General features: G+C 39.5%; 2 protein-coding genes across 2 annotated transcripts; both read left to right on the top strand.

The window, feature by feature from the left end:
- Window positions 1-3,725: 3,725 nt before the first annotated feature.
- Window positions 3,726-4,664, top strand: LOC134601946 (olfactory receptor 11L1-like). Its single transcript, XM_063446452.1, has one exon. The coding sequence runs from the start codon at window positions 3,726-3,728 to the stop codon at window positions 4,662-4,664; it is 939 nt and encodes a 312-aa protein (XP_063302522.1).
- Window positions 4,665-40,038: 35,374 nt separating this feature from the next.
- Window positions 40,039-40,860, top strand: LOC134601947 (olfactory receptor 11L1-like). Its single transcript, XM_063446453.1, has one exon. The coding sequence runs from the start codon at window positions 40,039-40,041 to the stop codon at window positions 40,858-40,860; it is 822 nt and encodes a 273-aa protein (XP_063302523.1).
- The last annotated feature ends 31,229 nt before the right edge of the window (window positions 40,861-72,089 follow it).

A 72,089-nucleotide genomic window follows, 5' to 3' on the forward strand; every position in this document is an offset into this window, starting at 1 on the left:
ACTGAAGAGATTTAAATTTTTTAACCTTTCTTCATAACTAAAATGCTCCATTCCTTTTATCAATTTTGTAGCTCGTCTCTGCACTTTTTCTAGTGCCATGATATCCTTCTTTAGAACAGGTGCCCAAAATTGCACAGCATATTCAAGGTGTGGTCTTACCAGTGATTTATAAAGAGGCAAAATTATATTTTCATCTCGAGAATTTATGCCCCTATGTATACATGACAAAACCTTACTGGCCTTAGCAACAGCAGATTGACATTGCATATTGCTACCTAATTTGTTGTCTATAACAATTCCCAAATCCTTCTCGTGTGTGGTTATCCCTAGTTCACTACCATTTAGGGTGTAAATTGCATGTGCATTCTTAACCCCGAAGTGCATAACTTTGCATTTTTCTACATTAAATTTCATCTGCCATTTTAGTGCTCAGTCCCCCAATCTATCCAAATCCGTCTGCAGCAAGGCAATATCCTACTCACATTTTATTACTTTACAAAGTTTTGTGTCATCTGCAAACACTGATACATGGCTTTCAATGCCCATTTCAAGATCATTTATAAATATGTTAAATAGAAGCGGTCCTAAAACAGAACCCTGAGGGACACCACTTACCACTTTTGTCCAGCTTGAAAATTTACCATTTATGACAACTCATTGTACTCTATCCTTAAGCCAATGTTCTACCCAAGAACAAGAATATTCATCTAGACCAATTTCTTTTAGTTTGAAGACTAACCTATTGTGAGGAACCGTATCAAATGCCTTGGCAAAATCCAAGTAGATCACATCCACTGCAACACCCTGATCTATATTTCTACTTACTTCTTCGTAGAATGCAATTAGGTTAGTTTGACATGACCTATGTTTCATAAAACCATGCTGATTATTGCTAATAACACAGTTCTTCCCAATGAATTCCTGAATATTATCCCTTAATAGCCGTTCAAATAATTTCCCAGTCACAGAAGTTAAGCTCACAGGTCTATAATTTCCAGGCAAGGATTTTGAACCCTTTTTAAATATAGGAACAACATCTGCCTTCCTCCAATCCTCCGGTACAATACCTGAAACAAAAGAATCTTGAAAAATTAAATATAGAGGTTCACTTATTTCCCCACTTAGCTCCTTAAGTACTTGTGGGTGGATACCGTCAGGCCCCGGAGCTTTATTTACATACATTTTCTTTAATAGCTGTAGCACCTTGTCTCGAGTTATCCAATCACAAGTTATCTGCAAGTTTGTTGCAGCAATCATATGCATATCTCTTGCCATAGGATCCTCATTAATATATACCGAAGAAAAATAGTTATTTAAAATTTCTGCCTTTTCCTGGTCTTCGTTGACTAACAGACCCATCTCTGTTTTCAGTGTACCTACACTTTCATTTTTTGTTTTTTTAGAATTAATGTACTTGAAAAAATGTTTGGGGTTGGTTTTGCATTCTTTGGCTATCAATTTCTCATTTTCTAGTTTAGCCACTTTAATTGCCTTTTTGCAAGTATTATTGGCTTCCTTATATCTTATATAGGATGCATCTGATTGGTCCGATTTAAATGCTTTAAAAGCCCTTTTCTTATTTTTAATCTCTTGTTTTACTTCTCTACTAAGCCACATTGGTTTTAATTTGTTTCTTTTATATTTATTACCCAATGGTACATACTGTGAAATGTACCTTTCTAATATTTGTTTGAATAGTTTCCATTTTTCCTCAGTGTTTTTATCACTAAGGCGTTTATGCCAGTCGATATGTTGTAGAGCTGCCCTAATCTTATTAAAATTGGCTTTTTTAAAATTATACGTTTTAATATACCCCACATGCTTTTGCTTTTTTGAGTTTATTTCAAAAGTGACCATATTGTGATAACTATTTCCCAAATGCTCCCCTACTTGAATGTAGGTTAAAAGATTAACATTGTTTGTTTTAACGAGATCCAGACAAGCATCCTTTCTAGTTGGTCCTTGTACCAGTTGTGACATAAAGGTGTCATTTAACACATTCAAAAAACGGATTCCCCTAGCTGAAGTACTAGTCCCTCTGTCCCAATTTATGTCCGGGTAATTAAAATCTCCAATAATTAATGTGTTCCCCCGATTTGCAGCTTCACCAATTTGCTCTAACAGCAGTTCTTCCTCATTAATATTTACATTTGGTGGTTTATAACATATCCCAACCCTTTGTTTGCCCCAAGCAGATATCTACCCATAAAGCTTCCACATTTTCCTCGTCACACTCCACATGCCTAAGATTTGACTTGAACTCATGGCTGATATACAAACATACCCCACCACCCTTCTTGTTTTTCATATCCCTCCTAAATAATGTGTACCCATTTAAGTTAACTGCCCAGTCATGTGTCTCATCCCACCATGTTTCTGTTATGCCTATTATATCGTATTGTTTAGTGTATGCTATTGCCTCTAGTTCCCCCATTTTGTTATATAGGCCCCTTGCATTAGTAAGCATACATTTAATATTACCATGAGTCATTTGTACTTTTTGTGAATCAATATTACATACCTCCTCTGTTCTGAGCTTCCCCCTCCCCCCATCTCCACCCCCATTGTTCTGAGCTAAGGCCCATCTAATTTCTATCCTAACTCCATTTTCTAGATTGCTTTGAGCCTCCCCCTCTACTACTAGTTTAAAATCTAATCCAACCTTCTAGCAATCCTATCCCCCAGCACAGCAGACCCTCTTCCGTTTAGGTGGGTAGATTCATAATATTTTCCATTTGACTGGAAATTCTCAATTATCGCCCTGATGGTGAAAATGGGCATTTTCAGTGCTTTTGCTATTTTCTTTTAGCCACTTCCCATTGTGTGAATCTCAACAACCTTTTGCTGAACCTCGCAGCTATATTCATTGGTCTTACCCATTGTCATGAATGACTAAGGGAATTGTAACTATGTGTTAATATTTATACCCCTAAAACAAGAAGTCATAGTTAAACAAGGTCCTATTCCTAGTCACTCAAATGTACTAAAACATTCAAATATCAATTGGAATATACTTTAAATACATTTATTTTGTTATGTTAATTCACAGGGGTGCCAATAACTGTACCACACATTTATTTACTTTTTTTTTTCTTTTGGATAAACCTGTATTGTGTTTGCAGTTGTTTGAGTTACATGAGAGGGGAGTGTTTTTGAACAAAATATCAAAATGTTAAACAATAAATGCAATGAATCACAGACTTCTTTGTTTATATTCACCAAGGGTACAACAACTAGTGGAGGTTACTGTAAATATGTTATATTATTCAGGGTGACATGTATTGTATGGAGGATATTTTTCTTACTCTAATTAAATGATTTTAGGAGTTGAGACATTTGGTTAATGAATATGTGATGTAACTACAATGTTTTAAACTAAAGGGACATGTCACCCATACCACTTTGAGATTAAGTGATATCGGTGCCTATAGTGACCAATCAACATAGCAATGCAGTCTAAGTAATACATTGCAATTATATTAAATTGTTATACATTGTAATTAAACATCTAAATCAGCAATCTATTTAAAATGTAATGCTTTTTTATTTTATAATTTTTTAATTTAATCCATATACAGCAATAGTAAATTGTAATAAGTGAGTACAACTCTAAATCTGCAAATTATTTATAATTTATTACTTTTGTAATAATTTTGTAATTTAATCAATGTTATTATACACTATTATACAATATTTGGTATCTAATGAGGATGTCCTTTCATCAGATGATTCCAACACACAACCAATCAACTATTCCAGAATTTTTCCTCTTGGGGTTCCAGCTTCTGCACAGATCCAGAATAATTCTCTTCTCTACCCTTCTTCTGGTCTACATTATGACTTTAACGGGAAACCTTCTTATTATAATACTGGTTTTAGCTATTCACTATCTTCGTTCTCCAATGTATTTCTTCCTTAGCCAGTTGTCTTCCTGTGACATCATACTCGCTACATCTATAATTCCTGCATTGCTCCATATAACCTTAGAAAATGGGATCCCTGTGTCAGTTAGTCAATGTATTGCTCAGTTCAATTTCTTCAGCTTCTCATCAGCTACAGAATGTCTTCTTCTCACCATGATGTCCTATGATAGATATGTGGCTGTCTGTAAACCATTGCATTATGTAACGATAATGAATTTCCCAATTTGTCTTAGTCTTGTGGTCTTGTCCTGGATATTTGGTTTTCTTCTCACACTGATTTTTGTTATCTTATTAAGTGATTTAACTTTCTGTAATTCAAAGTACATTGATCATTTTTTCTGTGATATTCTTCCTCTTGTACAGCTTTCATGTTCTGATACTACAGTTGTACGGACTGTGATATTTTTAGTCGGTGTTCCAGAGACTGTAATTGAAACTGTGTTTATAATTTCTACGTATGTTTGTATCTTTCATGCTATACATAGAATATCATCCACCACTGGGAGACAAAAAGCCTTCTCCACATGCAGCTCCCACCTTGCTGTCGTTTGCACATATTACGGGACTCTCATTGCCATTTACGTATTTCCATCAGGAGAGCATTCAGCTGGAATTAATAAGATTGTATCCCTTATGTACACTGTTGTTAACCCTTTGTTGAATCCAGTAATATACAGTCTGAGGAACCAAGAAATCAAGACAGCGATTATGAAATTTTGGGGGAAAATAATAAGACGTTAGGAATATACTACACGTGTTTTATTTATGTATGTCATCATGAAAATAAGCATTAGTGACACAATAGATTTTGATGGAAATCTCTAAACTTGCAATTCAAGAGAGACAAGTCTAACAGTTTAAATGACCTGCTTGCACAACCCATTAGACTTGTGCATTCACTTTTAAAGGAATTGTTATTCTGTTTTTTGACCCTGGATTGTCTGACCATTCTTCATCAATGTAACCCTGACCTTGGCTTGTTTCTACTTATCTCTGTATGTCAAGGTCAGGCCTATCCTGAAATAACAACAGGGCCATGGACCCTACAAACCTAGGACAGCATATTGCTTCTTGTGAAGCATGTATTGAAGGCATCAATCACAGAATGGATCAATTTGTGCAGTTGCTGCAAACCAGCACAGCTTGTCTCCAGCCTGAGACCCTTATTTTTTCAGGTGACTGCTCAAGTTATCTCCTGTGACGAGAGCAATCTCGCCACATTGAATTGGAGAAGCCTGGTTGCCCGCCTGCTGCCTTTGGACTATGGCCCTGGGAGATTGGGCCCTTTAAAAACAGTATTCGGCCATACCAGAGTATGTCACTCATTCTGGCCCTTTAAATACAGTGGGGTCATTCGGTACTTGCCCTGTTTGAGCGGTGATACCCGAGATAGCTATGCCATGGAGCCCATTCATATAATGAAAGACTATGGGAAAGACTTTAGCTCCATGGCAATTGAACTGTATGTGTGTGGTCTGAGCACCTTTCAATAATGTGCGCTCAGACTTAAGCTGTCTGGGGATATGTTGCATGTATATGTTTTATGTAGTAATTGTGGCATTGTGTAGTTTTATGTCTTTTTGCAACCATGTGCTCAATGGAGTCTGCCTCTATCCCTGGATATAATCTGATTATTTTCCCATTGTCTCCAGGACAGAGGGCTCTGTGGAACCGGTTTGAGCCAGATAGCCATGTGCCAGCCAGGGCCCAAAAGATACTTTACTAACTTTTGAACCCCTGGTCTGATTCATGCCATTTTTTATATGTTGTTCCCCTGAATGGATTGATTGTGAATATGTAATTTTTATGTGAATGTGATGTATGGTTTTAGAGTTATGAAAGTTGGGTAGAAAGTATGTTTTAACTGTATGTATAATTGAGTTTCCTCTCAGGATAAGGGGAGGGAATATGTGGGATGTAACTGATATGTGATTGGTTGTTTTATACCTCCCTGTGGGCGGTCCTGTATTTGAAAAGACTGTAATAAAAACCAGGCTGGGTGTGCCAGCACCTCAGACCACTGCTTGACCCTCAACATGGAGCCTTGTCTCGTTCTTGGGGGGATTCACTGTATGCTGATAGAGACTGATTGCCAGGAGTGTAAGCCGCTTGGGAGCTTTTCCTGTTCGTCTGCTAGCAGCTATTTGTGAGGTTGCAGTTCGGGAGTTTGGAGTGCTACCTTATTCCCTTGTATGCAGTTCGGGAGTTTGGTGCATTCACTTATATTCAATTTGTGAGTTTTGGTGATTCTACAGTAGCTGTGCCTGTCTCTGAAAAGGGGATTATCGTCTAAGTGGTTTTAACCCCTTGTGTGCTGAAACGGTCCGTTACATCTCCCAATCCATGACCCCTGATCCTAGGGCTACCATGCACCTTAGTTTACATCCATGTTACAATGGAGACACTAGACTATGTAGAGGATTCCTTAATCAGGTAGAGGTGCACTTTGAAATGTTACCACGGATCTTTCCATCTGATAGAGCCAACATTGGTTTTATCATGAACCTGTTAGATGGTAAATCTCTGGAATGGATCAATCCATTCAATTATGTTTGATTACCCCAGCTACTTGGCTACTTTCAAATTTATATTTTGTCCTCCTGATATAGCCAAGATTGCTGGTAAAAACCATATGCAAATAAGGATCCAGATCCATTGCAATGTACGCTATTAAATTGCATAATCTGGCGTTTAAAATCCCATGAAATAATAGCACTAACAAGTGTTAGTGTTATATCCTGTATGTTTCTGTTGTTAGCCTTATTTCCTGTGTTTCTCCCTTTGATCATAACTGCATAGTAATGTGTAATTTAGAACTGCTTAGTAAATAGCTTTAATTCTAAGTGCGAATGCATATTAATTCTAAGTGCGTAGTTAAAGTGAAACTTAGCTTTGAGCAAGGCCCGAACATGAAGATACACCTGCAAGCTTGCTATAGATTAAGATGTTAAGATAAGATAAATGATTTTAAAAGAGATTGGATAATGCTTGTAAAGACCGCCACCTGTTATACAGCCCATTAAACATCAGAAGTCACTTTGTACCTTGCATTGTCTTGTGTCATTCATTGGGGCTCCTCGCCAGCTTGTTTGGGGTTGAGGAGAAATACAGAGAGTTGCAAATCGATACAAAAGAACATGGCAAGGGGAAATTCCTGACGGAGAAAATTCCTCACTATCAAATGGGGGCTTTCGTCCAGACCCGACAGAATAGTTGGTGAGCATATGATGACTTTTGTATTTTGTGACTCCTAGCTACGTCTCTCTTCGGTGTTGAACTTTAGAGTGAGGTGAGTGCAGGGACAACCCGGCTGTGGTGTCTTCTGTGGCAGTCGGCATACTTTGGTCAGGTGAAGTCTCTTTTGTGGCGTCAGAAGAGCAATATCCCCCGTTTATTTTAGGGGAAGCCTCCTCTGGGTCCTTCAGTAGTAGCTGAGTATCCTCGGGGTCCTATGTTGTAGCTGAGGAGTAGACTCGCCATATGAGGCATCAGAAGTGGGTTAGCTAAGTTTGTTTTCCAACATATATCCTTTATATATGTTGATGGTTAGATATGGTTGGGAAGGTTTAGAGTACATAATGGACAATTGTAAAGCACCCTAATCCTATTTACGATTCTCTCTCTCTGCCTATTTCTCCAGTCTCCTATTTCATAAAGTATAAGTTTGTTATTCTGTTTTATTGTTATGTATTTCACATGGGATCCATGTGCCTGGTATGATTGTTATGTCTATACCATAAGCCCACTACACTTTTTATGAGAGTGGGATAGTCCGGATGTGTTATGGTGTATGCATGATGAGCCCTGTATGTTCATACTGGGACAAAAGTCACATCATTAGTATTTAAAAGTTAAGTCCCCATATGGGATTAACTGTATAGAACACCAAACACCACACTTCCCCTGCCCTGTGTGTTTGTTGCAGAGGATCCATACTGTAAATATAATTTTAGTTTTAAAAAAAATCTACATTTTCAGCGGTCCAACACATGCTTCATTGTGTGTTGTAAGCTAACTTTTGCTTGCTACAGGTACTTTAAATGATCCAGTGCATTTCCTGCTGCATATGTTTTATGATTCTCTGTAGATTAATATTTTAGGAAATACTCCCTATTATGACTAATATGTCTCACGTTATATGTGTTCTTTTAAATTGTGAAAATCTACAAAATTGTTGAATGGGGATGCTGAAATTTAATTCCTTGTGACCTCAACTGTAGACTCCCTCTGTGTTGGGTTTGAGGTTTGGTCAGGTATGTAGTCTGACTCAGAAAATCATGGGCAAAGGTTTCTACCAGCGTTACTATGGCTCTTTGAGACTCAATTAGACCCTGTGACTATGAGCCTGGGTTGTATGGCCCTTTAAAACTATTATTTGGGCTTGTGGACTTTTATGGTGATGGCCCATTAAGTACATTATTGGGACATAGTGAGTATTGGAACAATGCCCCTTTAAAACTGTGTCCCCAGAGTCCCCAGACTGTGAAAATAACTTGTACATGTCTTTTTCCCATATGGTTCGGTAAATGGGCTTACCGAACCAATTACCGAACAATTTAGCAATTTAGCAATTTAGCTCCCAGGCTGGTGGTTAACCACAGGTTAATTGCCGACTGCTGGGTGGCCGCTGTTAGTACAGTCGAACACGTGGCGGCGGACATCTTTATTTAGTCAAACGCAGTCAGTTACCTTCTCTGCAACTTCGACGCTTCGGCTAAAATCGAAGTGCGTTCGACGATTCGAACGTACAGTTATACTGGGCTAGTTGCATGAACGGCGCCCCGTTCGTGCATTTGAATGGGACTTAGTTATTTTTCAGTGTAAAATAGACCAAAAAAACCAACTGCACAGCCCAAATCTATGGAACTCTTTTGGGCAGGAAAGCCATGCTTGCAGTCGGTCAAAAAGGACTTCCACCTAACTTTTAAACCACTGGAGGGAATTGTCTGATTTTTGGATATGTTTGTATATGGAGTATACTGAGTTAGAATATGTAACTATTAATATTGCATGTATACTTTTAAAGTTATAAGAATTGTATAAAAACTGTATTTTCCTGCCTGTGATAATTACATTAGCCCATTGTGTACAGCAATTCTATCACAGGCAGAGGGGAGGATTTTGTTGGAATGAATGGGAGGGTTTAACTGTATTGTAGGTGTGTGATTGACTGTTCCACAAGACCATGTGGGTGGTAACTTTGTGTAAAAACTTGCATAAAAGAAAGCCATTTGGTGCTGATTAAACAGATCTTCTTGACCCTTAACACATAGTCTTGTCTCGTGACTGGAGGGGACAGCTATATTCACACTGGGGATTGCTATACTTGTATACTCCCTTGAGCTTTAATCACTTAGCTCTTCTAAGAGCTGTTCCTGATACGCTGTCCTGGAGGAGAGCTCTTCTCCACACAGTCCTGGATGTCGGAGGTTCAGACAGGGTGGAAGGAAAAGGTCTTTCTCACACAGAGTTTAACAAGCATATCTAAGAAGAGAGCATGCTATATAAAGGGATCCCTAATTTGTAAACCATTCTATGGTAGATTATGTAATAAGGTAAGTAAGACAATGCATGTATACATTAGAAACCCTAAAATAAATCTGATACAAACTAAAATTGGTATACCTTACAATAATATGTTCTGAATGCAGCTATTAAAAGTTTATTCTGTGTAACTGGTGACTGTGATAATGTGTTTTGGATATCCATTCTGAAGTGTGCAGCTTAACTAGCGAGTAGATTAATTGGTAATTTACTGTGTTGTTTTAAAACATATTTGAATCAGTTTGTCCCAGTCAATTGATAGGGATAAAAATGCCAGCCTAATAACCTATTCAATAACTGTTTTATTGGCTATTGAATACGAAAGTTATTGCTGTTGTCCAAGAGCAGTGGGAGTTGGAGTAGTTATAACAGCTCCGAGAGGCCTGTTCAACAATGTAGCAAATTGTTGCAGTTGCAATAGTCGACTTCCTGCTTTATTCAACTTTCCTGTTCATTTGCAAAGTTTTGGTATCTACCTTCAATGCTGGTTGTCTGCTTCCATAGAAGTCAAATAGTTTGCAGAAATGTTCATGTTTTTTTTAAAGGCTTATTATACATAGGTATGAGAATGGAGCTTTGGAGGTGTTAGTTTAAGACTGCTTTTGTAATCTATCACAAGCATAGGAACCTACATTATGCCTAGCTGTATTTCTTCTGAGGGACACAGAGTGTGCAATTTATTTACTTATTTTGTTAACTTATTTTGGGTGGTTATTGTTTAGTTGCGTGTCCATGAATGTGTTTTTTTTTTGTATTGGCACTTCTGCTGGGTATCCATTATGTGTATCTACTACATCTGTTGTGTTTTGTTTTGTGAGATGACAACATGTGTGATATTACAATGACTGCCAAGTATGAGCTCTATAGTTTCTAATGAATTGGTGTGTTATGTGTTAATGTCTATTGTTTAGGAGTTTAAATAGTAAAGTGAAGAATATTTGCATGTCATTAACGCAAGCCTTTAGTGTTTTTACAACAGGTTAATTAAACCATTGCATGCTACCACTTCTGGAGATTATTTAATAATATGAGACTTTGCAGGAAGAGAGCATGTTACATCACATGAAAGGGGCCCCACAAACTTCTGCTATTCAAATCGTGGATCCACGTTTCTCTTTGCAAATTGACTAATCCTGAAAGTCATTCTTTAACTGAAAAAAAGATTAAATGGACAAGGAGATGGCTCTCCCTCATAAAGGAGTACAATTAGGAGTATTGTCCAGCTCAAAGTTAACTCTGCTTTTAAAGTGCATTGCATTGTTTTTGTCAAAGAAAAAAATGATGTTATTCATATTGATTGAAAAAAACAAAAAAACACGTCTTAGTGTTTTCAACAAATTTACAAAACTTATTTGTGCTGACAATGGAAAAGTACATAACCGTATGTCTGCATTATGTCCATGACCAAGACTGTCAGTCCTGAAAACCATATGAAGGCTATGCTTTCACTGTTTATGTATACACCCCTAGACATCCGTGCCTTATATACACAATTTAACTATACATTAAACCTTCAAAAGCGTAATAATATTATATCTGTGTGGTACACAATGAGGTTGTGTGGTCAGGTAATCTCACCCTAACATTATTCATTATAGGGAACAAACACCATAAGTTAGGATTTTATTGTAAGATATTAATACTTTTTGAGTAATTATGAATTAGATGGTTCCTGTTTTTAATATATTATATATAGTTTTGGGTGTTAATTCAAGAGTATTGAATGATTTAGGATTATTAAAGTAATTAATTGGGCTTAGCAAATAAAGGTTTAAATTGAGGAACAGAGTTTTATTTGGAATTATCCCCATATGTATATTTTTAGATTCTATATATAGACTTTGTCAGTTAGTCACTTGCTCGAGAAAGTGTTTTAATACTCATCTTGTCCAATCAAGCATTTATATAGAGTGAGTGTTTCTCTCGTATGTATAAAGGCATACCAAAGGGAAATTATGTAAAATTTCATAGAAGACAAATTTCATGAATTATAAGCAAAGCTGAAAGAAGTACATGATACACAAGTTAAAGGTTTAATTTTAGTCTCTAATTTATCTTTTAGCCTAGGTAATGGATTAATTGATGTCGTATTGAATCTTGTGTTTGTATGATTAGAGAGACCGTTCTGGAGTGTTTGTGCTATCTGATCGTTGGGACCTGCACACCAATCTCTCTTTGGCTGACCCTGCGCCAAGTATTTTGCAATAACATCTGTTAGGTCAAAATCCATGCAGGCCGAAGAAACTGAGTTGTTTACTTATGAGGACATAAACTGTGTACGCAAGAACCTGGAAAGTCCTGAAGGTGTATTGTGCTATCTAATGCCACTGGTTCTGTAATAACCTTTTCAATAATTGGGGTGTTGCACAGAGCATTGTGGTGAACATCCATCAAACAAAAGAAGAACTAAGAATTATGTGGATGCTGACATTGTCTTGTTTGTCAGCCATATTACTACCCTTAGCTGATTTCTTTATACTCCTTGAAAGACTTATTCTATTTTTCTGAACTATGCTGAACTATTGAACTATTTTTTATTTTTATTTTTGTAGAGTTAGCCGGGAAGAGAGGAAGTGTTAGCTGACCCAGGGATGAATTTAGCATGTGTCTTTGATGTATGTTGAGTGTTCCAAGGATGGATTCCCATGTTTTGAGGAACTGAGTGAGGCTATGACTGGTTTTGACTGGACCGTTGGAATAGGGACATGTTTAGGAGACATAGCACGCAAGGTGCTGGTTGGAATTATTGCCAGAATTGCAAGCCAGATTATAATTTATCTCAGGATTTAATATATAAGTGGGCCTTTTCCATTATCAAGAACTGTTTCCCAATTCCTCCCGATACCCGAGCTATGTACTCACAGGTGCGGGTACTAGAAGTCACCAGTGGTGTCAACATGAGGAAATTACATGTATATACAGTTGAGGTCCCTACTCAGGGTTTCCCCAGATGTGTGGACTGGTAATCCTAGACCCTGGTCCACGGACGAGGGATGGGTATTATTCCCACTTTGACTATATACATTCACGTTGTGAACGAAGTAGGGAAACTGTTGGGAATAATACACTTTGCCTATATTCACCCAAGGCTCAAGCTACAGATGACAGGATGTTCAGTCTGTTTAATATTGGCTAACTTCGAGCATGTCACCTATTTGAAATAATATACTTTGTCTATGTCCCAGATCTAGACTGTGCAGTTGAGTTATTTCAGTCTGAACTCCTACAAGTTTGGAATTTGCATGCCCCGCTTTGCAAGGTGAGAGTAAAAGGGGCACATATTAACTGGATCACAGCTGAACCTCATCCAAATGTACCAGTTTCGGGATTCATTGTGGTCATTGTGGCTCTATCTACGATCACTGTGCATATAGACAATGGGGAAATATATGCACAAAACAAACAAAATTTGCCAAGGCCCAATATTTCTGTGAAAATCTGAACAATAATCTATCAAACCATAGAAACTTTTGGAAAGTCATAAATAAATTACAAACTCCCCCAACCCACTCCCAACCATTGTCAAAGTGGATAATCAAACACTGCTAATTCCCTTAGATGTAGCAAATGCCTTTAACAATTATTTTGTCAGATGCTCCACTACCCTGATTGCCAAGCTAATAAATGACACACATCCTGAAACTACAAATGTGGACCAGGCCCCCCTAAATTTGCAAAGACCCAATATAGACAAGTTCATTCAGACCTGTACCTATTAGTGTCATTAAAAACACCTTAATACTCTAAAAATGAAAAACCAGTCTGCACCTGATCAAATCCCAGCAATGCTGTTGAAGCTCAGTGCGCCAGCAATTGCTAAACCTGTCGCAACCCTAATTAACGAATCCTTGGTGTCTGGATACATACCCAAACTTTGGAAGACTGCAAGAGTAGTGCCTGTCCATAAAAGTGGTGACCCTAGAATGAATTTGCCGACTTCTACAGCAAAATATATAACCTTAAAAATGACCCGCAAATATCAACCCCCTCTATTACCAAAATAGACAAATTCCTCTCAGACCTCAAACTTCCCACCTTGACTAAAGAGGCCACGGAATATCTGGTGTCCCCCTTCAGCCTTGAACTCTCCTCATTGATTAGCTCCCTCCAAGCCCACAAAGCACCCGATGGGCTCCCTGTAACGGAACTCCCCGTACTCCGACCTAGTACCTTCCATTGATGGACGCTTCCTAGCTTGCGCCGAGGACCACAAGCACCGCACCGGACACCACAACCACCGCAGACTCCACAACCGCCATAGCTTAACTGGAGTCTCGCCGTCTTCCTTCCACCCTGGATCAACTTCTGTCCTCCAGGACCGTGTGGTGAAGACCTCTCCTACAGGAGAGCGTATCAGGAACAAGCTCTTAAAAGACCTACGTGATTCAAGCTCAGGGGAGTATGCAGAGCATAGCAACCACCAGTGTGATATAGCAGTTCCCTCCAATCACGAGACAAGACTACGTGTTGAGGGTCAAGAAGATCTGACTGTACTGGCACATACAGCCTCTTTTATTCACATTCTACAAGCATAGTACTGCCCACAGGGTTTTGAAGCACAACCAATCAACACATTGCAACACAGCAAACACTCCCATTCATTACATCAGAAATCCTCCCCCCCTGCCTGTGATACAATCATCTCAACACAATAGACTAACTTAATTATCACAGGCAGGAAAATACAGTATTATTAAACATATCACAGGGACCCCAAAACATGTAATAACCCCATAAAAAATATATCCTCGGGTGAACCACATATCCAAAATTCACCCAGATCTGTTCAGTAGTTTGGTAGATACAGTTTAATGCAGATTCCGCAGAACATATACAGGCTATATGAAAAATAATTACTCTTAAATGTGTCCCCTGTTCTGTAGTTTAAAACTACTGAACGATGTCTTTGTGCACCAAATACCGGCGAGATGGCACCATGTAGAAAAGTCAAAACAGTGTCTGTGAGTTAAAATGGCCACCATCCATTGTTCTCACCATGTGCTTCATCCATTGTTCTCACCATGTGCCTCTGATACATGAAATGGTGGCCACCCAGTAACTACACAGTTTGTCTGGTAGTCTGTCCAGCTGAACCAACAGATGAAACACATGGGGAACAGTGCAACAAACGAAGGGAATCATAGAAAATATGGACAATAGTCATATTTGTGCACAATCTCCAGTTTTGTCACAGGGCACAAATAGTGTTTTCAAATGCCATATATCCCAGGGCCATAGTCACCTGGCAGGAGGCTGGCAATCAGTCCTCTCCAGTCCTCTCCAATGCCCAGTGGCAAATGGCAGTTTGTCACACTCCCGAATTCCTACTGCCGTACATATCATCAGATCCTAGCCCCACACTTACTGAACATTTTTAACCACAGCATAGAAAAGGGAACCTTGCCAGATGAGTTCCTTTTGGCCCATATCTCTACATTACCCAAACTGGGGAAATTCCCCACGGAATGCAAGAACTTTAGGCCCATTTCCCTGCTAAATTGCGATGCAAAAAAAATGTGAAACTCCTAAGCAACAGATTCCTCCCAGAACTCATACATAACGATCAAACTGGTTTTGTCAAAGGAAGGCAGGGATCAGACAATTCCAGAAAGGTACCCAACATAGAAACATAGAAACATAGAATGTGACGGCAGATAAGAACAATTCGGCCCATCTAGTCTGCCCAGTTTTCTAAATACTTTCATTAGTCCCTGGCATTATCTTATAGTAAGGATAGCCTTATGCCTATCCCACGCATGCTTAAACTCCTTTACTGTGTTAACCTCTACCACTTCAGCTGGAAGGCTATTCCATGCATCCACTACCCTCTCAGTAAAGTAATACTTCCTGATATTATTTTTAAACCTTTGTCCTTCTAATTTTAGACTATGTCCTCTGGTTGTGGTAGTTTTTCTTCTTTTAAATATAGTCTCCTCCTTTACTGTGTTGACATTCTCGCAACAATGGAGAGAGGGGGAGGAAATGGCCTTTTCTAAGCTTTAGATGCGGAAAAGGCCTTTGATAGGCTTAAATGGGTATACATGCAGTGGGTACTACACAAATTTGTATTCCCGAAACCTCTCATAGATAGAATCATGGCGCTATACACAAAACCAGCAGCCAAAGTGTAATGTGGCAGCTTCCTATCCCAGGCTCTTCCTATTACCAATGAGACACGGCAAGGTTGCCCACTTTCCCCTTTGCTTTACATTCTCTCTTTGGAATCACTAGCTCAGAAAATAAGAGATCATGCACACATACGGGGCATCCACATACACGAGAGAGAATACCGCTTTGCCCTCTTCGCTGATGATATTTTAATAACGCTCTCAGACCCACAACAGGTGCTCCCTCACATCTTAGCTTTGTTGCGACAATTCGGGGACTTGTCACATCACAAGCTGAATCAGGACAAAACACAAGCACTAACAATAGGGTTGCCAGGAGGAATAGTAAAACAACATTTTACAAATTCGACTGGAGAGAATCCTCCCTCACATACTTAGGGATAAAGATCACACCCACAATGACAGGTATAATAAAACACAACTACACCCCACTATTACAAATGTGCAAAGCGGAGATGTCGAAGTGGAAAGCGACTCACTTGACATGGCTAGGTAGAATTAACACGTTCAAAATGATGACCCTCCCAAAACTCCTATATGTGTTCTGCTTGATACCACTACCAATCCCTACAACATTCTTCAGATCCCTACAGTCCATTTGCACCATGTTTATCTGGGAGGGCAAGAAAACGAGGCTCCCGCTCGCACTCATGCAAAACATACCAGCAACGGGAGGTGTTGGCCTTCCCAACATACACCTGTACTTCAAGGACTCAGCCATAGCAGCAAGCATCGTAGCACATTCACCTAAGGGTCTCACACAATGGGTGGACATGGAGAGAGTCCAATTTCGGGACAATTCCATGACCGACTACCTTTGGACCCCAAAACAACTCAGATATGTGCACAAACCCCTCCTCCCAACCACCAGGCTGACCATAATGATGTGGGACGCTTTCATGACACAGGTTGGTTACAAACATAAACTTCATCCCAACAGCACTCAAGGCCATTGCACAGACGTTGTCCTTCCACGACTGGGTACATTCTGGCATGACTAAACTGGAGCACCTCCTGGAGAGAGGAATCAAAGTACGACCCTTCCCAGACTTACAACAACGTTGGGGTATACAAGACCACGACACCTTTAAATACCTACAGGTGAGAAGTACACTGGCCTCACATGCCCCCCCCCCGACCCCAAAACCGTACACAAATCACTACTACCTTCCTTGATACTATTCAGGTGCAGAGACGCCACGACCAAACCCAAGGCCATTTCCCTTTGCTATAGAGCTTGGCTGGAACTGCAGCCAGGAAAACCATTAGTGTGTAAAACCCAATGGAAGAGAGACTTGGGCACGAACCTCTCTGGGGAGGACTGGCTGAGAGCACTGAACGGGTTGACTAAATGGACGAAATGCTACTCGCACATAGAAACCCATAAAAAGTTACTATATCGATTGTATCTGACACCGCAGAAACTACACAAGATATACCCAGAGGTTTCCCCCCTGTGCTGGATATGTGGAGCGGAGGAAGGTACGACACTACACATTTGGTGGTCATGTAGTGGCATCCAACCTCTTTGGGAGGATGTCCACACACTACTGGGGCAGCTGGGGCTCCCGGCTTTCACTCCTTCTATCCCCACATGCCTGTTACTACTGCCACACGCCAAAATAAACCCGATCCACCACCAATTCATTGCACTAGTCTCGCTAGCGGCTAGAAACCTCATAGCAAAAAACTGGAAAAAAACTGTTTGCCCACCGGTGACATAACTGAAAGACAGGGTGCAACAATACTACATATATGAAAAAATGTCTCTCTGCTCGCCCTCCCAGGTTTCTAAATTCCACGCAACATGGACAAATTGGATCAGGTTAACGCAGCGAGGCAGCACATGAGGTCACATCTCAGTCCCCAATAGAGACCCTTCGAACTTGAGTGTCCCGAAGTTTTTAAAAAATTGGCATATTTCTATGTCATACAGTTCTCTGTTATTTATGTTTCCTTGTTTTTGGTTTAAATTCAGCGTTGATTATATATTCTACCTGTTCTATGTAAAATGTTGCATATATTATGTATTAATATTGTTTTTGTATTTTATTGTACCCTAATGTATCAATGCAATGCTTTGTGGTCCCAGGACATACTTGAAAATGCGAGAAACCTCAATGTATCTATCCTGGTAAAATATTTTATAAATAAATAAAGTAAATAAAATACAATGCTTATTGAATATACCCCTAGACAAGAACTATAGAACATCACATAACAAGTGTTAGTGTTATAACCTGTATGTTTCTGATGTTGGTCTTATTTCCTGTGTCTCTCCCTTTGATCATAATTGCATAGTAAAGTGTAATTTAAAATTGTGTAGTAAATATCTTTAATTCCAAGTGCGTATGCATATTGATTCTAAGTGCGTAGTTATAGTGTTTCTTAGAGACGAGCAAGGCCCGAATATGAAGATACACCTGTCACGAACGCACCCTACTCCAAGAGTGTGTGTGACGTAGTTGTGATGGTGAAAGGGTTAAAGTACATTATTTGTCTTCACTAGACAGGAAATAATGACAAAATCTCTCTTTTTAACACCACCCACACTTAAACATAATAATATAACTATTACTATCCCACCAAGTATTACTTAGTACAATATTTAAGGAATTATGAAAAGTACTAACTAGTCTCTACAGGTAGCGTGATTCTTAACCAGACAAAGGCAGAACTTAAAAAATGAATGTTTATTATGAACAAATAATAGTCACAGTGCATATAACAATAAATGATAAACAAGTTATTTACACCAACAACAGATAAAAACAAAAAGGATAAAATACAGAAGTCCTAATTACTCACTGTAGCGGAAAACCAGTATAATCACGGCATATCCGCTGATAGTAATAGTTATATTATTATGTTTAAGTGTGGGTGGTGTTAAAAAGGGGGATTTTGTCATTATTTCCGGTCTAGTGAAGACAAATAGTGTACTTTAACCCTTTCACCCTCTGCTTAATCCACAGATTACACATTAATCTCTGGATATCTCTATGACAGCAGGTGCGTTGCACAAAAAAAAATACTTTCCAAATACTCTCCTTCATCTCCTGTTCTTTTGGGCTTCTCTTGGTTGTATCTATAACAGCCCTCTATCGATTGGGTAACTGAGAAGCTGACAAAGTGAGGTTCTAGTTGCAGGAAACCTGTTTATCTAAGGTTAAACCCCTATTAATTCCAAACACTCCAACTGCCCCTCCACCTTCAATTGCTATTCTTTTGCAATACTATGACCTGAAAATAGTATTTTACAAGGGTGTGGCCAACTGTCTTTCTCCCCACAGAATGTATAACTGCCTCATGAACCTGAGGCCTGATACTAGGCCACCCAAGGTTAAAGAGAATTAAAGAGAATCTAGTTATGGAACAGTATATACAGGAGACTTTGCTTGAGGGCTTTATTAGACATTCTTCTTCACCGGCTGGTGCAGAGTTGTTTTTTTGCTTTTTGGGAGATTTAAGACCCTGCACTGATTACTGGTGGTTGAATAAGATCATTATTACAAACGCTGATCCTATACCACTCATTACCAAATTACCATTTGCCACTGGCTTTCTATGTGCCAAACTGCTCTGCTCCCCTGGCTTATGGAGAAGCCTGCTTGCCAGCCTCTTGCCACATGACTATGGCCCTGGGGTGTATGGCCCTTTAAAATCATTACTTAGTCTTATGGACTTTTATTTGGACTAGTGCTGGCCCTTTAAAAACAGTGTATGGACATATTGAAACTTTTGGGACACTTTTTCTGCCCCTTTGAATCCATGGGAAGGTGTGCCTCTTCCCCTCCCCCTGTCCCATTGTTCTACAGCAGGGCATTGTCCCAGGGACACTGCCAAACCAGTTGGAACTGGCTGCTTTGTCCCTCCTCAGTCAAAATATGACTTCCACCTATCTCCTAAACCACTGAGCCGCAATTCTATGGAACTATTTTCGGCTATGGAACCATGGCTGCGGTCTGTCAAATAAATGACTTCAAGGATATTCCCGAACCCCTGAACTGATCTGGGTGATTTTTGGATATGTTGGTCACCCAGATCAGGGCTATCAGGGGTGTAACATTTGTGGGGTTTTATGTATTTTTATGTACTTTTGGGGTGTTTTGAAAAAGTATGTTTTTTTCTGTGCTTGGAGATAATTGGATTATAATTAGTACAGCTACTGATCCAATTATCTCCCAGGCAGAGGGGAGGGATTGTGTGCTGTGTGTGGGAGTGTCGTGCCTTGTAACCTTATTGTTATTGGTCTGTGAAGTTGCAAATCAGTCCCCCACAAGGTCCCTGTGGGCGTACCCCTTGCATGGGGATTGTCATATAAGGCTAAGTGTGGCTCCCATTAAGAGAGATTTGTTTACCCCTTCATGAAGTCTTGGCTCATGTTTGAGGGATTGGAGAACTACATTCACTCTGGTGATTTCTATATATATGAGTATAATCACAAGCTCTTATAAAAGCTGTTCCTGCTACGCTCTCCGAACTAGGAGAGGTCTACCCACTGGAAGCTGGATCCTGGTCTTGGGTCAAGGGTGGGTGGAGGACAGCGAGACCCCAACCAAGCTGCGGCGCTTTGTGGGGTCTACAGTGGTTAGGGTGCTCCAGTACAGTACTTATGGTGCTCGCAAGTACTAGGAAGCAGCGATTGATGGAGGTACCTGGTCAGGATGCCAGGCGGTCCGTCACATCATACAACTGAGCATACAAGTATTTTTTTTTAAGTTTGTCAGATTAAAATGTAATAAATATTTTTTTAGTAGAGACCATTGTTGGCGTTCACAACTTTTTGCAATCTTTCTTTAAACTTGGCATATAACACTATTAGACTATATCTAACAGGCATACAACACTTCATGTTTACTTCAGACCCCCAATAGTAAACCATTCCTAAATGCTTACCTAGTTAAAAGTGTTCTGAAAGGCATACAATGGCCATAAAAGTGCCAAAAGATTGTCCATAGGTAATCACAAGTTTGGAGAAATTTTGGACTTATTAGACAGCACCACTTGAACAACATACACACTGTTATTAAAGTAGCTTCATATTTGGCTTTTAACAGTTTCTTGAGACACAGAGAGTTTACCATATCTAGAGTAGCAGACACCAATAAACGTCTCAAAGGCAGTGATCTAATAAAAAAAAAGAACACTTTATCCTGTCCATTAAACCAACTAAAACTAGCCAGTTAAGTCCTCCTGTAGAAGTTCCTTTCTACCCGACTAATAACAAATGGTGTCCAGTAACTGTCTTAACACATCTTAACAATTCCTTCTCAATTAGAGATCCAAATTCTCTCATATTGGCCATTCATGGTAAACCTCTTACGACCTAAATGTTTATGCTATACATAAGAATATAATAATAATAATTAGAATATTAAAAATGAATTCATTAATTTTTTTTTAAAAAATTACTCCATCATCCCTGTTATTTATATTTTGGCTAAGTTGCACAAAGACCCTATATGAACTCCAGGCAGACCTAATATGGCAGGAGTGGATATATTATCACCCTGTCTCAATACATTTATACTCTGTATAAACCATTGGTTAATTAAAAGTAGTGATGTCGCGAACATAACATTTTCGGTTCGCGAATGGCGAACGTGAATTTCCGCAAATGTTCGCGAACCGGCGAACCGGGCGAACCGCCATTGACTTCAATGGGCAGGCGAATATTAAAACCCACAGGGACTCTTTCTGGCCACAAAAGTAATGGAAAAGTTGTTTCAAGGGGACTGACACCTGGACTGTGGCATGCCGGAGGGGGATCCATGGCAAAACTCCCATGGAAAATTACACAGTTGATGCAGAGTCTGGTTTTAATCCACAAAGGGCATAAATCACCTAACATTGTTAAATCACAATGGATATGGATTAACACCTGACATATGACATATTGACACCTTGACATATGGATTGACACCTGTCCTCAGAGACCCTGATACACACTGACACAGAGCAGAATAGGGACTGTTCACCCTACATAGGGTCGCTTGGCAGGTATGGATTGACACCTGTCCTCAGAGACCATGATACACACTGACACAGAGCAGAATAGAGACTGTCCCCCCTACATAGGGTCACTTGGCAGATATGGATTGACACCTGTCTTCAGAGCCCCTGATACACACTGACACAGAGCAGAATAGAGACTGTTCCCCCTACATAGGGTCACTTGGCAGATATTGATTGACACCTGTCCTCATAGACCATGATACACACTGACACAGAGCAGAATAGAGACTGTTCCCCCTACATAGGGTCACTTGGCAGATATGGATTGACACCTGTCCTCAGAGACCTAATTGTGTAATAATGGTTATACTATTACCTATTATATAATATTGGCAGGGGCAAGGAAATTCCCTCTAAATAGATGGGTATAGGCAGAGAGTATGGAGACCGGAGTGATAAATTGTCAATAAGGTGATATAAAGTTAAATGTATCACAGACACACAGACACCCTTTCTCTTAGCTAGTTTCCAGAAATGCTGGATAGGTAGAAGGGCTATAAAGACTCAGAGAGGTCTAAGAAGAATCCTCTAAACTAGCCCTAATCTCCTTAAACACCTTCAAGGGTGTTCTAAGCTAAAGCTCAATCTAAACGTTTAGATGACTGCCTGATTTCCCATCACAGATGCTGGCTAGGAATAACAGTGTGCAAGACAAAGAGTGGGTCTAAGTGCCCATAGTGCAGTAAAGTGTCCCTAGTGAAGTGAAAAAGAGAATAACGAGCTGGCGCCCAAGAGAATAACGAGCTGGCACCCTATCAGGGGACGTGTATATGGCATCGATTTTAGGAACCGGGAGATAGAAAAAGATGTTTGGTCGGTCCTCCTACTTCAAATTTGGGGCACTGCGCGTGCAATCTAATGTGCCACCAGATAGGAGTGGTGTGTTAAGTAGTACTATTCCTATCAGTTTAATCCCTGTTAAGTGCCTTTTTTTGGTTTGGTTTTTGAAGCCACAGTGCAGCACTGTAAAATTAGGCATGTACACATGCCTGAAAAATTAGGTATTGTTATAGCCGCTGCTGTAGCAGCGGCCATAAAAATTGATGTTTGTTTCCCAGGCGGAAAGTGCCCTAAAACATTGCGGCTTGAACCCTTGTTGGTGGCGGATAAGTCACGCAAGTCAACCGGCATTCAGAGCTAAAATACAGCAGCGTGTGGACCATTTTTAGCCCAAGGCAGCTCATCTCATCAGGCCTTTTTTAGTCGAATGTATCGCCCACTGTCAGTCCCTTCAGGATCCATCCCTCATTCATCTTAATAAAGGTGAGGTAATCTAGACTTTTTTGACCTAGGCGACTTCTCTTCTCAGTGACAATACCTCCTGCTGCACTGAAGGTCCTTTCTGACAGGACACTTGAAGCGGGGCAGGCCAGAAGTTCTATCGCAAATTGGGATAGCTCAGGCCACAGGTCAAGCCTGCACACCCAGTAGTCAAGGAGTTCATCCCTCCTCAGAGTGTCGATATCTGCAGTTAAGGCGAGGTAGTCGGTCGAGTCGCTCTCTGAGGGTGGATCCCGAAGGGCTGTGGCGATGCATAGGACTTAAAAAGGTCCGCATGTCCTCCATCAACAACACGTCTTTAAAGCGTCCTGACCTTGCCGGCGTGGTCGTGGGAGGAGGAGGATGACTTTCACTTCTTCCCCTGTTAGATTCCCGTTGTGCTGTGACATCACCCTTATACACTGTGTAAAGCATAATTTTTAATTTATTTTGCAAATGCTGCATCCTTTCCGACTTGTTGTAATTCGGTAACATTTCAGCCACTTTCTGCTTATACTTGGGGTCTAGTAGCGTGGACACCCAGTACAGGTCGTTCTCCTTCAGCCTTTTTATACGAGGGTCCCTCAACAGGCACGACAGCATGAAAGACCCCATTTGCACAAGGTTGGATGCCGTACTACTCATTTCCCGTTCGTCCTCCTCAGTGATCTCAATGAAAGTATGTTCTTCCCCCCAGCCACGTACAACACCACGGGTACCAGATAGGTGACAACGAGCACCCCGGGATGCCTGTTGTGGTTGGTCTTCCTCCTCCTCCTCAAAGCCACATTCCTCCTCTGACTCCTATTCCTCACAATCCTCTTCCAGCGATGCCGCAGGTCCAGCAAGCGATGCTGATAAGGCTGTTTCTGGTGGTGATGGTGACCACAACTCTTCCTTTTCCTCTTCACGCTAATCTACGGCCTGATCCAGCACTCTTCACAGGGCACGCTCCAGGAAGAAAACAAATGGTATGATGCCGCTGATGGTGCCTTCGGTGCGACTGACTAGGTTTGTCACCTCCTCAAAAGGACGCATGAGCCTACAGGCATTGCGCATGAGCGTCCAGTAACGTGGCAAAAAAATTCCCAGCTCCCCAGAGGCTGTCCTAGCACCCCGGTCATACAAATATTCATTAACGGCTTTTTCGTGTTGGAGCAGGTGGTCTAACATTAGCAGTGTTGAATTCCAACGTGTCGGGCTGTCGCAAATCAAGCGCCTCACTGGCATGTTGTTTTGCCGCTGGATATCTGCAAAGTGCGCCATGGCTGTGTAGCCATGGCCTGCTTCAGGACGTCCTGTAAGCCTGTGTACTTATGCACAAAGCGTTGTACGATCAGATTACACACATTTGCCATGCACGGCACATGTGTCAACTTTCCCAACTTCAATGCCGCCAACAAATTTGTTCCGTTGTCACAAACCACTTTGCTGATCTCCAGTTGCTGCGGAGTCAGCCACTTTTCCACCTGTGCGTTCAGGGCGGACAGGAGTGCTTGTCCGGTGTGACTCTCTGCTTTCAAGCAAGTCAAACCCAAGACGGCATGACACTGCCAAAGCCGGGATGTGGAATAGTACCTGGGAGCTGGGGTGGTGCCGTTGATGTGGAGCAAGACGCAGCAGCAGAAGAGGACTCAGCCGAGGAGGTTATGGAAGAGGATGGAGTAGGAGGAGTAGAGGAGGTGGCAGCAGGCCTGCCTGCAAGTTGTGGCGGTGTCACCAACTCCTCTGCAGAGCCACGCATTCCATGCTTGGCAGCCGTCAGCAGGTTTACCCAATGCGCAGTGTAGGTGATATACCTGCCCTGACCATGCTTTGCAGACCAGGTATCAGTGGTCAGATGGACCCTTGCCCCAACACTGTGTGCCAGACATGCCATTACTTCATTTTGCAAAATTGAGTACAGGTTGGGAATTGCCTTTTGTGCAAAGAAATTTAATCCGGGTACCTTCCGCTGCGGTATCCCAATAGCCACAAATTTTTTGAACGCCTTAGACTCCACTAGCTTGTATGGTAAAAGCTGGTGGGCTACTAGTTCAGACAAGCCAGCTTTCAGATGCTGGGCAAGGGGGTGACTTTCTGACATTGGCTTCTTATGCTCAAACATGTCCTTGACAGACACCTGACTGTGGGCAGATGAGCGGGAACTGCTCAAGGCGAGAGACAGAGTGGCGGATGGTTGAGAGGGGGCAAGGAGGACAGCAGTGGTTGACGTGGCTGAAGATGCTGGACCAGGAGGAGGATGACGGCTTTGTGTTTGTGTGCTGCTTGTACTCATGTGTTGACCCCATAGGCGTTTGTGATGTGTGATCATGTGCCTACGCAAAGCAGTTGTACCTAGGTGGGTGTTGGACTTCCCACGACTCAGTTTCTTTTGGCACAGGTTGCAAATGGCATCGCTGTTGTCAGAGGAAGACACACACAAAAAAATGCCACACTGCTGAGCTCTGTAATGACGGCATTTTGGTGGTGGACACAGCATGCGTTGATTGGCGTGCTGCCGGGCTGACCCCGGGTGCCGATGCATGCTGTCTGACTGTACCACTAGCTCCTTGCATCGACCTCCCCCTGCTTCCAACTCGTCTCCTCCTCTCTGTCTCCCCATCTGAACTTTTGCCCTGTTCTTCTTCTTGCCGAGCGGGCACCCACGTGACATCCATGGACGCATCATCATCATCAACCGCTTTACTTGTATCTGACAACTCAGCAAAGGAAGCAGCAGCGGGTACAACATCATCATCATCACACCATACGTCCATGTGTGTAATGCTGCCTGCCTGAGACATATCCCTGTTATCTACATCCTCTGGCAATAATGGTTGCGCATCACTCATTCCTTCAAACGGATGTGTAAATAACTCCTCTGATATACCAAGTGAAGCGGCTGTGGTGCTAGTGTTGGTGGTGGCGGCAGGCGGGTGAGTGGTATCTTGAGAGGTGCCCGAAGCTAATCTGGAGGAGGATGGTGCGTCAAGGTTCATCAAGAAATAATAGGCAGATAAGGTAAATTAGATTAAAACATACCTATTTTTTTTCTTTGTTTATATGCTTTAGGCATTTGGAGGACTTGTCTTTTGGGCTTCTGGGTTTCTCTTATTGAGCACTAGATAGCCTGTTTTTTTTGTTGTTAAAATAATTGGTTTCTATTTATCAGGAGAGGTATTATGAGTTTTCCTATACTTCTAATTGTTCTTTCCCTTTACAAGTGTCTTTATTTTAGAGAATTAATCTGACACATTGTGGACATAAACAATACTAGATGTGTTTCCATTTCATGTTCGATCAGTTGACTAATAGCAGAATTCACCCACTTTGAGGTCTTTAACTGACGTCTGATCTCTTGTTATAAACACTGTGTCAGCTTTGTGAGGGGAATTACAGATATCTGAACTATAACAATATTTATCTTGTGCGTGCATAAATGTATGAATGATTTTTAAATCACATTGAATAAAGTTATTGTTTTACTATAGTTTACTCTTGCTGACCCTTATATGTGTAGTTTATCTGGACAATTTCCTTGCTAGTGAATAAAATATCATGTTTAATCTACATACACATTTTCCTCAGTAGAATAATCATGGTTCCCATTTTTTTTCATTTGTTATAAATCAGGAAATTCCAAAAGATAAAAATAATAATCCTACAAAGTTAACATTTTATGAGGGTATTAACTAAAATAAGAATTTCTGGGAATTAAATGTTAATTTCCAATTTAATCCCAAAATAGTCAAACTATTTTTTCCTCAGTAGAATAAACAGCGTTTTCATAATATTCTATTATTATAACCCAGGGAACTCTAGAAGTATGTTGACAGTGTAACTCTCTCATGAATTCTACACGGTGTCCCTCAGTGCCCTGCCAACCTCTTTATATTAGCTACCGAGAATACACTTGTTCTCAATCGGAGAAACATATTAAAGACGACCGCTCATTTTCAATCAAGACATCAAAATCAAATGTATTTCTTAGAAAATGCAAAAGGTAATAACATTGAAAATAATTATGTGATTATTCACTGAATTCCAGATTGTAGTGAACTGAAATTTGAATGGCAAATTTTAGATAAAGATAGGCAAACTGTGACTTGAGTCAAGAAAGGAATTTCTCCAAATCAGCTGTATTGGAATAATTTAAAAAAAAAATTTAGTTTAGCAAATAACCCAAAATATGTTTAATAAATTTGAAAAAAATATTAAAAAATAAAATTGTCCCCTTCAAACTGCTATATGTTTGATTATATGATATATTTATTTTTATTTTTATTAGTATATTTGTAATTTCAGAATTACATAAATAATTGACAACATTAACAAAATGATCATGTATGATTTTGTTAGATGTTTCCTTCCAGCCCAGAAAAAAAGAGTGGTAGTTTTTGCAGCTATATCTGAAATGATGGGTTTTCTATAATTTGCAACATTCCAGCACATTCTGAATTCACTTAAATAAGAGTACTTGTTTATTTTAGAATATTGTTAGGTGATGTTCTATCCAGGTCTTTTTAAATAGATATGAAATATGAAGTATATTCATGGTCTATAGATACAAATAATAGTCTTACAATTTAAACATTATATAAGGATATTACCTAAAATGATAATTACCTAAAATGAGAATCTAATTTCTAAAATTTCTCTAGAATTCTAATATCTAAGAAATTAAGGATTTTTTTGAGAGATCCTTTAGTACTGTGTATGTGCACATTTAATACAAATTTGGGTTTATAGACATAGTAAAATATCAAGGATTTATACTTATATCAGATTGGGAATACACTACAAATTACACTGATTGGCATCATGTATATTTGGATATATATTGTATCACTTTAATAAATTAAAATCATACAGTGCCCTTCACTAATAATTCCACCAATGGTAAAAGCAAAGAAGGGTGTCGACAAATGTCTTTTGTTTACCATTTTGATCTTTTTTCACAAAATGCATATTTTGTGGATATCAAACAATTGCAAACACAGCACAGGTTTAAAAAAATGTAAACATATGTGTTAAATATATGTGTTGCACACTTATTGTAACCCTTTTAGTCAATACTTTCTGCTAATTTCCTTTGCCAGCTCTGAGTCTTCTCCTATAATGTCTGATGAGGTTGGAGAATACATGGTAAGGGTTATGATAACATTCCTACAAATTTCGAGGTGGATTCTCCTCTTCAGTTCACTCAACAAGTTTTCTATGGCATTCAAGTCAAGGGACTGGGATGACCATGGAATGACCTTGAGTGTGTGATCAGGAAAAAACAAAATTGTGTTGATTTTGATGTATGTTTTGATCTGCAGGAACATCAAACCACAGCCCATTTTAAGATTTCTGGCAGAGTCTGTCAAGTGTTTGATATTTGTTGATATTTGATAGTGTCATTGATGCCATGTATCCTAACAAAATGTCCAGGTCCTCTGTTAACTCATATTTGTACCCCTTTGAAACAAGAAATCATGGAATAAGTTGGAACCACCGAGCTTAATGGATGCTTACTAAATCAGCTCTGAGCATTTCGAACAGAAATCCATTCCATCCAAGGTGATCCGTACTAATGGAGAACCCCAAAAGAACCCAAAGTTCACACACCACCCTGGGGAAAACCTTTGTGGGGGAATCTAGCAACCTAACTAAATATTTTCGGGACTCAGCTGACCGCGTTTCACAACAGGCTGACCCAGACATGGTGTTGCTGGCCTCCCAGACTGACTCACACAGAGTCCAGTCCGTATGAGGAATCTATGCTATCCATGGAACACATCAGAAATTTCAGACACAGCTGGACACACTAAACACGGACATCCGCCAAGTAGGCAACAGGGTAAAAGACCTGGAGGACAACAGTGATCTCCTTCATACCCAAATCCACCATCTTATATCAATGATTACATCTATTTACCTTATGCAACACTCTTTGAATGATGTGGATAACAGGTGTCACCGGAATAATCTCTGTATTCATGGCCTACCTGAAAATCCAGAGGAAGACCTCATGGCCACCCTCTCAGAGGTCTGTAATCTAATATTGGAGAAAGAGGCCAATTTCCCAGTGTCCATGGACAGGTCTCACAGTTCTCTCAATGTTGACTCTATTACTACATGGTCAAAGAGTCTATCTTGAAAGCTCTCTGCTCCTCATTCTCACCTCTCTTGTTTCATGGCTAGCCAATTCAGATTTACCCTGATCTTTTCTGGCTCAAGTTTTAATCAAGGAGGGCACTGAAACCAATAACAGACCATGTACATGTTAGAAACCTAAAATAACGCTGAAACTTTCCATTCTTACTGATAGTGTCACACATTGGTACCATACACTCCATAGCAACGCCTGTAGATGTACAGACATTTTTGTGAGCCTTTCTTCCATCTCTGACTGGCTGTCCTTCCACTTTCAGAAACTCAATCTCTCTAAAACTGAGCTCCTAGTCTTTCCTCCTCCTAATACTGATCCTCCTCTTTTGCTCTCTCTTCATATTAGTGGTATCCACATAAGTCCATCCTTGCAAGCGCGTTGTCTTGGCGTCATACTTGATTCGGGCCTCACCTTTGAGCCTCACATCCAGTATGTTGCCAAATCCTGTAGATTCCATCTTAAAAACTTTTTCCCCTCTGTCAGTCCTTACATTGGCTTCCTGTATCCTATAGGAGTCAATTGAAGATTATGCTAGCATTAGTGTACTTATAATCTTAATTTTAATAATGACAGGAGGCGAGTATTTTGCATTACTCTCTTTACTAAACTCCACAGCAATAAAGAAAGTGAAAAACATTTAAACCAATCAAAATGCAAACAGGGAGTATATTATCCCAGTAAACAGGCTCCTCCTCCTCTTTCCGAAGCGACATCGGAACATGGAAGAAGGTTAGCAATAAAAGTCTGTAGCAAACATCAACGGTGGTATCTAACTGGAATGATGAACGTCTTGGCTTGAGTCGGAGCAGGCACTAACGGATGATCATCCGATAGAAGTCTTGGTCTTTATATGAAGAACCGTAATCCTATGGTTATGCCGTAGAAGTTGCAAGTTGTTACGAAATTAAACTGAAAAGAGAATATGAGAAGGTTAGGCACCGGTCTTGAAACTGTTTGTAATATTGGCATTGATCCATCGGATAACATTGAAACAGTATATATTACGTATTCAGAGTATAATCTAACAGCAGTTCGATAACATGTTGGTTCAGGGAGATAGAAAAGGAAGAAAGGAGAAAAGTTGTAAAACGTATGAATAGAGTAGTTCCCCTCCTCTCTGGGTGGGAAGGGTGGGAAAATACTCGCCTCCTGTCATTATTAAAATTAAGATTATAAGTACACTAACGCTAGCATAATCTTCAATTTTACCACATTACAGGAGGCTGTATAAGAGACATGGCCGCACCGGAGTTCGATCGGAAATAGAAGGTGCGGAACGTAGATTCTCTAGACCAATCTGCGGAGCGTAGGATATCCGCTAGGGAGGCACCCGCCATGAAGGCTGAGGATGCCGCTGCTCCGCGTAAGGAGTGGGCCGCGAACGTAGTGTCCACGCCAGCTAGCAATAGCAACCAGCGAACCCACCTCGCTAGGGTGGTCGTTGTGATGGGGACATGTGGTCTAACGTATGATACTAGGAGTTGACCTGAGGGTGTAGACCAAATAGGTAAGGTAGTTTCCACATACTGTCATAGAGTAGAGACGACGCAGAGTTGTGGATTGGTGGGGAAGAATGGGTAGAACACACTGATGTGGAGTCCGTCTTCGTGCGACGAGATATCCGGAATGTTACTCCTTCAGGGGAGATTGAAAACGCGTCTATGTCCAGCACCCGAATGTCTGACACTCGGCGGAAGGAGACCAGGCAAAGCAAGACCGTGAGTTTTGCTGAGAGTTGCCAGAGAGAGAGTCTGTCGTTAGTTGGCCAGTCTCTCAGGAATCGGAGGATTACTTCTACGTCCCAGAGTCATGAGTATTTCGGCCTGGGGGGCATTGTAATCGAATGCCCCTCAGAAGTCGACACACCAGCGGGTCCTTACCAACCGGGATCCCTAGTATGGGGACATGAGCCGCTGAAATAGCTGAACGAATTACGTTAAGTGATCTATAAGACCGATCTAATGAGAGTAGGTTGGATAGGAAATTCAAAATGGCTGGAATAGAGGCCGTAAATGGATCGAGGTTCCGTTCCAAACACCAAGTGGACCAGGAGTTCCTTAGCAGCCTGCGATAGTTCGCCGACTTGCCAGGAGCCCCTGAAAGTGTCCAAGCCACCAGATGGAGATGATTGTCTAGGATGAGTGGGTGACGGTTGCCTTTTGGATCTGTGAGAATGTACTGATGATGAGGTAGTAGAAGGGGATCATTGCATGATAGAGCTAGGAGGTCCGGGAACCATGGTTGTCCTCTTCATAGCGGAGTGATGAGCACTAGAGAGGTCTGTTGATTTTTTTTAGGTAGTGTATGGTCCTCGCTATCATGGCGAAAGGAGGGAAGGCGTAGGCTCCCGTGATCGGCCATGGCTTTAGGAATGTGTCCACTGCTGTGCTCTCCGGGCCCGGGAGCCAGCTGAAGTATAGTGTCGTTTGTCTGTTGTTGCGGGACGCAAATAGATCCAGGTGAAGTGGCCATCGACGTTCCGCAATGTGGTTGAAGATTTGTGGATCCAGTTTCCAGTCGCTGGTGTCCCGCCAGTGATGTGAGAACCAGTCTGCCGTGAGGTTTGTCTCTCCTGGGAGGTATTCCGCTGCGAGGGAGATGTTGTGGGGTAGGCATAAATCGAAGATCTCTTTCTTTATTTCAGACAGGAGACGGGAACGGGCTCCGCCTAGGCGGTTGATGTAGCGGACTGTGGAGATGTTGTCCATCCTGAGGAGCATGCAGCAATCCGACTTGTCCTTCACTAGGCTGCGAATAGTGAATGACCCGGCTATGAGTTCTAGGCAGTTTATATGTATGTTGAGGTCCTGGGATGTCCAGGCGCCTCCTGTTGATGTATTTTCGCTCATCGCGCCCCATCCCCAGAGGCTGACGTCTGATTCTAATATCAAATCGGGTGTCTTTCCGAAGATGGCACGGCCGTTCCATGCCTCCATGCTGTCTAGCCACCATCTGAGTTTGTCTCTGACTTCTTCTGTTCTCGGGACTGGCTGATCGTATGAGGATTTTTTCCTGAGGAAGGAAGCTTTGAGGCGCTGCATCGCCCTGTAGTGGAGTGGACCGGGGAATATAACTTGTATGGAAGCAGAGAGAAGTCCCACTATGCGGGCGAGGGCGCAGAGTGGAATGGTGTGGCAGCGGATGGCTCTGCGTAATTCCTTGCGGATGGCTGAGATTTTTGATGTCAGTAGCCGTAGAGTGCTGGAGGTGGAATCTATCTCGAATCACAGAAATTGTACTATTTGTGATGGGGAGATATCCGATTTTTGAAAGTTCACTATGAAGCCCAGGGATGACAGGAGATCCGTGGTATAGCGTGTGTGTCGTATCAGCCTGGATCTGTCTGAGTAGAACAGCAGGAGGTCGTCCAGGTATATAATGCAACGAATTCCTTGCACTCGAAGATGTGCGACCACGGGCTTCAGCAGTTTGGTGAAGCACCATGGGGCCAAACTGAGGTCGAAGGGGGGGCACGTGAATTGCCAAGGAAGGCCTTGCCAGTGGAATCGTAGGTATTGTCTGCAGGATTGGTGGATGGGTACTGATAGGTATGCATCCTTGAGGTCTAGTCTCATGAACCAATCCTTGTCTTGTAAGAGGTCTCGTAGAAGATGTATGCCTTCCATCTTGAAGTGTTTGTAAGTGACGTATTCGTTGAGTTGTCGTAGGTTTATGACGGGTCGTAAATCTCTCGTTTTCTTCTTTACTAAGAAGATGTTGCTGAAGAAACCTCAAGGGTCAGAGGCGGGTTCGATCGCACCTTTTGAGTATAGGGTTTGAAGTTCGTCGTTGATGAGAGAGATGTCTATCCTTGAGCAGTTGATGGGACATGGTAGTTCTGTCTGTCGTGGTTAGTCTACGAAGTCTATGACGTAGCCTTGTACTGTCTGTAGGATCCATGCGTCCGTGGAGATGGAAGTCCATTTCTGGAAGAAAAGAGATATGCGACCTGCTGTACGCATTGGAAGGGAAAAAATAGTGAAATGGTTGCTTACCTGAGGAGAAACGTGCTCTGCCTCGGGTGCTTGGTCCGCGACCTCTGTCTGCGCCTCGAGTGTAGGAGGATGGTCGGTATCCCACCTCTGGGTAAAAAGGTTGGGGTCTCGTAGAGCGGGGGCCTGATGGCCAGAAGCGGCTGGCAGCACAGCCCCTATGGCGGCCAGCCCGTCCAAAAACACCCCTGGAGGGGTTTTGTCTAAAAACTCTTCGCATAGATGTCTGAGCCTTGTTTAAGGATGTGAAGACGTTTACATGTCTGCTCAAATCTTTAAGGAAAGGGTCTCCAAAAAGCTTGCCCTGTGCCAGAGGACCTAGTTCTTTGGTGCCCAACTCCACAAACTTCCCGTCAATGCGGAGAAGTGCTGCTTTACGTCGCTCGGATGATAAGGCGACATTGGCATTACCCACAAAACAAAAGTATATTTGTGCCCATTCCCGAACATCATGCGCCCATTCGCGCACCATAGTAGCGTCGAATTGATCGGCTTTGGCTAGGGCATCGTCGACCAAGTACATAATTCTGGATAGTGGTCCCACTGAATCCAGAAGTTTATCCTGTACCCCTCTAAACCCTTTCTCCACTCCTTTGCGTTGGTCACGGCCACCTCGTGACATAAAGGTGGTCATCACCTGGTCGAATTCTGGAGTTTCCGCAACGTGGTCAGGTAGAAAAGGTCGTGGGCATTCCGACCTCAAGCGGTTGCGGACTGTCTTGTCCATGGATTTTCTTAACCAGAGGTGCATGAACCTCGCTAGGTGGTCGGGTTGTGTCCAGTCGCTTGAGCGTGGGTATCTTATCTTTCTTGGGTCAAAAAGTTTTTGTCCCAGCGGGTCGAAGATGGTGTCTTCGTCTTCCTGCGGGGTTTCCACGTTGTCTGGTTCTTGGGGTTCTCACATGAACGTGTGTTGTGGAAAGAAGGATTGGGATCCGGAGTCTGAGCGCCAAGCATCCTCGTTGGAGTCTGACTCGTCCGCTTGCCATTCATGGTCATGGATTTAGCTTGAGACTCTTCTTCCTCCGAAGAGTACTCGTTTTGCGGGTTCAGGGTGGTGGCTGTAGCGGGTTTAGTGCGTTTAGCGGGGTTTTTGCCTGTGTTAGGGTTTTGGTGACCCTTTTTGCCTTTCCAATGGCGTTTGCTCGTGAGGGTTTCATGTCGGGATGGGTGGGTTTTTGATGGTTTCCTCTTGTCTGGGCCAGAGGCCATCATTTTGGAGAGAACTTTCTCCATGGAGGCGGATACGGCCTCGTTTACCATGTTTTGGAGCTCTGTTGTGTGAGAGGTCTCCATAATGCCTGAATATGTGTTTGGCACAGGGCGTATGTGATAGAGGTCAGTATGCTGTATTCAGACAGTAATAAGCTGTATTAGTATCGTTATGCGGACCCCAGCAGGGTGCAATAACGTGTGATTGTTGTGCAGAGTACAAATTACCCCAGCAGGGTTAGTAGATGTATATGATACCCTGGTGGGTATAGTCGTGGTATGATAGTACCAAGGACCCCAGCAGGGTTTTAAAAGGTATAATAATGGTTGGAGGAGAACCAAATAACCCCAGCAGGGTTTGTAATTAAATGATACCCCAGCAGGGTATAGGTAGTGGTATGTAGGAGAAGGTTATACCTTCAGCAGGGTCTGTGACCAAGGTGAGATGTGGCATAAACACCCCAGCAGGGTATACAGTGCCAATGGTGTTATTAGTAATCAATAGCCCCAGCAGGGCAGGATAAAAAAACACTTGTTGAGATTTGAATTCTGGGCCTCACCCAGGGTTATAGAGGTGGCCACAAAGCGACCTCCTTAGCAGCACAGTTTAGGGGCAGCACCCCATGCAGGCACAGGTTAACCACCTTATGTGCCTTTAACAGCTTTTAAGCTTAACTGACCTCTGTCTTGTAGGGAGGTTATTTCGTTGTTATACTGTCCTGTGTGTGTCCCTCGCTGCACTCGCGGCACTTCCAAGATGGCGGCCGTAATGTCGCGAGATGCGGGATTAAAGATGGCCGTCATTAGTGTAGCCGCAGCTGGCGCAAAGCCGCGGCAAAAATAAGTGAGAGGGAGCCGTCGGAGACGGTGAAGCAGGGTATAAAAACTGAGGGACCTGCTATAAAACTCGGGACCGCCCGAGGGCGGAAAAACGAGCGGGAATAGAGGGAAAAACGAATGAGAGGTTGTTGGGACTAGGGAGAAATTCACCCTAACAGTCCCAGCAAGGGAGAAAAGTAGTGAAGCAAAGTACAGGAGGAAATAGAAATCATAAGAAAAAAACATATATAAGGTAGTAATATCAATACAATAACGTTTATATTAGGTAGTAATAAGGGGAAGAGCCAAAAACTCTGACCTGTCTGCGATGGAGCAGTAAAGAAAGAGGAGGAGGAGCCTATTTACTGGGATAATATACTCCCTGTTTGCATTTTGATTGGTTTAAATGTTTTTCCCTTTCTTTACTGCTGTGGAGTTTAGTAAAGAGAGTAATTCAAAATAGGAAGCCTCCTGACATGTGGTAAAATTTAAAGTGCTAACCCATACCTATAAAGCACTGAACAATTCTAGCCCTTCACAGATCCATAGGTATGCCCTTTCCCGGTCTCTCTGCTCTTCCCGTGACCTTCTCCTGTCTGCTGCTCGCACCCGTACGGCCAACTCACGCTTGCAGGACTTCTCAAGAGCGGCTCCCTTCCTATGGAATAGCCTGCCTACCGCCATCAGACTCTTCCCTAATCTTCAATCATTTAAGAAGTGCCTTAAAATATCAATAGGAATATACTTAAAATATATCTTTCTCGGGGTGTGGCTACAACGTGAATGACGCCGGTCGCAGACTAGGAGAGCTCCGACAGTGGCGGCAAAACAAAGTGTGATTCCACACATAATTTATGCGGGGAAAGCTCACCCGACACAAGAGTACCAGCATCAACACGATGGCAAGCAAAGCACCATTCCCTACGAATGAGGGTTCCCGTCTCGCCTCATCATTCATAAAAACGGCATGGACAGAATAGTAATCACACCCAAAGATGGACATAAACTCCTGGCACAGTAGAACATACACCTGGCACCAGAGGAACTTACTGTAAGAAGCCCAGTAGGGTCACCACTGCATCTCGTTGGGGACTGGCAAAAAGTCAATGTGGCGAAATAACAGCCAACAGAACACTACCAGCTAACCCACATACAATAAGTATGCATGGGATAGCCGATCTCCTCGTGAGGTGTTGTACCTGATATCATAATGTTTCAGGAGAGGTACCAAAGGGGATATATTATGTTATTATGTATTGTACCCCCTCTTACCTTCCCTATGGTTTCTAAAGGTTTACAGGAAGTAAGTATGTTGGGGGGGGGAGGGAGGACACACATTTAAGATACTAAGTTGGAAGGACAAAACAAAAAGTAAAAAAAACAAAAAGTCAAAAAAGGGAAAAAAAGGGAAAAAAGGGAAAAATAAACAAAAAGGTAAAAAGAAACCAAAAAATACAATATAGCAATATAGCCTTGACAATATCCGCAGATCACTGTGCTTGCATACTAGCTCAAAATGTCTAAGATCACTGCTGTTCCCCACCATGATAGCATCAATATCAGCATGGGACGGTTTGCTACAAGCTCGGACGAGCACCACAAAATATCATAAATTGAGTCCTATAGGGGCACTATCCACGGTTTCTCCATGGCTCTCTTTAACCCCTTGAGGACGCAGGACGGTTCAGGACCGTCATCGGCATTTTTGCGTTGCCGACCGACGACGGTCCTGAACCGTCCTAAATTTAAAATGTACTTACCCGATCGCCGTCGTTCCCCCGGCGGCGATCGGCGGTGCTCCCGGTGTGGGGAGACTGCCTGCAGCCCAGACAGTCTCCCCATGGCGGTTTAGGACCCCTGGGGCCATGTGATCGCCCAACAGGGCGACCACATGGTCACAATAGGTGTCCTAGTCTCTGCCTGCAGGGGGACTGTCTGTGCTGACAGGCAGTCTCCCTGCCAGTGTAAAATCATAAAAAAAATTAAAGTGAAAGGTAATAAAAAAAAAATATTATTATATATGTGTATATATATATGATATATAGACATATATTATACCTATATAATATATGTCTATATATCATATATATAATGTCATGCTAAGTGTATTTTTATATTAATATGTACATATATTAATATAAAAATACACTTATAATTAATTTGCACACGTATATATATAATATATATAATAACTATATATATTGTATATATATATTATTATAAAATACGAATAATAAATAATTTAAATTAAATTAAAAAAATTAAAAATAATAATAAAAAATTGAAAAAAAATTATATATCTATACGAAATTTTATTCTAACTGTATTTTGATATTAATATATATATATTTATATCAAAATACACTTAGAATGAAATTGTATATATATCTATGTATTTTTAAATAAATAAAAAGAATGCGAACTATTCATATGTCGATATACAAAATTACATAAATAATTATATAAATATACACGTAGACTTCAAATATATAAATATGCATATATATTTAAATTCTACGTGCGTATTTAGGTAATATTTTTACATAATTAAGTTATTTTATTGATTGCAATTTAAGGGACCTGCCTGCCAACCCAGGCCGAAAGACCAGAGAATTTAATTTGCTATCACTGTATTTTACCCTGTAACGTTCTACGACACCCTAAAACATGTACATGGGGGGTACTGTTTTACTCGGGAGACTTCGCTGAACACAAATATTAGTGATTCAAAACAGTAAAACATATCACAGCGATGATATTGTCAGTGAAAGTGACTTTTTTTGCATTTTTCACACACAAACAGCACTTTTACTGATGATATAATTGTTGTGATACATTTTCCAGTTTTGAAACACTAATATTTGTGTTCAGCAAAGTCTCCTGAGTAGAACAGGACCCCCCATGTACAGGTTTTATAGCCTTTTTGAAAGTTACAGGGTCAAATATATAGGTCAAATATTTTTACATTGAAAATGGCCAGGTTGGTTACGTTGCCTTTGAGAGCGTATGGTAGCCCAGGAATGAGAATTACCCCCATGATGGCATACCATTTGCAAAAGAAGACAACCCAAGGTATTGCAAATGGGGTAAGTCCAGTCGTTTTTAGTAACCACTTAGTCACAAACACTGGCCAAAATTAGCGTTCAATTTAGTTTTTTACACACAAACAAATATGAACGCTAACTTTGGCCAGTGTTTGCGACTAAGTGGCTACTAAAAAAGTCTGGACATACCCCATATTGAATACCCTGGGTTGTCTACTTTTAAAAAAATATGTACATGTGGGGTGTTATTTAGCAATTTATGACAGATAACAGTGTTACAATGTCACTATTGATACATTTTAAAAATGTATGTTTTGAAACCGCAATATCCTACTTGTACTTATAGCACTATAACATGCAAAAAAAAAGCAAAAAGCATGTAAACACTGGGTATTTTTGAACTCAGGACAACATTTTGAATCTATTTAGCAGTTTTTTTCATTCGCTTTTGTAGATGAGTAAAAGATTTTTCACATAAAATTCAAAAAACGTGTATTTTTTTCAATTTTTCATCATATTTTTTCATTTTTTTTAAATTAAATTAGATGAGATTATATAAATAATGGTATGTAAAGAAAGCCCCTTTTGTCCTGAAAAAAACAATATATAATTTGTATGGGAACAGTAAATGAGAGAGCGGAAAATTACAGCTAAACACAAACACCACAAAAGTGTCAAAAAGATGCCTGGTCGCAAATGTACAACATCGCAAAAAAAGTCCAGTCCTTAAGGGGTTAAAGCAGTGGAGGGCACATGGAATTACCGGCATATCTCAATTTATATCAGGTGGCTCGGTGATACCATTTGCAGAACTGCAACAGGCTTATAGCCTGCCCTCCAAATTCACATTTTTGTACCTGCAAATCAAAAGTGTCCTTATGGACCATGTAGATTACACTACAGTAGATGAGACAAGGGAGGCCATGGGAGTTAATAACTTAATTGCCACAAGCTGGGACAAACCCCTAAAACCTAAACTCCTATCACTTTGCTACAAATCGCACTTTGACAACCCTGTCACAATTCAACCTACATTTATGGCTCAATAGCAAGGGAAGACTGGGCACAGAATTTTGATGGGCCAATGGATCAGGAGGCTAAATGCCCTCAAAGGCATGACCACCTGTTTCTTCTTCCATGTTCGCATGTTACGCGTGGGAACAGCCAGAGGATTGCTTTTGGGGCACCTCAGGCCTACCTGTATCGTTTAAGCGCACTTCAAAAATAAAGAATTAAAATATATCTCATATGAATTTATAGAGGTGCCAATAATTGTGTTGTATATATTTTTAACAGTGGGTTTTTTCCGCAAAACCTATTTTGTGTTTGCAATTGTATGATGCCCACAAAAGCAGAATATTCTTGTGTATTTTTGAACAAAAGATAAAAAAGTTAAACAAAAAAGATAATTTATCACAGTCGTATTTGATAATGTTTACCAAAGTGTCAATATTGGAAGGTACTGTAAACATGGTTATCTTATCATTGTAGATATGTATGTTATGGAGGATTTTTTTTTATTTACACAAGTTAAATGATTGCAGGAGTTGAGACAATTTGTCTTTGAATATATTATATCACTACAATGTTTTATACCACAGGGTTACTACAGGGTATGGTTCAGGTACCCAGACCACTTTGAGATGAAGTGATCTTTGTGCCTATAGTGTCCCTTCAACAAAGCAATGCAGTCTAAGTAATACATTGCAATTATATTCAATTGCAATAACTTATAAGTACAACTATAAATCAGCAAACTATTTATAATTTAATACTCTTGTATAGTATCATTTTCCGATTTAATGTATATAAAGAAATACTATTTTGGTATCTAATGATGATGTCCTTCATCAGATGAATTCAACACATAACCAATCAACTATTCCAGAACTTTTCCTCTCGGGGTTCCAGCTTCTGCACATATCCAGAATAATTTTCATCTTTTCACTTCCTTTGGTCTACATTATGACTTTAACTGGAAACCTTCTGATAATAATTCTGGTTTTAGCGACTCAATATCTTCGTTCTCCAATGTATTTATTCCTCATACAGTTGTCTTCCTGTGACATAATTCTCTCTACATCAATTATTCCTACATTGCTTCATGTCACCTTAAAAAATGGTATCCCCATGTCAGTTAGTCAATGCATTGCTCAGTTCAATTTCTTCTGTTTCCCATCAGTTACAGAATGTCTTCTTCTCACCATGATGTCCTATGATAGATACGTGGCTGTCTGTAAACCATTGCATTATGTAACGATAATGAATTTCCAATTTTGTCTCAGTCTCGGGGTCTTGTCCTGGATATTGGGTTTTCTTCTTGCACTGATTTTTTCTATCTTATTAAGTAATTTAACTTTCTGTAATGCAAAGTATATTGATCATTTCTTCTGTGATTTAGTTCCTCTTGTTCAACTTTCATGCTCTGATACTACAGTTTTACAGACTGTGTTATTTTCAATTGCTTTTCCAGAAACTGTAATTGAAACTGTGTTTATCATTTCTACATATGTTTGTATCTTTCTCGCTATTCATAGAATATCATCCACCACTGGGAGACAGAAAGCCTTCTCCACATGCAGCTCCCACCTTGCTGTTGTTTGCACGTATTACGGGACTCTTATTGCCATTTACGTATTTCCATCAGGAGAACAATCATCTGAAATTAATAAGATTGTATCCCTTATGTACACAGTTGTGACTCCTTTGTTAAATCCAGTAATATACAGTCTGAGAAACCAAGAAATTAAGGCAGCCGTTATAAAAGTCTTTAGGAATATTATATAAATGTGTTATATGTATGTGTTATATTTAGGAAGTAATATAAAGTTGTGGGCTGACTGGAATGTCAGCCCACTAAATGTACTAAAACGGAAAACACATTTTTAATAAATATAAAATAAATAATAATAAATTAAATGATTATTGACAGCTAAAAGAGCAAGATATTAAAAAAAGATAATAGTCAGTTAAAGAGCTATTATAGGGATATAATAGCAGCAAAGAAAGAGGAATTGGGAGCAGCCTGATGACAGTTTATAATACTGTGATGCATGCTGATTGGTTAAACTTTTTTACACTGATTGTTAACTTTCTTTGCTGCTGGGAGTTACAGTAAAGAAAGATAAGCCTCCTTATATGAAGCCTCCTGTCCTGCCATAAAATTCTAAAGTGCTCTCCACTTCATTCCACTGTTCCCTCTCCTGCCATTATCAATTCTTCCATCTCTTATCTTCTTTTATTTGTTAACCATTCTTTAACCATTTCTGGAGTTTTAAATGTATGCCTTTTCTCCTCATCTTGTATAATTAAGCTCACTGGGTATCCCCATTTGTACTGTATTTCTTATTGTATAGTAAGGAAGCATATGTCTTCCTTAATTGTCTTGTCTGAAAAGACAAATCTGGGAATACCAGGATCTTTGTCTTTTTTGTTTTAGATGTTTTTAAATTTATTTATTTTATATGCCTGGAAAAGGACCATCACATCCCGTGGAGTTGATTCTGGAATAGATTTTGGTCTGAATATGACATTGATCAATTATTGTTTCCTTGTTTGTTACTTTTAGCCCTAAAGATTTTAAAAATTCCAGCAAAAAAAATTCCAATTTGTCCTGTGATATTGTTTCTGGGTTGTTCCGTTTTCATAAATTTTGCCATCTAGTTCTTTCTTCAATTTCCGTTATCTTTTCCTCTAATAAAGGCATTTTTTCTTTAAAATTTTGACGTAATTCTTGATTTATTTTTTCCTTTTGAGTAGTTTAATCTATTTTTTTTCTTCTAGGTTCTGAACTTTATTTTCCAATGAAGATATACTTTCTTTTTTCTTTGTAATGTTGCTGAATTTCTGTTTTTATTTGGCAAATTAATTGAGCTAGACTCTTCCGAAACAATTGTATTAAGCCTTTCTTCGGTAACTTGTAGTTGAGAATCTTCTGCTGCTGAATGTATCATGGAGTTTAATTTATATCCGTTATAAAGACTAAGATATGTAACAGGGTTGATGTTCCAGGAGGGATAAGCCAAATGGCTAATGATTTAGGTAAACTAGAAAAATGTATATATGCAAATACAATCTATAAAACAGTATAACACAAGAGATGGTGTAGAACGTTTAAAACACCATAAAGTGCACAGATATATAATGCACTCACAGGATGGAGTTAAATTGCAGACAGAAAAAGGTTTCTTTAAAATTCAATGAAGGTCAAAATCTTCTTTTAAACCTTAAATATAAAGGAGAGACACAAGGACATAGTGCACCAATCTGACAGATGACAAAATAATTTATTCAAGTTTCCACTCACAAGATATGAAGTAAAATGCCAGCATGTCACAAATCTCAGAGAAGTTCAGCTCCAAAGGCGACCTCCTGGATGAGCAGATTGGATGCAGCAGTCAAAATAAATAAAAATAAAATTAAAAATAAAAAAATAATAATAACACATACATATAAACAAAAAAATAATAATAAAACATAAAAGATAAAAAACAATCAAATAATCCTTTTAAGCCTTAGTCTCTTCACCCAACGCGTTTCGTCCTGAAAAAGGACTTCCTCAGGGGCAAAATCAAATGTGTTCTATCTTCTCCTCCGTCTGCTTTTTAAATGATGAAAAGGTACGGGTAAATTCCCGCCATAAACGGACGCCAATCCTGTCGGATCTCCGATATCTGTGCTCGTTGATTAACCACTTCCGGGTTCGAAGCCTCGTTTTCATGTTTGCGTTCCAGCGGTGAAAGAGTTCCGGTATTGTGTGGAACGCACATATGCGTTCCACATAAAAAAAACGATCGAAAAGAGTCCCAGTCCATGAGGGCATAATAAAACAAAAAATGCAAAATGGCAAATGATTAGAAAATAATAAAAGAACTCACAGACAATCTTGTTACAATACTTAAAAAAGCTATGATAATACAATGACATTACTAAAATATATAGGATAAAAGAACCCATAGAACTCATTGTGCAAAAATCCTAAAACACCTTTAGTGAACAAGCAAAAAGACAAAAGATATAGATAAATAAACAGACCCCAAAAGACAAAAAATTGATACGGACATGAAATCTAGAATGAAAAAATAAATAAAATAAAATAAAATATCTATAAAAAGGGGAAGTAATAAAAATAAATAATAAAAATTAAATAAAAATAAAGAATAAACACGAAAATAAATAAATAAATATAATATAATTAAGATAAAAATAAATAATAATAAATAAAAAATATAAAAATAAATAAAAATAAAAATAAAATAAAAAATAAATAAAAATAAATATAAAATTAAATAAATAAAAATGAAAATTCTTTTGAACAAAAAACTTCTACAAAAAACACACCATATCAATGTTAAGTCCAGAGGGGCTGAAAGTTTTTAAATTAAAAATCCAAAACCCTTCCCTTTGTCTCAGTTTCCTAATCACATCACCACCTCTGTCATCTAGGGTGACTTTCTCTATACCCGTACATAAAAAAGTCTCGAGGTTAAAATGTGGGCAATTGTTGCAGTGAATGGGCACAGAATGGGTGGTTACATTTCTCTTTATATTATTGCAGTGTTCCATAAATCTAGTTTTTAACGCTCTGCTGGTCCTCCCCACATACTGAATCCCACAGCCACAGGTTAAAAGATAGACTACATTAGTTGTATTACAACCAATGTAGTCTCTGATTGTAAAAGATTCACCTGTTTTAAAGCTAATAAAGTGCTGTGTTTTTTTTGGTAAAAACCTACAACCTTTACATCTCCCACATTTATAAAAACCTTTTAAAATTGGAATGCCATTTTTTTCTTTAATCCTAAAGGTACTTGGGGCCAGATGATTTTTAAGATTCTTACTTTTTTAAAAAATCATTCTAGGTACTGGTGGGGTTTGTTTTTTTAAAAATTCATCTGCAAGTAAAAGGGGCCAATGTTTTTTTTAGAATTTTTTGGATCTTAAAAGCGTGAGCATTATATTGTGTTACAAAGGAAAGAGTAAAATCATCGTTTGTATTATTTTTGTTTTTATTAATGAGAAGATCATTTCTATTGATATTCTTACACCTGAAAATTTCCTTATTTAAAAATTCTGGTGAATACTCCTTTTCCAATTTTCCCTTTAAAATTTTCAATTGGTCTAAAAAACTTTTTTCTTCAATTTCTTCTTATTCTTGTTTCTTCAATTTCTTCTTATTCTTGTGAATTGGATTCTGGGTACCCCCCGAAGCCAATTTGGATGATGTGCACTGTTAATATTAATAAAAGAGTTAGAATCAGTGGTCTTAAAAAAGGTTTTTGTCTTAATTGTTGAATTTTCAATATAAATTGTTAAATCTAAAAAGGTGATACTTGAAGAGTCAAACTGCGGGGTAAAAACTAATGATTGATTGTTCCTATTTACAAATTTAAACAATTCTTGTAATGAGCTCAAAGGGCCTTTCCAAATTATTAAAATGTCGTCTATGTATCTCCGCCATAGTACCAAGTTTGCGCCGAAAGGATTGTTGTTCCAAATGTTCGAAGTTTCCCAACTATCCATAAATATATTCGCATAACTCGGCGCGAACTTGGTCCCCATGGCGGTGCCTTTAACCTGTAAGTAAAAATTACCATTAAAACTAAAAAAATTGTGAGTTAAAATAAAATGAATGCTTTCCAAAATAAATTGTCTGTGGAGGGAGGATACTTAGGTATCCTTGTCCAAAGCACACTTTACAGCCTCTAGGCCAAGGGAATGGTCAATGATCGTATATAAAGAAGTGACATCCAAGGTTGCCCATATGAAGTCCCCACTCCATTCGATGCAATCCAGTTCTTGGATAAGGTGTTTCGTATCCTTAAGATAGGATTTTGCACCTTGAGCATATTTTTGGAGGGAAGAATCCACATATTCGGACAACCTGGAAGTCAATGAATCAACTCCACTTATGATGGGGCGTCCCGGGGGCTGCAAAGTGGATTTGTGAACCTTGGGCAAGAAATAAAAAGTGGGGATCCTGGGGAATTCTAGATACAAAAATAGAAATAATTTATCGTCCAGGAAATTAATACTCCTATAATGGGAGAAAAATTCCTTTAATTTCTTATTAAAATCTATATTGGATTTCCAGGAGTTTAACATAAACCTTGTGCTCGGCAGTAGGGACGAGATATCATGATATTTCTTGGACCACAGTATATCCGCCAGAGAGTGGATGTTACCGCAGGATTGTTCTAGTTTGAGCCATATTGGAATGGTTTTCCTAGTCATAATGTCCAGGCATTGTGCCAGCGTAGAAGCTTTGTAATAATTGCCAATATTAGGGATGCTTAGACCTCCTTGGTGGATGGGACGCCGCAGAGAGTGAAATGTGACTCTTGGAGGTTTCCTTTTCCAGATATGTGCGTTTATTGCAGATTGGAATTTTGTGAGAAGTGAATTTGGGAGGGCAATGGGCAGTGTTCTGAATAAGTAAAGTATATGAGGTATCGCCATCATTTTTACAGAATTAATCCTTCCTATCCAAGAGGTATTTAGTTTATCCCACGAATCCAGTTGATTGGAGATTTTAGATAGGACTGCTTCGTGGTTTTCTTTTATGGTTTGTGCTTTAGATTGGGTAAGTTTTATACCCAGATATGTAATGGATGTTTTACACCAATCGAAGAGGAATTGTAACTTCAGAGAATCCATAGTGTGGGAGTTCATGTTTAAAGGAAGTATTTGAGTTTTGTTAACGTTATTTTTGTAAAAAGAAACGCTGCCATATGAGCCTAGAACTTTTAAAAGATGGGGTATAGAAGGAGTCGGATTCCCCAGGAAGAGAATGATATCATCCGCGAAGACAGCAAGCTTTTTCTCTCCTGTGGGGGTGATCAGTCCCGGGAGTAAGGGGTCTTTTTTAATTGAACGAATGAGTGGTTCTAAGCAAAGAATAAATATCAAGGGGGATAGGGGACACCTTGCCTCGAACCATTAGATATATTAAAGCTAGTGGATGCGAAGCCTGTGTTAATAACTTTCGCCGAGGGTGAGGAGTAGAGAGCCAATATGCTTGTAATAAAGTGGTCTGAAAATCCAAAGGCTTTTAGGGTGGCCTTCATGTAACCCCAATTGAGATGATCAAAGGCCTTTTCGGCGTCAAGAGCCATTAGGATCCCGGATTGTCGTTGGCGAGTAGCCCAATCAATTAAATCCATGCAGAATCTAGTGTTGTCTCCCACTTGTTTGCCGGGCACGAAGTCAGCCTGTTCTTCGGATACTAAATTAGGCAACATAAATTTCAATCTGTTAGCTATGAGTTTTGCATATAATTTCGCATCAGCGTTAAGTAATGATATTGGTCGTAAGTTGCTACAGGATGTGGGTGGTTTGTTCAGTTTGGGCAGAGTGATAATGTATGCTTCCAACATTTCTTTCGGGAAGCTGCCTTCTTCTTTTATAGTGTTAAAAAGTTTTGCAATGTGTGGGGTTAATTGGGGTTCCATTTTAATGTAGTAATAATTAGAAAGTCCATCAGGACCGGGGGCTTTGTGCTTAGGTAGGGATCTAATGGTTGCAGCCACTTCAGATTCCGTGAATGGCGCATCCAATATTTTATTTTGTTGTTGCGTGACTTGCGGTAACGATATCTTCTGTAGGAATGCTAGAATTTCTTCATTGCTGGGAGTGTGTGTGTTCCCGTTTTTGTCCAGGTTGTATAGATTTTCATATTACGATGACAGTTCGTTGATGATATCGATGGGGTTATAGAGTTTGGTTTCTGATTTGGAGAGGATATACGGTATTTTTGTTTGAAGGTACTTGGACTTCAATTGGCTGGCTAATAGTTTGCCGGCTTTGTTTTTAAGCTATAATATTTCTTTTGAAGTTTTGTTGCATGGTTAGTGTATTCTTGGACTTTAAGGTTTAGGATTTTCTCTCTAGTTATCGTAATTTGTTTCGTCGTGGACCTAGAGGGGGACAATTTATTGGAATTTTCCAAGGTTGTGAGCTTTTGGTGAAGTGAATCTTTGAGTTTGCAAAATTTTTCTTGATAGTTGAGCCTATTATTATGAATGTTCCCCTAATCACCGCCTTGTGAGCTAGCCACTGTGTTTTTATAGATGTGTCATCTGTGGTATTGTCGGAAAAATAGTTCTGTATTTCCAGAGCAACTGTTCGTGATTCTTCAGGTGAATCAAGAATAGATTCGTTTAACCGCCACGTGCCACGGCCTTTTGCAGGGTAGGGCACTGCTAATGTGATGATTATCGGAGCATGATCGGACCATGTCCTTTGTCCTATTGTTTGGTCTAAAAGATGGGGTAGTGTTAGTTTATCTATCATACAAATATCTATTCGCGTGTATGTTAAATGTACTGGAGAAAAATATGTAAAATCTTTAGCAGCTGGGTATAGATTCCTCCATGTGTCATAGAGATCATGCGCGGAAATGAGATTTGAGAATAATTTGCTGTTGTGGACAGTGAGTTTGTTAGGTTTTTGATTATGGGTGCGTTGTATGTCTAATGAGGGGTCAAGTATACAATTACAGTCGCCACAGATTATAACGTGGCCTTTTTTTAGGGTAGAGATTTTTTTAATAGCCTTATTGAGGAATGAGAACTGGGCATCATTTGGAGCATATAAGGATGAAATCGTCACTTGGATCCCGTTGAGTTCGCCCACTAGGATAAGCAATCTGCCAGTTGGATCCACGTACTGTGTGGTGGGGGTAAACACCCAATCTGCATGTATTAAAATAGCTACGCCTTTGGATTTGTTGGGTGCATATGCATGATACGCTATAGGGTATTTGGTGGATCGTAATTGAGGCGGGTTGATTTTGCAAAAGTGGGTTTCTTGAAGGCAAACTATAGCAGCACCGGAGTTGTGCATGTCCTTCAATACCTGTCTTCTTTTATACGGGCTATTGAGACCCTTTACGTTTAGAGATAGGATTTTCTTTGTGTTAGTCATTGTTGTATTTATTCAAGCAATGTGGGAATATTAATTTCCTTATATTTGGTCTAAATGCACAAGTTATTGGTATATACAGAGAGAGATGAGGGCACTCACTGTTGAGGCCTAGTGGCAGGTATATAGGGGTAAGTTGTGGCTTCCAGGAGGTAGGTATAGGTTTAAGGATGAGATAGGGAAGAAGAGAAAAGGAAAGGGGAACAACAATACAAAAATAACTATATACATGTCCTTTTTCCTTGAAAATATGTTCCAGTCATACAGAGGCACTGTGGGTGTCACAAGTGATGACCCAGGGGGGGGGGGGGGGGGAGAGAGAGTACCTACAACCTGAATTAAGTAACATTATTTTAAGAACTGCATGTAGGCTGGGGAGATTCCCAGGGCAACCAAATCGGTAAAGTGGCATATGAGCCAGAAATTTACTGCAAGTATTGCCTATATCATGAATTAGTACACTAGTATACTTTAGTAAACTTTAGTAACTCCCTGTGGTAGGGTTATGCCATGTGTAGAAATAAAGTAATGAAGTCTTAGACAAACTATGAGTGGCTTAATAAAGAGGTAATAGATTAGTATTCACATTGTCAATGAAGATCTAAGAACATATGTTAAGTTAACCTTTGGTAATGGTGGATGTTGTTGCAAACACTGCACATGGAATGTACTAGTGCAACGTTAGTGCATTATGCACCTAAAAATAGGTGCGGGACTGATTGAACACATGCAATCTGAGATATAGCGTAAATACGTTCTTAATTTATAACTTGAATTCAAGATTTATGTAATAGTGAAATTAAAATTAAGAAAATAATAATTAACAAGAAGTTGTCTATGCTAACGAGAAAGCTATCACAATAAGCTTGTCGACAAAGGAGAGCTTTATCCTGGGCTGATGATGTACATCAGTTTCAATTTGACCCGGGGTGCGCGCTCAAAGCAGTAAAGTTTGAAATATAGTTAAGCACCGTTGAGTGCTATGTATGTGAGATTACATGAGGTTACAAAAAACATATGCGTCCGTTAATATAAAGGACACAAATTTATAGGACTGTGACTGTAGGGCGACTATCATTGTGGCAAGGAGAGAAATACAAGTAAATATGTCCTGACATCGACCGCAAAGTTCTCTAGTTATATTTAAAGCGGTGGTGTGTCGTGTGGTGAAACTCATTGCTCCTAGTACCAGATATGGGACGCTTAGCCATTGGTGCGGGCTTGATGGTAAATGGCAGTTAATGCCACCTTTGGCGTCTAAAAGATGGAGGGACCACGGGCGAATATGCTAGTCATATACAAAGGGTGATAAAGGAGCACCAATTTAAACAATAAAGGTTGAAAAAGATAAACATATCCCCCTATAATACACATTAAAAGCCCAAGACAAATGTAATATACTCATCGTAATGCCACTTAGAGGAATAAAGGAAAAGTTCAAGCATTTTTAGCTGACGATCCCGCCATAGTCCACTCCGGCTGAAGATGTTTTAGGGAGCTGCCTGCTGAGGGAAGGTCTTTTGGGGTTATAACAGTGGAGGTCCAAAGGCCCCAGGTTTTTAGAAGTTTCAGTTCTTCCTCTGGCTCGTTGATGTTTTGAGTCTTTCCTTGTCGCCATACCAGTAGTTTCGTTGGATAGCCCCACTTGTAGGAGACGTTATTATTGCGTAAGGTTTTCGTGATATTTATGAATTATTTTCTCCTTGCCATAGTAATGGCTGAAAGATCAGCGTATAAGGAGATCTGTTGAAATGGATCCGGGAGCGTGCTTGCCTTCCGGGCCGCGTTGAGTAAAGCATCCTTATGTGTATAGTAATGGAACTTCACGATGACATCTTTGGGGGTGTCGCTTGCCATGCGGGCCGGGTGTGGGAGCCTGTGCATGCGGTCAAACGACCAAGCAGAATCCGGTAGCTCCGGAACTAGGGATTTGCAGATCGATAGTATGTAAGCAGGCAGAGCATCGTGGGACACATCGTCCGGTATGCCTCTGAAACAAACGTTTTGTCTCCTCGATCTATCTTCTAAGTCGGCTAACTTGAATTTTAGAGTGGTATTTTCTTCAGAAATCTTCTGTAATTTATCAACCACTTCATTGTGGGCTGTGCACAGTTCATCAGATCTGTTCTCCAGTTGACTAGTTCTCTCACCTAAGGCCGATATTTCTCTCCTCAGGTCGCTGTCGATTTTGAGAAAGTCCCGCAGAACTTGCAGCATTTTATGGAGAATGCGTTCTGTAACTGCGGCGTCTGAGTAATTAGAGGATATTGATTCATTGTCCGAGGCGGCATCCGACATGTTAGTTGTTTCGCCGCCATCTTGGATTTCCCGCCTGCGGTCTTTTCTCTTAGTTTTCGTTGCTTCTGATAGTTTTAGCTGCTTTGAAGGTGACATTATTGAGGGCTGCTCCTGAAGGGAGGTAGATAACCTAAAGTTATGCAAAACTAGTGCAGTTATCGCTATTGTTGTCGCTTCTCAGGTCAGGTTATCGGCGGAGCTCTCACACCATGCAACTGTACTCGCCGGAAGTCGGACATGCCCCCATAAACAAGGAATTATAATATGACTGTTGAGGAAAATAATATTTTACAAAAATTTGAAAAAAAGAGGATATTGTGATTAAAAGTGCCGACAAGGGGGGGGGGGGGGAAAGTGGTTATGTCCATTAATTATTATTTAAAATAATCTTTTCGTTTATTGGGAGATGAAGAAACGTATGTTAAGTTAAATGCCAATCCCAATATAGATTTTAATAAGAAATTAAAGGATTTTTTCTCCCATTATAGGAATATTAATTTCCTGGACGATAAATTATTTCTATTTTTGTATCTAGAATTCCCCAGGATCCCCACTTTTTATTTCTTGCCCAAGGTTCACAAATCCACTTCGCAGCCCCCAGGATGCCCCATCATAAGTGGAGTTGATTCATTGACTTCCAGGTTGTCCGAATATGTGGATTCTTCCCTCAAAAAATACGCTCAAGGTGCAAAATCCTATCTTAAGGATACAAAACACCTTATCCAAGAACTGGATTGCATCGAATGGAGTGGGGACTTCATATGGGCAACCTTGGATGTCACTTCTTTATATACGATCATTGACCATTCCCTTGGCCTAGAGGCTGTAAAGTGTGCTTTGGACAAGGATACCTAAGTATCCTCCCTCCACAGACAATTTATTTTGGAAAGCATTCATTTTATTTTAACTCACAATTTTTTTAGTTTTAATGGTAATTTTTACTTACAGGTTAAAGGCACCGCCATGGGGACCAAGTTCGCGCCCAGTTATGCGAATATATTTATGGATAGTTGGGAAACTTCGATCATTTGGAACAACAATCCTTTCGGCGCAAACTTGGTACTATGGCGGAGATACATAGACGACATTTTAATAATTTTTGAGCTCATTACAAGAATTTTTTAAATTTGTAAATAGGAACAATCAATCATTAGTTTTTACCCCGCAGTTTGACTCTTCAAGTATCACCTTTTTAGATTGAACAATTTATATTGAAAATTCAACAATTAAGACAAAAACCTTTTTTAAGTCCACTGATTCTAACTCTTTTATTAAAATAACAGTGCACATCATCCAAATTGGCTTCGGGGGGTACCCAGAAGCCAATTCACAAGAATAAGAAGAAATTGCACTGAAGAAAAAAGTTTTTTAGACCAATCGAAAATTTTAAAGGGAAAATTCTTGGAAAAGGGGTATTCACCAGAATTTTTAGATAAGGAAATTTTCAGGTGTAAGAATATCAATAGAAATGATCTTCTCATTAATAAAAACAAAAATAATACAAACGATGATTTTACTCTTTCCTTTGTAACACAATATAATGCTCACGCTTTTAAGATCCAAAAAATTCTAAAAAAAAACATTGGCCCCTTTTACTTGCAGATGAATTTTTTAAAAAAACATATCCCACCAGTACCTAGAAGGATTTTTTAAAAAAGTAAGAATCTTAAAAATCATCTGGCCCCAAGTACCTTTAGGATTAAAGAAAAAAAATGGCATTCCAATTTTAAAAGGTTTTTATAAATGTGGGAGATGTAGGTTGTAGGTTTTTACCAAAAAAAAAACACAGCACTTTATTAGCTTTAAAACAGGTGAATCTTTTACAATCAGAGACTACATTGGTTGTAATACAACTAATGTAGTCTATCTTTTAACCTGTGGCTGTGGGATTCAGTATGTGGGGAGGACCAGCAGAGCGTTAAAAACTAGATTTATGGAACACTGCAATAATATAAAGAGACATGTAACCACCCATTCTGTGCCCATTCACTGCAACAATTTGCCCACATTTTAACCTCGAGACTTTTTTATGTACCGGTATAGAGAAAGTCACCCTAGATGACAGAGGTGGTGATGTGATTAGGAAACTGAGACAAAGGGAAGGGTTTTGGATTTTTAATTTAAAAACTTTCAGCCCCTCTGGACTTAACATTGATATGGTGTGTTTTTTGTAGAAGTTTTTTGTTCAAAAGAATTTTCATTTTTATTTATTTTATTTTATATTTATTTTTATCTTAATTATATTATATTTATTTTCGTGTTTATTCTTTATTTTTATTTAATTTTTATTATTTATTTTTTATTACTTCCCTTTTTATAGATATTTTATTTTATTTTATTTATTTTTTCATTCTACATTTCATGTCCATATCAATTTTTTGTCTTTTGGGGTCTGTTTATTTATCTATATCTTTTGTCTTTTTGCTTGTTCACTAAAGGTGTTTTAGGATTTTTGCACAATGAGTTCTATGGGTTCTTTTATCCCATATATTTTAGTAATGTCGTTGTATTATCATAGCTTTTTTAAGTATTGTAACAAGATTGTCTGTGAGTTATTTTATTATTTTCTAATCATTTGCCATTTTGCATTTTTTGTTTTATTATGCCCTCATGGACTGGGACTCTTTTCGATCGTTTTTTTCTGTGGAACGCATATGTGCGTTCCACACAATACCGGAACTCTTTCACCGCCGGAACGCAAACATGAAAACGAGGCTTGGAACCCGGAAGTGGTTAATCAACAAGCACAGATATCGGAGATCCGACAGGATTGGTGTCCGTTTATGGCGGGAATTTACCCGTACCTTTTCATCATTTAAAAAGCCGACGGAGGAGAAGATAGAACACATTTGATTTTGCCCCTGAGGAAGTCCTTTTTCAGGACAAAACGCGGTGGGCGAAGAGACTAAGGCTTAAAAGGATTATTTGATTGTTTTTTATCTTTTATGTTTTATTATTATTTTTTTGTTTATATGTATGTGTTATTATTATTTTTTTATTTTTTATTTTATTTTTATTTATTTTGACTGCTGCATCCAATCTGCTCATCCAGGAGGTCGCCTTTGGAGCTGAACTTCTCTGAGATTTGTGACATGCTGGCATTTTACTTCATATCTTGTGAGTGGAAACTTGAATAAATTATTTTGTCATCTGTCAGATTGGTGCACTATGTCCTTGTGTCTCTCCTTTATATTTAAGGTTTAATAGAAGATTTTGACCTTCATTGAATTTTAAAGAAACCTTTTTCTGTCTGCAATTTAACTCCATCCTGTGAGTGCATTATATATCTGCGCACTTTATGGTGTTTTAAACGTTCTACACCATCTCTTGTGTTATACTGTTTTATAGATTGTATTTGCATATATACTGAATTAGAAGACTAAAGGGATCTTCTTACAATCTTATTTAGGGTAAAATTTTATTTTATATCTGTTTTACCCACTGGGGTGCACGTGTGTTATATATATATATATTTTCTTGTAAACTAGAAAAATGGTCAGAGTTGTGGCAACTGACATTTAATGTGGATAAGTGCAAGATAATGGATTTTGGACGTAAAAACCCAAGGGCAGAGTACAGAATATTTGATAGAGTCCTAACCTCAACATCTGAGGAAAGGGATTTAGGGGTGATTATTTCAGATGACTTAAAGGTAGGCAGACAATGTAATAGAGCAGCAGAAAATGCTAGCGGAATGCTTAGTCGTATAGCGAGAGGTATTAGCAGTCGAAAGAGGGAAGTGCTCATGCCAATGTACAGCAGACTGGTGAGACCTCACTTGGAGTATTGTACGCAGTGTCAGGATCCCGCGGGTGGCTGCGAGGGGAGGCTGCAGTCCGCTCGCAGCACTCACCCTCCAGCCGTCCGCGGTCCCCTTCCTGGCGTGCGCTCGGCGGACGGCATCCTCCCAGCCACGGATGCCACCTGCGTCTTCCTCTACATCCCCCAGCGGCAGCATGCATGACGCTGCACGCTGGGAGACGGCCCATTTTAATAAACGCCGGGGTCAGCCACCTGACCCAGCGTTAAAGGAACAGTGCCTCAATCACAGTGGGAGGTCTAGATATCTCCCACGTGTGATTGTTAATTCTGATGGGAAATTATCCAATCAGAATTAACCTATGGATTTAAATACTTACCTTTCCTGTTCCTCTCTGCCCTGTTGTGGTCTCTGCTTGCTAGTATTGCTATTGAATTTGTGTTACTCTCTGGTTACGTACTCTGGCTTGTTTATCTGACTTTGTGACTTTCTCCTACCCTTTGACCTCGGCTTGTCTCTCGTTATTCTGTCTTCTGGTTCCCCTTACTCGGCTTGTCTCCTGTATATTCTTTGTGTGCTTAGCCCAGCCACTCTAAGGTCCGGTACTGCACCTTTTTTGTGTGTGTGTGTGTTAGCGTGTTTGGTTCCCGGAATCGTGACACGCAGTACTGGAGACCGTATCTTCAGAAGGATATTGATACCTTAGAGAGAGTTCAGAGAAGGGCCACGAAACTGGTTCATGGATTGCAGGATAAAACTTACCAGGAAAGGTTAAAGGATCTTAACATGTATAGCTTGGAGGAAAGACGAGACAGGGGGGATATTATTATTATTATTATTATTATTATATTATTTATAGAGTGCCGTCAAATTCCACAGCGCTTTACAATGGGTGGACGAACAGACATGCAGTTGTAACTAGACAAGTTGGACACACAGGAACAGAGGGGTTGAGGGCCCTGCTCAATGAGCTTACATGCTAGAGGGAGTGGGGTAAAATGACACAAAAGGTAAGGATAGTATTAGACTAGTGACAGTTGCACAATAGGAATCAGTTGGGAGCTATTAAGAGTTTAAATGATACGCTTTTATGAATAAGTGGGTTTTTAATGATTTTTTGAAGGAGTGGAGACTGGGTGAGCATCTAACAGAGGAGGGAAGCGAGTTCCACAGGAACGGTGCAGCCCTCGAGAAGTCTTGAAGGCGAGCATCAGAGGTGGGAGTACGGACAGAAGATAGACGTAAGTCTTCAGTAGATCGTAAGGGCCTAGACGGGACATACTTGTGTATAAGGGAGGATAGATAGGTGGGAGCAGCATTATGTAGACATTTGAAAGCAAGAACCAGAATTTTAAATTGAGCTCTTTATTTTATAGGAAGCCAATGTAGGGACTGACAGAAGGGTGAGGCATGGGAGGTGCGGGCGGACAGGAAGATGAGCCTCGCCGCCGTATTCATTATGGACTGTAACGGCGCAAGTTGGGAGCACGTAAGACCACTGAGAAGCGGATTTCAGTAGTCAAGGCGAGAAAGTACAGTGGAATGGACTAACACCTTAGTCGCATCTGGCGTTAAGTAGTGGCGGATGCACGCAATGTTTTTGAGATGGAAATGACAGGATTTGGCGATAGAGTGAACATGAGGCTTGAAGTAGAGGTCGGAGTCAAAGAGAACACCTAGGCAGCGAACCTGCGTGGTGGAGCTGATGGTAGCACCATTGACTTGGAGGGAGACAGACACAGGAGTAACAACACTTGAGGGAGGAAAGACCAGAATTTCAGTTTTGGTCAAGTTTAGTTTAAGGAAGTGGGCAGCCATCCAGTTAGAAACAGCAGAGAGGCAGTCAGAGACACTAGTCAAGAGGGACAGGGAGAGATGGAGAACAGTAGGGGACCAAGGACTGAACCTTGAGGGACACCAACAGAGAGGAGTTGGGGAGAAGAAGCAGAGCCAGAGAAAGAAACACTGAAAGAGCGCTGGGAGAGGTAGGAGGAGCACCAGGAGAGAGCAATATCTTGTAGACTGATATTGCTAAGGATGAGAAGAAGCTGTTGATGATCAACAGTGTCAAAAGCCGCAGACAGGTCAAGGAGAATTAGGATAGAGTAGTGACCACGAGATTTTGCAGCGAGTAGATCATTGGATACTTTGGTCAGTGCCGTTTCCACAGAGTGCTTAGCGCAGAAAGCAGACTGAAGCGGGTCTAGCAAAGAGTTTGATTCGAGGACGTCTGACAATCTCGCATACACAATTCTTTCAAGGACCTTGGATGCAAAAGGCAGTAGCGAGATAGGACGATAGTTGGATGGGGAGTTAGGGTCAAGATTGGGCTTCTTTAGAATTGGGGTTACAGTTGCATGTTTGAAGGGCGATGGAAATATACCAGAGGAGAGAGAGAGATTGAGAATTTTAGTGAGAATTTTAGTGAGAGGATATGATAGAAACATTTAAATACATAAAGGGAATCAACACAGTAAAGGAGGAGACTATATTTAAATGAACAAAAACTACCACAACAAGAGGACATAGTCTTAAATTAGAGGGACAAAGGTTTAAAAATAATACCAGGAAGGATTACTTTACTGAGAGGGTAGTGGATGCATGGGATAGCCTTCCAGCTGAAGTGGTAGAGGTTAACACAGTAAAGGAGTTTAAGCATGCGTGGGATAGGCATAAGGCTATCCTAACTATAAGATAAGGCCAGAGACTAAAAATTGGGCAGACTAGATGGGTCAAATGGTTCTTATCTGCCGTCACATTCTATGTTTCTATGTTTAATGCAGTTAATGCATTCTATGTTGCTTTATATTTAATGCAGTTTCAGATAGCCTTTGTTGGGGAGTCAGGGAGAAAAAGGAGGCGACTTTTTTCTCTCTTCTTTGTAATACCTCTCTTGTCTGTTTTTTATCTTTCTTAGCCGCTATCTTTGTGTTTTGCATTTTTTTTGCTTGACATCTTATTGGCTTATCTTGTCTCTCTCTTTGTTTTCCCTCTTCCTCAGTCACTCTTTTTCTTCCTTATCTGTTGTATGCCTCTTACAGCTTAATACTTATAAATGTGCTCTGTATTAGTGTATTCTCTTTTTACTTTAATTCTTATCTCTTCCTTTTTTTTCCTCTTTTTTTTTTCTTTCCTTCCCCTTTTCTTTCTCTTTTTACTTTCTCTCTTTATTTTCCTATTTCCCCCCCCTTTTTTTTTTATTTCTTTTTTTTTATTCTTTATTTTTAGATGCATGAGTGAACATATCAGCTTATTCTGCCACAATAGCAGTGATAAGCTCAGTAATACAACACTTCACAATTATGGCAGTTGCGAAATGCAAATTTTTTAAGTAAATAGGTAATGAGTGGTAGCAGGTAGCGGAAAGCAGGACATATGTCAAGTATTACGGTTCACAAGTGAGTAAGGCAAGCAATATACATTAACCCGAACATAAATATCACTGCATGCAAGGTTCACGTAACTGTTATTTTTATGTTGATTTTGATGTATGTTTTAGATCATTGTACTGCTGGAACATCCAACTACAGCCTATTTCAAGCATTCTGGCAGAGTCAATCAGGTGTTTATTTAATATCTGTAAATACTTGATAGAGACCATGATGCCACTTATCCAAACAACATGTCCAGGTCCTCTGGCAGAAAAACAGCCACAAAACATTAAAGATCCACCACCAGGTATGGACTGGCCATTGAGCAAATCGGGCAAATGCCCGGTGGGCTGTGATGGCCATGGATTGAGACTGGTACGGGAGACCAATGGTTCTCCCCTGCTGGCACATGCATTTTTAATTAATAAAAAAATATATACCTTAATTTATACATACATTTCGTTTTTAATTTGTTCCCCTCTCATCCCCCCCCCCACACACAATACAGACCTCAACACATTCACACTCACTGCACACCACATACATTTTTGTTTATGAATATATTATAAAGTAATCTGAGTGCCTATGGTGTCCCTTCAACACAACAATACAGTCTAAGTAATACATTACAATTGTATTACATTGTAATAAATTGCAATTGCAACTCTAAATCGACAAGCTATTTAAAATGTTATACGTTTTTAATAATATAATTGTGTAATTTAATTAATATACAGTAATACTATGGTATCTAATGAGGATATCTGTTTATCAGATGATTCCAACACACAACCAGTCAACTATTCCAGAATTTTTCCTCTTGGGGTTCCAGCTTCTGCGCAGATCCAGAATATTTCTCTTCTTCGTTGAGCCATGTTGGTGGGGAGAAACTTGTGTATGTGCTCTTATTTGAATGTAGATAATCTCTTGATTATTGCTCGGATAATCGCTGTTTTAGGGCAATCTCGCTCGGAGCTGATCACTCACACGTCCATCTCCTCGAGCGGTCAGGCCACGCCCATTAAATTAAATTTTAAATACTATAATTGACCAAGATCAAATAGTCTTCATGCCGGGACGGCACAAATAATACTAGACGTGTAATAAATACTGTGGATCACATCAATAGGAAAAATGTCCTCTGTGTTTTGTTGACTGTTAAGACTGAAAAGGCATTTGACAGGTTTGGTTGGGAGTTTCTAAGTAAGACTCTATTGAGATTTGGTATTTGGGGATGGATGCACCAGGCAATCCTGCCTTGATATTCCTGTCCTACTGCAACGGTAGGTCTTTTGTAAATTACAAAATGGAACAAGACAGGGTTGCCCACTGTCTCCAATCCCATATATATGATAAATATTTTTATGAACTTTAAATGTACTCAATGTGTTGTAGGAATGTAGAAATATTATAAGTTATTATTCTAAGCATATCCAGACATTAAGGGGCCATACATAGGCATATATATTACAAACACACTGTAATTTATACACATATGGCTCTAGTCAAGAATGATGGATGGAGACTTGTGGACCCTGTTGATAATAACCTTTGACCTAGCCTTGAAAGCCTGAATTCCTTTGAAGACTCACATTTCTACAGGCAATTATTCATTACATCATGTATATAGAAGTCTTTGTGTGTGTAATTAACCAAAATAATATAACGTATGGCTTTAATCAGAGATTTGGGTTACCACCTTTCTTTCTCAGATAACCAATTATTTTAAAGAAGGCAAACCTTATGTCTTTGTGTATACGCCCTATGTAACTGAATTTAAACATATAAAAAACCTTTTGCAGATAGAATTTTTACCAATACTTTTACCATCAAGCTTGGATAAGATCTAGAAGTGAATATACATTGTTTATTGGTCCATATGATTTTAAAAACAGACTGTTGTTATTTTCCGGATGAAATGTATATTGGAATAAATATACGGTTTTAACTGCAAGATACTCTGATTCGATTTCTTCAGAAACTGGTGTGAAAAACAAAGATCTCACGGAATGCCAATTTCCTACATTTAATGGTGGAGAATGCGGGCACCAACAACAACAACTTTGATTTAAGTCTGAATTATTACTGACTTAATATTTAGGTGTTCTGCTACAAGCTACAAGAAGACAAGAAGATAAGAAAATCACTGAAGAAAAGCTGAAATTGTAACTTGAAGAAAAAGCTGTACTACCCGGCTTGAAACAGGAAGAAATACAAGTGATTGAAACAGCAGGAGGGCATCCCAAAGACTTTTTTTTAACATCCCAGATCTGATGCGAAGACAGAGGTGAAGCAGGGTGATAAGACGTTCGAACGCGGCTAATGTGTATTTCCAGCGCTGGAGGAAAATAAAAATATATATATATATATATATATATATATATATATGAAGATAAATAATTGAGATGGACAATTTGGATCCTTTTTATCCACACTTTATTAAGTAATTTGTGACGACTTGCAGATCGAAGATTGCATTTCGGAGGATTCTCAAGAAATAACTACATACTCCAGAAAGTATTTTTCTATCAGAAAGTGGCCATATCTGTGGAGCCGAAATACTTAATGGGTATGTGTCTGTTTTAAATCATATGTAAAAAGTGCTCTCACATATATATTGTTTTGTTAAACAAATAGTTTTAACTGTTTAAGTTAATTATGGAGTGGTTGCAAAAGATTGCTGCCAAGTCTAATAGTGATCTTTCTGTAAAAGGGGTTAATCCTGAAAATATTTGGGATGATTGTTTATTGAAATTGTTAGACGGATTAAGTGAGATTGAGCACAGCAATGTATTTAAGAAGGAAAATCAAAAAGTTGCATTACTGGCAAAGAGCTTTTTGGAAACTAAGGATGCAATGAATGAATGGTGTCAACTTAAAAAGACCAGTAATTGTTATGTGTGTAGTACAACAAAACAAAAAAGAGATGTTTTGTTAAAACAACTGAAAAATGTATGTGTTGTCACAAGGACTAGTTATTTCCCTAGCCCCCCCAGCAAAACTGTGAAATCTCCTCAAAAGCTGTTAACAGAAGGGAGATTGCCCCCAAGGCTTTCTTTTGATAGTGACTTAGACTCCACGTTAACTGAAGCAAAAACTCAAATAGAAGATTCTCGGCGATTGTTGAAAAGATTTAGTGAGGATGAAGTAAGTGAAGATATTACTATAATGAAAGAGATGCTTAGGAATCAGACTGATCTGTTAGATAGAACTCACAAAACCCTGTCTCACATGTCTAAAGAGTTAGACATAAATGTTACTAATTTTGACAAATTGCAGAGACAAATTACTAATCTGGGGAATGCTACAGATATTTTGTGGAAAGCTACAAATCAGAAAGATTTGGATTTTACTTTGAAAGAGGAAAGTGAAAATGAAATAGCTCAAAGGTTAAGTTGTGAAAACGGGCAGGCGAGAAGTGAAATAGAAAATAAATTGGGAAATGTACAAGGAAAGGGTCAGTTGGATATTCTCAAATTAGCTAAATTGATTAAGGATTTGCCTAAATATGAGGAGAAGAGAGGACCTTTTTACAATATGAGTGTTTTTGAAGGTGAAATGAATAAAAGACAATTTGATGATGTGGTAGCCACAAGAGGTCTTTTGATCTGGCTGCCAACCTCATTAAGTGAATGGGTTAAAGTTAAACTCATTGATATGTTGGAAGGGAAGTCAAGTGAAAAGCCCCGAGTTGAATTGGAAGAATTGTTTCCAAATAATACACAAAGATTGCTAATGGTGGTACAGTGTGCAACTGGTGTGGAGAATTTTCAATTTTCTACTCTTGATTCATTTAAAATGGAGAAAAATGATGATATACGTGTTTGTGCTAATTTGTGGAATAAGGCATGGAATTTAATTACTGATACAGAACCGTCTGCTATGTCTAAAGAACAACATAAGCAGAGTGTTACTGAATTTGTCTCTAGAATAGCAGGGTTGCCAAATGAGATAAAATTAAGAGCTTTTGATTCACCCACAGTTGATTTTGCTGCTACTGAAATAATGAAATCTTTGCAATTGTTGCAAAAGAAAAACACAGAAACAGCTAAGATTTTTGCTTTCACAGACACACTCTTCTCTAGGGATACTTCAGCAGGTCTGGCCCCTATTAACTATGTGTCTCGTGAAGAAGGTAGAGGAAGATATGAAAATGATAATAGGAATGGTAATTTTAGAGGGAGGTCTATGAGTAAACCACAAAATTACCAAGGTACTAGAAATTATTCGGCCCCATCCCATGATAGATACTATAGGGTTAATCAGAGTAATCCTATGGTATGCTATAAATGTAACCAAGAAGGTCATGTTAGGAGATATTGTCCTAAAAATGAAGAAAAATCTTACCCAGTGAAAGGTAGAGAAAATGGCATTGTGCCAGGCTATAAGAATCAACTGAGAGTGGCAGCTGTAGAACCCGAAAATACATCTTCAAAACCCCCTCATATAGCAAATCCATATGAAGAGTGTAGACGGATGTTAAATGCCATTGAAAAGAAGGTGGAAGCAGTTACAAGTCCAGAAGTGAATTCTGCTTACCACACCTATAAATAGGGATGTGTAACCCCTAGTTGTTCTCTGGTCTATCTTACTGATATTACTCTGGGTGAAGATGGACGGCCATATATTTATGGAACACTAGAGGGGAATATAACAGAGTTTTTAGTAGACACAGGAGCTGCAGTGTCTCTAACCAACAAAAGCTTGCCTTTAAAAATTGAAGCACCAACAATTTCCCTTCTAAGCTTTAATGGAGCTCAAGCACACGCAATTCTATCCATTGATAATGACATTGAATTTGAAGGAGGTAAAATAAATTGTGACTTATGGGTCGACCTCTCCTCCCACTGTACTATTATGGGAATGGATGTTATCAATGAAAAAAAGTTGTATGTGGATTTATTGAATTTGGTTTTGTGGCAAGCTCCAGGTGAGAGCAAATCAGGTGGAGTTGTTAAACCTAATGATTTAGGATGGTATAGTCATGTCATGGCTGTAAAACAGAGTGAAGTGCCACCTTCTATACAACAAGATGATGAGTTTGTAACCTATCTTAAAGAAAAATACCCCACAGTGTGGTCTAAGTCTAAACAAGATTGTGGGAGAATGAATTTACAAGTTGTCATTGAAGGTCCAGACCCCCCTGCAGTAAAACAATATAAAATTCCAAAAGAATCAGAAGAAGGTGTGAGTCAGGTGATAGAGGCATTGGTATCTCAAGGAGTGCTGAGAGTGGGTAATTCCAAATGTAATTCCCCCATTTGGCCAATAATCAGTCCAGATGGCTCTTATCGGTTAATTGTGGACATGCGAGTGGTGAATAAGTATACCCCACCAGCCGCCCATATAGTGGCCTCCTCACCAGATATCATGGCACAAGTAGACGGCAATGCTAAGTATTTTTCTGTCCTGGATATAGCCAATGGGTTTTTCTCAATACCAGTACACCCAGATAGTCAGTATCGTTTTGCTTTTACCTTTAAAAATCATCAATATCTGTTCCAGGTGCTGCCACAGGGCTTCCACTCCTCGCCAGCTTATTTTCATAAAGCATTGGCTCAAGTATTGGAACCCCTGGGGTATGGGAGCAAGATTTTGCAATATGTTGATGATTTGTTGGTTCAAACAGTTACAAGGAAAGAGCATGAGAAGATACTGTGTGATATCTGTCAAGCACTGGCAGATAATGGGTTAAAACTGAACACATTCAAAGTGCAGATCTTGAAAGAAAGTGTGGCTTTCCTAGGAGTAAATATAGATCCAGAAGGTAAAACCCCACGAACAGCAAGGGTTAAAGCGTTACAGCAATTGCCAAGGCCAATGACAGTGTCTGACCTAAGGAAATTTTTAGGTTTGGTAAATTTTAGCAGAGAATTCATCTATGATATGGCAGGGATAGCAAAACCCTTGTACAATATGCTAAAAGATAGTGCCAATACAGATAAGCTACTCTGGACAGAGGAAGCTGAAAAGAGTTGGAACCTGTTAAAAGATGCTCTTACACAAGCGCCTGTGCTAGCTGCTCCCATTGAAACAGTACCATATATTGTTCAATGTTACGCAGGTGTCTCTTCATTAATAGCAGTTTTGATGCAAAGGCAACATGGCTCCTTACGAATACTGGGATATTTTTCTAAAATCATGTCTCCAGTGGAAAGGGGAATGTTTTCCTGTGTAAAACAGCTCATGGCTGTATTTTGGGCTTTAGAAGCAACACAACACATTGTAGGATTTGGACAGATAATTTTACAAACCCCCCATACGCCTTTAAAACTGTTACAAAATTGTCCAGATTTAGGAGTACATAGCCAGAGAGTAGCTCATTGGATATTGAAGTTACAAGATAAACCACTCAGAGTAGAAAGCAGTAAAAGATATGTTATTCCTGAATTGATAGAAATACATGGAACGCCACATGATTGTCAGAAGGAATTGGAAATTGAATCCAAATCTCCTTTTGAGAAACAAGCTATACAAGGGGCTCCTTGTTTGTATGTGGATGGTACGAGATTTTATGCTGATGGATCACATCACACAGGTTATGCCATATATGACGATCAAACAAAAGAAATGCAAAGATTTAAATTGCCAGGCCATATGTCTGCTCAGAGAGCTGAGTTAGAGGCTGTAAGGAAAGCTCTTGAAATAACAGTATATGACCCAGTGAATATAATCAGTGACAGCAGCTATGTAGTTAAAGCTTTAACACTTCATCTCCCAATATGGAGAAAACGGGGGATGGTAGATTCTCAAGACAAAGCTTTAAAACATGCAGGTATTTTGACAGAACTGTTTGACTATGCAGAAAAAAAAGGTTTAACTTGTGCTATTTTGAAAGTTCAAGCACATCAAAACAGGAAAAATGGGGATGAAATGGCAGAAGGAAACAGACTTGTAGATCAGGGAGCAAAGGAAGCTGCTTTAATAGGAAAGTTGCAATATTCAGAAAATATAATGATCGCAACTGTGAGTAAAAGACTAATATCAGATCCCTTACAAGATCTGAAAGAAAATCAGAGTAAAGATGTAGCTTTCAGTAGAGAAACAATGGATTTAGATACTGAAACTGGCTTGTACGGGGTTAAACATGAGGAAACACAAACTTTTGTACCATTTGTACCGAGTGATTTATTGCAGGAGTTGATTGTATTCAATCATCGTATACTGGGGCATTTGGGTACAGAAAACCTGTTTAAGGTTCTGCAAAATAAATTTTATCATCCTAATTTGAAACAATGGTGTATAAATATAGTGCAGGAATGTCTCATATGTGCTCAATTTAATCCCAGACCTAAAGGTCAGAAACCAAAATTGCAGAGAGTGCCTTTGGCAAAAGGACCATGGGACTCTATACAAATTGATTTTATTGGACCATTACCTATAGCTCCAGGAGGTCTAAAGTACGGATTGGTAATTGTTGATATATTCTCCAAATGGGTAGATTGTATAGCACTTACCAATTGTACGGCGTTATCGACAAGTAAAGCACTGTGGAAATATGTATTTTCTGTATGGGGTTTTCCCAGAATCATTGAATCTGACAATGGTCCACACTTCATTGGAGAAGTACTTAAAGAAACGTGTAGATTGTTGGGGATCCAACAAAGATTTCATGTCCCATATCATCCACAGTCGGCTGGCATAGTGGAAAGAATGAATAGGACATTGAAATCTAGATTGAAAAAAATGCTTGAGGATAAAGGGAGTAGTTGGGTAACACACTTACCAGGAGTTTTAATGTCTATTCGTGCAACTCCAAACTCTAAAACGCAAGTGTCACCTCATGAGTTAATGACAGGCAGAACCATGCCAATTACTTTCCCCAATGAACCTTTTGTTCCAAGTACTTTCAAAGTTGCTGCAGAACATGCTGAATGGTTGAAAGTATTACAAGAACAGCTGCAGTCAGTGTTGAAGTTTGCTGCTTTGAATATGGCCCCTTCTGGCAAACAATGGGTTAAAGATGTAACTCAGGGGAATTATGCAGATAAATTTAAACCAGGATACAAGGTGATGGTAAAATCATTTAGAACACCAGGTCCCTGGAAAGCAGGTTGGGAAGGTCCTTATGTTATTCTAAAGAAATTAGGACAAACTGTGTTACAGGTTCAAAGAGCAAAAGTTGGTAGGAAATGTAATAAAGCAATTCTTGTGCATATTGATCAATGTAAACTCACAAATGTATAAGAATAGTAAACTGCCATCTGTTTTTCATTACAGAACCAATAATGTTTGTTCATGGACAAAGACTGTTTAATTTTAAAAAGGACAAACTGTGTGGACTTTTAAAAGACACTATGGACAAAAAGACTGCTCTCATTGATGCGATTGGAGAAGACATTACTTCATGGACTAAATCAAACCGATTGGGGTTTCTTGTAAATGTAATAATGTTATTAATCATGATGATGTTAGGTACAATCAATGCCCAAGATACAGGTACTCTAGATTGTGAAAGCAGAGATACCTTTACTAAATGTACAGCATTTCCATATGATTGTAAAGTGAGATATTGTAAGACTCCTGATGTTGATTATTGTGGTTGCATTAATGCAGACACATCTGAGGATGCAATATCTGGTATGCTCATGTTTCATGATAACCAGGAACCATGTATGACATATCTATCAGTTGACGGACGAATTGATTTAATCATTAATATTACCAAGGATCGGACATATATAAGGCAAAATAATACTGAGAGTAGGTGTGTGGTACCTACTGGTATAGACAACACCCTTACCCTTACTATGTTTAATGTGAGAAGTATTAATGATGATGGGTTAAATTGCTACATCTACTTAATAGATACACTTGTTAATCCTTACACAAACGCTAAAGTAAAAGTACTCGAACAAACACAAGACAGCTCATTTACTTATCAAAACCCAGCTAAATGTGCAGGCCAAATCACAATGTGGCCTTGGCATCCAAAATCTAGAAAACCTACATGGTTATGGACACCTATTTTTGTTATGAGACATACAATAAATAGGAATGGACACACTGTTTCGCTGTCATATGCATTCACGATCATGACATTTCATGATAATTGGGCTCCAGAACAAAGAATAACAGATGATTGTAATATTGTAGAACAGGAAGGGAAAGATCCCATAAGAATATACAAAGATGATGACCACAAAGTATTATTTGGGGCTTCATTCAGTATATACACATATTCATTGAACATGTCAGAATGGGACATTACACGTACATTCCCACAATGTCAGGAATATACAGTAGGAATACAACAAGATTTCTATTATTGGTTAAAACAAGACACCACTTTCTCGAGACCAGTGAATACACGAAGAAAACGTGAGTGGTATAACACAGTATTAGGTGGTTTAGGTGTAGGAGCAAGTATGTTAAATGGAGTAAATATAGAATCGTTAGCAGCTAGAATGAGTACACTAGCAGCTGCAGGTAGCAAATCGCAGGATGCTTCATTGTTATTATCTAAGATACAGATGCAAACAGTTGTCAACAACTACAGAACAGATATTTCCATTATTAAGAATCTCATTAATAAGAAGTATAATATCAGTGTAGGAATGGAAAAGATTGCCACGGATACCTCTTTAGCCTTAGGATGTATAGCTTTACAAATGGACATCAATACGAATGCAAAAATATTCTTGCAAGCTCTTTTTAACCATCAATGGCCTTATGAAGTCCCACTTGAAGTGCCTAAATTAAGTTTTTACTACAGAGCTTTTTGGCATACACAATGGTTAGGATGTCTGGAAGACACAATAGAAAATTGTGCTTTTGCTATTTTTCTCCCTACTAGAGGATTTAATTACAACAGATTTAAATATATTGATTTGGGTAAAATAGTGAATTCCAAATGGATAAAAATGGATAATAAGCAAAATGATAAAATCCTAGTGGGAGTAAAAACTGTAGAGTACATGCTTAATATAGAAAATTGTTTGCTAAATGATGGTGATTATGTCTGCCCTTATGGTGTTAATGTTCTAGAAGAGGTATCCTGGTGCTGGGAGAATAATGACACATGTCAAATGAAATTAAATAAAATACCAATTCAGCCTGCATGGACATACAATAAAGGCATGGTATGTTGGCATCAAATAGAAGGAAAAACAGAAATACATGAGAAAAATTGTTCTGAGACAGTAAGCTTAGCACCGGGAAGTTACTGTACAAAGAGACCTGCTTTGTCAGTAACTACCAAGGATATAAGGGGTAAATATTATGATATAATACCGCCCATATTAAAAAGGACTGATTCTATTATGAGGTATGATCAACGAACTTTGTATAATGTAAGCATAGGTTACGGAGCTGATTTCTATAAGCAGTTAAAGAACAATGAAGAGTTAATACAAGTTATTGATAAAGCTGCGACTGGAGTACATAACACTTTAGTACAAATACATACAGTGCAAGGTATGATTAAAAGCATTAAACAAGACTATATTGAAGAAACCACATCCTGGTGGCAACGGTGGTTTGGGGGACAAAAGACAGGATTAGTTATGGGTATGACACACTTCATAACTCATCCTTTGGTAATATTGATAATTATCATTATGGTTTTATTCTTATTTAGTTGTTATATGTCTAAAAGAATTAATCATATGCGATCTCAACTGATGGATGTTGAATACAGATGTAAATTTCTGACCACAAAATTAAAGTCTTACAAGGAATTGGAGTAAATTATGATGCATTATATGTACATAAAGCATCAAAGGGGATCTTGATAAATATTTTTATGAACTTTAAATGTACTCAATGTGTTGTAGGAATGTAGAAATATTATAAGTTATTATTCTAAGCATATCCAGACATTAAGGGGCCATACATAGGCATATATATTACAAACACACTGTAATTTATACACATATGGCTCTAGTCAAGAATGATGGATGGAGACTTGTGGACCCTGTTGATAATAACCTTTGACCTAGCCTTGAAAGCCTGAATTCCTTTGAAGACTCACATTTCTACAGGCAATTATTCATTACATCATGTATATAGAAGTCTTTGTGTGTGTAATTAACCAAAATAATATAACGTATGGCTTTAATCAGAGATTTGGGTTACCACCTTTCTTTCTCAGATAACCAATTATTTTAAAGAAGGCAAACCTTATGTCTTTGTGTATACGCCCTATGTAACTGAATTTAAACATATAAAAAACCTTTTGCAGATAGAATTTTTACCAATACTTTTACCATCAAGCTTGGATAAGATCTAGAAGTGAATATACATTGTTTATTGGTCCATATGATTTTAAAAACAGACTGTTGTTATTTTCCGGATGAAATGTATATTGGAATAAATATACGGTTTTAACTGCAAGATACTCTGATTCGATTTCTTCAGAAACTGGTGTGAAAAACAAAGATCTCACGGAATGCCAATTTCCTACAATATATTAACTATAGAGGTATTGGCGATTGATATCAGAAACAATCACTTCTTAAAAGGTTTGCTTACAAAACAAAGGGGCTTAAAACTAAATGTATATGCAGATGACTTGATTATGACCCTAACCAACCCTGTCAATTCTTTTATGCTTGAGGTGGAATCCTGTAGTGATATCTCAAACTATAAAATCAAGGTCAGCAAAACAATTTTGGTGGACATAAACCAAGATATAGCAGAGAGCTTATTAAAAATAAGTACAACTTTACTTGATTAAAAACCACCCTTCCGTATTTAGGTATTAGTCTTACATGGGATGTATCAGATCTAATGCAGTCTAAAATTCTTTAATCTTTTTAGAGCAATGCACAGTTTCAGAATGATGCCCTTAAAGCTAACCAAAACATAGTTATTTATAGTACAAAGTATATTTACAAACTTAATCTGAAGGGGGGAAAGATCTTGCGCAGAAAGTGAGTAAGGGAGAATTATGCTTTTCTAATATCGGGTATACATATTTCCAATTTAATTTTTCATATCTATATGACCCAACAAGAGGTTACTAAGGAAGAAGGCTGGTACTATTTGAAATGAGAGAACTGTTAATACAGGGCTCTAGACACTCTCCTGTGGTTTGGGAGCACTGACCTAAAAATAATTGCTGCAAAAAATCCAGTTTGACTTACTACTTTACTTTGTATCAGAGTGCCATTTCTTCAGTGTTGTCACATGAAAAGATATAATAGAATATTTACAAAAACGTGAGGCGTGTATTCACTTTTGTGAGATACTGTAGGTCTGCAGATGTATTTTATGTTTAAATCACCCTGTGCCCATAATAGGTGCAGGGTGTCCATTAAAGTTATTTGTCAGATGTCTTGTGTGCTCTCCTGTCCATCTCACAACCAATAAGGTGGATTTGGCTGTGTAATAAGCGGCTTATTAATGATTTTGCAAGCCTGTAAAGCACCACCTGTTGGTTGTGAAGATCTTGCAACACATATGTGCCCTTCCGGAATAAGAAGGCTAATTAATTTGCAATTTTATGTTGATTTGCATATTACGGTTTAGGCAGGCTGGGGGTATATTTCTTTTTAGCCTTTGTATTCTCCACCCCTTTATAAATATTGCATTGTGTTTTTTATGTGTGCCTGCATGATTCCCAATATGAGGATGTTTCATGTATTGTATTGAGTGTATCACCATAAGTGTAATGCAGTGCGGATAATGGCTAGTCCGGAGTAGAAATAAAGTATTATGGTAGTTCTGTTCAGAACTGTGTGTCCTGTATGGGTTGTTCAGGGATTCAAGTAGGGGAATTTTTGTACCTGTTTGCTGACTGCAAAAGTCCCTGATCCCAACATGTTAACAAAGAGAGCTGCAAGTGCCTTTGCCAAGGGAATAGTTTGAGACAGTACAGATAGAGAGATCAACACCTGCCTAAGAAATGGTGGCACTGGCTGATGGTTTGATACCTGTGAGAAAAAGGATGGGTCAGAGGGGTCAATATATGCCAGGAAGGAAGCCACTGGTTTCAACACTTGCAATTTTTGGCAATGGTCTCCACTGGCGTGGTGTCACAGTAATGTTTGTCAAACTCCTTGGAAACTAGTGCAAGACTGTAACCCTGCATTTGTATTTATTTTTTCTTTGTTTTTTGTAGGACACATCTTTTAGGATGTGTTATCCTTTAACTTTGTTAGGCTTCTGGGTTTCTCTTATTGAGCACTAGATAACCTGTTTTGTGTAATAGTGGATTTATTTTTATCAGGAGGGGTTTAAAGAATTTTGCTACATTTATGATTTTTTCCCTTACACCTGGCTTCATAGTGGTGAACTACTAACCTGACACATCGTGGCCATAAACTATATCAGATGGGTTTTCACTTTATGTTCTCTTTTAGATTATTTAATATTTAGAATAATTATTTAACTCTGGAGGCGGAGCCAACTGCCGAACCGACTGGTCGCATCTGCAGGGAGCTCCCGGCGATACCGGCCTAAACGACAACAATCTTGACTATATCACCCCCCAAAGCAGGCAAGCTGCCCACATACAACGCAGCAATGGGCAGGAAGAATAAAAAACCCAAGCAAGACCTGCCCCGGCCGGGCACCAGCATCGGAGACCTATGGCGGCGAGCGCATGGCGCACCAAAGACTGACATGGCCGCCTACATAGATGGCTTTGAGGACTCTGACGAACTGCTCTCCGAGCCAGAGGAGCTATGTTCACCCGCAGTGCGGGTACCGGAGAAGCCTAACACGAAGCCTAACACGCAGCCAGACACAGCCCCGGTCACAAAAGCTGAAATGAGGGAGCTGCTGGCGGAGCTCTGCCGGAATATCCAGGAGGATGTGGCAGGCATGCGAAGAGATATAAAGGGCCTTACAGACCGCGTGGGAGCCGTGGAGCAAAACTCCCAGATGCACACAAGACAAATGTCCTCACTCCAGCAGGAGATGAAATTGCTGCAACAGCAGCACTTTAAGATGGAACTGGCCATGGCAGCAATGGAGGATTTGCGACGTGCCCAGAACATTAAGGTCAGAGGCATTGCAGAATCAGTCCCAGACTCTGAACTTCCCCACCTCATGAGGTGCCTGGTGAGTAAAATACTCCCTCCGAAGCAGGCCAAGGGTGTAGGCCTTGACGGCGCATTTAGAATCCCTAAACCACCAACGGCACCATCAGCAGCAACCAGGGACTTAATTGTTAAATTCTAGAAGCAACAGGACAAAGAAGCAGTAATGGCCGCCTTTAGAAGCCCCACGCCGCTTATCTTTGAGGACATGACCCTCTCATTCTACACCGATTTATCTAGAGGGACTATGGCCTGGCGCTCAACCCTTAGGCCTTTCACTACCCTACTCCGCGAGCGCGACATCAAATACCGATGGCGCTCACCCCACAAGCTTCAAGTGCTCAAGGGAGATACCACATACCTAATAGCGGACTTGCAGGAGGCGGAGGCCCACCTTTCCACCCTGGGCCTTCCGGCGGACTCCATGAAGCAGCACCGCACAACTTTCAAGCCACACACGTGGAATCCAGCTACCTCCGAGACCTTTGTTCCAGGTAGACCCGCCCGCGCTGCACAGACTGTAGCCACCACCTGAACGCTTTCGAATGGGACGGTCAAGCCTTACCGGCTAATCACACCCTAGCCTCTCTGCCGCTCTACGTTTGCTTTTATTATATGTGTATATAAACAGAAAACAGTAAACAGAAACGTGAATACGCAACGTAGGCTAAATCTAGCAAT

The sequence above is a fragment of the Pelobates fuscus genome, chromosome 3, assembly GCF_036172605.1.
Source record: "Pelobates fuscus isolate aPelFus1 chromosome 3, aPelFus1.pri, whole genome shotgun sequence".
NCBI lineage: Eukaryota > Metazoa > Chordata > Amphibia > Anura > Pelobatidae > Pelobates > Pelobates fuscus.

Bases quoted from the DNA above. Each gene is read 5' to 3' on its own strand.
- LOC134601947 (XM_063446453.1), top strand. From the start codon at position 40,039: ATGACTTTAACTGGAAACCTTCTGATAATAATTCTGGTTTTAGCGACT.
- LOC134601946 (XM_063446452.1), top strand. From the start codon at position 3,726: ATGATTCCAACACACAACCAATCAACTATTCCAGAATTTTTCCTCTTG.